The sequence below is a fragment of the Trachemys scripta genome, chromosome 1 (genome assembly GCF_013100865.1).
Source record: "Trachemys scripta elegans isolate TJP31775 chromosome 1, CAS_Tse_1.0, whole genome shotgun sequence".
Lineage (NCBI taxonomy): Eukaryota > Metazoa > Chordata > Testudines > Emydidae > Trachemys > Trachemys scripta.
This window is the reverse complement of record NC_048298.1, coordinates 85557585-85620460: the sequence shown is the minus strand read 5'-3', so window position 1 is coordinate 85620460 and position 62876 is coordinate 85557585. Positions and strand designations below refer to the sequence as shown.

The 62876-nt window shown below is 46.5% G+C and overlaps 4 protein-coding genes and 1 long non-coding RNA gene across 8 annotated transcripts; 2 read left to right on the top strand and 3 right to left on the bottom strand.

The window, feature by feature from the left end:
- Window positions 1-22573: 22573 nt before the first annotated feature.
- LOC117879297 lies at window positions 22574-28482 on the top strand. 4 transcript variants are annotated; one of them, XR_004646225.1, is made up of 5 exons: window positions 22574-22747; window positions 24166-25188; window positions 25782-27036; window positions 27505-27632; window positions 28353-28482. It is a non-coding gene; the product is annotated as an uncharacterized LOC117879297 (long non-coding RNA). The 4 variants fall into 4 exon arrangements; XR_004646231.1 differs by having other exon boundaries at window positions 24192-27036; XR_004646232.1 differs by lacking the exon at window positions 25782-27036.
- Window positions 28483-29701: 1219 nt separating this feature from the next.
- On the bottom strand, window positions 29702-31218 carry LOC117879185 (histone H3). Its single transcript, XM_034774199.1, has 2 exons — window positions 31093-31218; window positions 29702-30163 (listed from the first exon to the last, which is right to left on the bottom strand). The coding sequence occupies exon 2, from the start codon at window positions 30142-30144 to the stop codon at window positions 29734-29736; it is 411 nt and encodes a 136-aa protein (XP_034630090.1). The 5' UTR covers window positions 30145-30163; window positions 31093-31218; the 3' UTR covers window positions 29702-29733.
- On the bottom strand, window positions 31160-31593 carry LOC117879242 (histone H2B 8). The gene has a single exon (XM_034774289.1). The coding sequence runs from the start codon at window positions 31568-31570 to the stop codon at window positions 31190-31192; it is 381 nt and encodes a 126-aa protein (XP_034630180.1). The 5' UTR covers window positions 31571-31593; the 3' UTR covers window positions 31160-31189.
- A 283-nt stretch (window positions 31594-31876) lies between these two features.
- On the top strand, window positions 31877-32572 carry LOC117879213 (histone H2A.J). The gene has a single exon (XM_034774244.1). It carries the CDS (start codon window positions 31913-31915, stop codon window positions 32300-32302), a length of 390 nt encoding a protein of 129 aa, XP_034630135.1. The 5' UTR covers window positions 31877-31912; the 3' UTR covers window positions 32303-32572.
- Window positions 32573-33215: 643 nt separating this feature from the next.
- Window positions 33216-33929, bottom strand: LOC117879156 (histone H1-like). The gene has a single exon (XM_034774148.1). The coding sequence runs from the start codon at window positions 33908-33910 to the stop codon at window positions 33254-33256; it is 657 nt and encodes a 218-aa protein (XP_034630039.1). The 5' UTR covers window positions 33911-33929; the 3' UTR covers window positions 33216-33253.
- Between the last annotated feature and the right edge of the window lie 28947 nt (window positions 33930-62876).

Here is a 62876-nt window from a genome sequence, read left to right as displayed (position 1 = left end):
GCGGGGGGCTACTCTGCGAGCCAGACAATGCGGCAAAGAGGCCACGGGCGGTAGAGGTAGCGGGGCACGGGGCTGTGCTCTTCTTTCCTTCATTTCACTATGATTGCCGTTTCTGCTTTGGTTGTTTATTTGTGACATTGTCAGCATGGCTGTGAATCGCTGCAAATGCGATCGCTCGGGAAACCACAAATTTGTTTCTCAGCCGTGAACATCCCTCCCCATAAAGCAGGAGACGCGAGAGAGATGTTACTTGGTACCCATTACTCAGGGCAGCTGTGAAGCTCCTCCACTCCTGTCTCTTTCTGGCAAGTCTTTCAATGGTTCCCAGCTGTGCCCCAGGTTTTTTGTTTGTTTGTTTTGTTTTGTTTTTTTAATTGATAAGCTGAAACAACTCCTGTTGTTTTTTTTTGCGGCTACAGACTAACATGGCTGCTACTCTGAAACCTGAAACAAATATGTTACGGTAGTAAAGGTTGAGTGTCTATGATACTTATTGACAAGACTACAGGACATCATTATTTCTACCATCATTCAGAATATTATCATTTTCTATCAGGGACAAAGTATCAGAGGGGTACCTGTGTTAGTCTGTACCCACAAAAACAAGAAGTCTGGTGGCACCTTAACGACGAACAGATTTATTTGGGCATAAGCTTTCCTGGGGAAAAAAAAACACTTCTTCAGATGCCTGGACAAACAAGTTTTTGATTTCACAGGAGGCAGACCCAGAGAACGTGCTAGGTGCTTTGAAGAAATAGCGAGTGTCAGTGCTGGGGGAGGTGGTGGGGGGAGATGAGAGGAGGCGTGAAAAAGGAAGTCTCTGCATGCTGGCTCAAGACTCACGTTACTAGAATTAATAATAATAATAACAATAATCAAAAGGATAGTTCCAGAGTTAGCTCTTGACTGCACACTTACCAAGTGAAACAGGAGTGTGTATTTTGTAATCCCTTGGTATCGGCAACAATGAAATTTAGACCATTATTCACAATTCCTTCCCTGGCTCAACACAGAAACTTTCAATCTAAACATCTGTTCATAGGTCTGCTGGACAGAGATAATATTTCACTGTTAGGTACATATTAGGTGGGTCACCTTAGATTCATATAATGCACAGAAGTATGATAGTGCATAACCATATTAACAACATTTCACACATATACAGTACTTTTTAGATGGTTGCAAACTTTTACTAATTTATTTACACAAAATGGCTATGAGATCAGTAGACAAACAGGACTGTCCCACTTAACAGAGGGGAAACTGAAATAAGAGAAGGGAGTTTTTAATTCAAGGCCAAAGGAGAAGGAATCACTTTTAGATCAGGAATAGAACTAGTGAGACTATTTTTTTCTGTCTCTTCCAAAACAGAATTTAATTTGGTGCCATAAGAATGTTCATTTTTCATACTTTGTGCAATGTTATCAAGACATTTGGTCAACATATTCTTTAGTAGAAAAAATGTCATCTTTCCCATAAAGTATTCTCATGTTCACTAACCTTTTAACAACTAAAAAGTTTCTTAATTTTCTTATGATTAATACATGATCATAGTTGCTTACTACTAGGGACTACAAGGCTGTTTAAAATATTAAGGCCATAGACAATAAAACTGATGAAGAAAATATATTCTTAAATATTTTATAACATTTTATAGAAGATTAATACTTTCAACTTTAACTTAATCTCAAAAATAAATGAAAATATTTTCTTTAAATTTCTGATCACAGAAGAGCAACAAAAAGTTTGATTCATAGGTCAATATAGGAGCAAACTAGCTTTGACTTGTAAAACATATACATATTGTCTTTATGTATACAGTCTAATTGGGGCAACAATAGAGAATGAACTTTATTTCAATTTATTTGTTTTATTGTACTGTATAATGTCATAGACTCAAAATTATGTCTCTTCACTTGTTATTATGTGATAATACTGTAACATAAATGAATTCCCAATTAGAACAAAATAAGCACAGTATATATCACTCAGCAAATTCCACAGAAACAATAGGGGTTCCTCAGGGGCTCATTGAAAAAAGGCCTCTTTACATTGATTGAAAGGGGGAAAAAATCCAAAAAGATATGGGTGAGAAAATTAATTTGGCTTAGTTCTGTGAAGTATTTAAGTCTGTTAGTCTTTAAGGTGCCACTGCACTCCTTGTTGTTTTTGTGAAAACACCCTGACACTCTAAATAGTTCATAGTAGATAATTAATATAATTTGTTGAACTATTTCATTTTTTTCTGGTTGGGATTCATTGTTGTATCTTCATTTTCAGCCTCTTTGGGAGGATGGACAAAGCTTAGGAGGGATGAGTTGTTGTAGGTTGGGTTTAACCTTGTTATGGATGTGAGTTACCACCCTTCTTTTAAGATAGTGGTGAGAGATAGTTAAGCAGCTCACCACCACCACCCAATCACCCAGTCCACCCAGGATTTTTAATCATGATGAGGAGGACTTTAGCTGAGCATTGTTTGGATAACTCTGTATGTGTGTTTGGGGGGGAGAGGAGGAGTGAGATGCATTCAGGACACAGAGTCAGAAGCAGGCAGAAAGGCAGTTAGTGTTGCTGTTAGACAGAAATGTTGGTAATGTAGCCCTGAGACAAAGCTAAGAGAGAAAGCTGTTTAAGCAGAGTGCTGGCTGAAAAGTCAGGTTTGGAAAAGTCAGGAAACTCTCTCTTGCGATTTGATTTCCTCCTGTGATTGGGGAAACAGGACTTTATGTATAATTTTGTAAATAAAGAAGATTGCATCAAAGAAAATGGCTATATCATCTATCTCTCCTCACAACTGGAACAACCCACCATACCCCAAATTTGGCTAACTACTTAGTTCAAAAGGGGTAACAATACAGTAAAAGCCTATTGAAATATATGCACACTAGGATCAGAACAAAAGCTATTTCAGGAATTCTAAACTGAGAAAAAAATTGCTATATATATATATATATATATATATACACACACACACATGCTTTGCGCATAAATGATTAAGGTATTAAATTACTTTTAGAATACAATGTACAGGTTTTTTACAAAGGAGGAAATTAAGGTAGAATTAAGGTAGATAATGATTTATTTGTGATTTTTAGATTATGTTTCCAGATCAAACATTGTTCTATGGAACTACAGCTTCAACATTCAGTGTGCCTCTTTGATCATGCTATTCAATAACAGTGTTATTGTTATATATCTAGACTTCTGTATCACATGATATCTTAATTTATAAACTTAGAACAGTATAAAATCAAGATGGTGACATTCACTGAATTAAAAATTTGTTAACAAATAGGCCTCAAAATATAATTATAAATGGAGAATCGTTGTTGAGTGGCTTCCAGTGGCATCTTGCAGGGATTAGTTCTTGGCCATACACCATTTAACATTTTTATCAGTAACCTGGAATAAAAACATTAATGATAAAGGTTTCAGATGGCGAAAAGATTGGGGGAATGGTAAATAATTAAAAGAACAGGCCACTCAGACAGAACAATCTTGATCTCTTGGTAAACTCGACACAGGCAAACAATATGTATTTCAATATGTTCAAATATAAAGTCATACATCTATTCTGGGAATCAATGACTGTGAAAAAGATTTGGGGGTCATGGTGGATAGTCAGCTGAAAATGAGCTCCTAGCAGGGCTTAAATGTAGCTGGAGCTATCTGGAGTGGCGCTCCAGTAAATATTTCAAACCTGCAGGGCAGACGCCCCGAACCACTGTGCCTCCTACAGGGCTGAAGCCCTGAGCCCTGACATGCCCCTGTGAGCCTAAAGCCCTGAGACTGCCTGCTCTGCAGGGGCTAAAACCCGGAGCTCCAAATGGGGCAGCTGAGGACGGTGGGGGGACTTCCAGGAAATATTGTAAGGGAATTTAAGCCCTTGCTACTAGTGTGATGCCATGGCCAAAGGGGCTAATACAATCCTTGGATATAAAAACAGGAATGTCAAGTAGGAGCTGAGGTTATATTACCTCTGTATTTGGCACTGGTGTGACCACTATTGGAATATTGTGTTCAGTTACTGGTGTAACAACAATGGTGCAAGTCATCCAGTAGCACCAAGGCCCATAAGATTATGGGAGCTCAACCAGCAGAAGACATCCTGCCAAAGGCACTATGGTCATTACCCCACAGTCCACCTATAGGCAGACAAGGAAACCTGGACAACACTTTCAAAAGATGGGCCTGGGAGCTTAAATTCATAATTCTGCTAGACACTAAAAATCTCAAGGACTGAACAGAGACACTGAATTTATGGCTTATTACAACAATCTGTAACCCACTACCCCCCTATTTTTGTCCTATGAATGCAGAGGTGTTTAACGGGCCATTCTACCTTGAATGATCCCTTCAAAATGGATGTTGATAAATTGGAGAGGGTTCAGAGAAGAACCACAAGAATGATTAAAGGATTGGAAAACATGTCTTATAGTTGAAAGACTATTTAGCCTATCAAAGATAAGGTTAAGAGGTCACTTGATCACAGTCTATTGATACCTAAATGGGGATCAGAAATGTGATAATAGAGAGTGCTTCAATTGGGAAGTTGATGAAACTAGACAAATTCAAACTAGAAATAAGGTGTACATCTGTAACAGCAAAGGCAATTAATCATTGGAACAACTTGCCAAGGGTTTCAGTGGATTCTCCATTACTGGAAAATTTTAAATCAAGATTGACTGATTGATAGATTTTCCTAAACTATATGCTGTAGTTCAAGAACAGCTATTGAAACATAAATTATTACAGGGGAGTTCTATGACATGTAGCATACAGGAGGTCAGACTAGACAGTCACAATGGTCACTTTTGGCTTTAAAGGCTATGAATCTGTGAGACACTTGACAATGGTTACCATTACCATTACAATTACCAGCATTGCAAAACCTAACTTTTAGGTATCCTGTCCGATGACTAATGGGATTCACAGAAGCCAGCTTGTTGAGTTGGGAACTCCCTAAACTAGCCAATAGGAAATGCATAGGAGAAGGGTGTGGCCTAAACCCTGCTTCTTTCAGAGAGTTAGTCTACCACTCCAGGCTGTAGGGAGGTTCCTCTCCACTTGAAATTCACAGTCATGACCCCTTTCCTGGAATTAGGCATCTAAACCACATCAGCCTTTTCTTGTAAAAAACTGAGGAGGAGAGGATGGTGCTCTTCACCACCAGCAGGCCAGTGGTTGGAGCATTCACCTGGGATGTGGGAAATGCAGATTGGAATTCCCACTCTGCCAGATTTGGATCAGGGATTAGCACCTCAGTCTCCCATATCCCAGGTGAATGCTATAACCACTGGCCTATCGGTGGAGAGCAGCACCACATCCTGGCTGTCCTTTGTGCAGATTGGTTAAATTCAGAGCAGGTCTACTGGATTGGCCACACAAGCAAACCAGGTGGAGGAATGCCTAATTTGTGAATCCTGCTGGGATTTAGGTATAAACAGCTCAGTGGCATCAGGATTTAGGTGGCTTTGTGCATGCTCACTGAGAAAAAACAATCAGCATGGAGCCTTTACCAGTGGAAATTTTAGCACCTCCTGGGTTAGACAGCAGCTGAAGAGAAATCTTGAAGAACTCAGTGGCACCTAAATGTTGGATTTAGGAGTCTAAACTTCCAGTCAGACATCAAAGTCCCTTTGTGGATCAAGCCCAAAATGAATTGCCCAGAAAGCCACAAGTCGAGCCAGAAATAAAACTCTGCTATCCTGAGGCCTGGTCCTGTCACCACCACAGAGGTTAAGGATAAGAAAACCCATCTCAGTCCTCATTGGCCTAATGAATCGTAAGACTATTCAGCCTAAAAATAACCTTAATCTTATCGATCATTTATCGTCTTTTGCCCATGATGGATTGATTTAAATCAAGGTGATTTAAATCATCAAGGGCAAAGGCTTGATTTAAGTCATCAATTTTAATCAACTTTTCCATTTATACTTCAGTTATTAGCTAAAAGAAAAGGAGCATTTTCATTGGCTGATATAACCATTAAAACATGTTGATTGACAACTAAATAGAGCCCGCACACTAGACTTGGTACATCTTTTTGCTATATAGGAGGGTACACTATATAACTATATGCATTTATTTAAGCAATTATACAGCTTAATATTTTCAGATTCTTATTAATTGTGTGCTTTTAGTATGATAGAAAACTGTGAATGATACATTGCTTATTTACTAGATAATTACTTTTCTGCTCATGATTTGTGTCAAGCTGCAATAGGACGCTAACTGGAATTTAATTAAACCATCCAAAACATCAGATAAGATTTATTTTTATTAAACAAAATAACTTTAAATGTTTTGGATATATAAATATCTCTTAACAAAACATGTTTCACATTTACAACTAAATGATTTATTAAACAGGAGGATTAACTGTAGTCAGTGAATATAGCTGATTATCTCAGATCAGCCTGGGAAAGTGACTGGAGCTTAAATTCTTACTTGCCTAAGTCTCTTGAAAATGAGACCAGGGGAGCCAGAACATGGGGAGCAGTGGGGGGTGGGGAGCAGAGGGAAGGGGTAGTGCCCTCCCATTTTTTACCAGCTGTAAGGATGAGCGATGGGGAGAGGGTCCAGAGAGGAGCAAGCGGGGACAGGATCTTGGGGGGAAAGGGTGGTGCCGGAGTTGGGTCTCAGGGAGGGGGATGGTGTGAGGGAGGGGGCTCAGGGAGAAGGGGCGGGGCAGGGACAGGGCCTAAGGGGGAATGGGTGATGTGAGGGCAGAGCCTTGGAGTGGAAGGGGTGGTGCAAGGGCAGAGGCTCAGAGAGAAGGGGCTTTGTGGGGGCAGGACCTGGAGTGGGGGCAGAACAGCAGGGGCAGGGCCATGGTTCGGGCACCTGTAGGCTCCCCCACTTTCAGGGTGCTTCCACCACTCCTGAATGAGATAGGCTGCCTCTCAAACTTGTGCAACTAGTAGATTTCATCTCTTTTCTCCTTGTTTTTACTCATTTTAAACAGGTTTACTTTTTAAAAGAAAACCTTACTATAATTTAAATAACAAAATAAAAAAAATCTGATTTAAATTAAAACAAATATTGTATTTTTTTTAAATCATCAATTTTTATCCACCCTGCTTTTGTCCAATGCAGCTATTGTAATACTCTTAATTTAGACCACAAAACTTTGTTAGCACGGTTTAAATTGCCCAGCATTTCCTGGTACCCTTGCACGTTAGTCCCAGTACAACGCATAGAGTTTATAGGGGCGGTCCTGGATGCCACGTCGGCCAGAGCCTCCCTCCCTCAGGACAGTTTCAAGACTCTGAAAGGGCTTATCGACACGGTCACAAGGTTTCCAGTGACAACAGCCAGAGCGTGCCTCCAGCTCTTGGGTCACATGTCAGCGTGCACGTATGTGATCTGCCACGCCAGACTCAGGATGAGGCCCGCCAGCTCTGGTTGGCCTTGGCATTCTCCCAGGCCAGAGACAGGATGGACAAAATCCTCACTGTGCCCAAACCGGTGATTGCCTCCCTATGATGGTGGTCCTCCCCGGGGAACATGCTCCATGGGGTCCCATTCAGAGGCAGGCCCCGGTCGATGGAACTGGTGTCTGATGCATCGGACCTGGGTTGGGGAGCCCATGTGGGGGACGTTCAGACCCAAGGTCTGTGGTCTGCGCAGGACCTGGCCCTCCACATAAATGTCAAGGAGCTCAGGGCGGTGCGGCTGGCGTGCATGGCCTTCCGCTCACACCTGGAGGGCTGGGTGGCCAGGGTTCTCACTGACAACACGGCCTCAATGTTTTACATCAACAGGCAAGGCGGGGCCCAATCCTCAGCCCTCTGCCAGGAAGCCCTCAGGCTGTGGGACTTCTGTATAGCCCACGACATTTGCCTACAGGCCTACCACCTACCGGGCACCCGGAACTCATGGGCGGATCACTTTAGTAGGGACTTCTCCTCTCAACACGAGTGGTTTCTTCACCCAGAGGTGGTGTACAGACTTTTCCAAGAGTGGGGAACACCCCAGGTGGACCTGTTTGCGACTCAGCAGAACCGTCGCTGTCCCTGGTTCTGCTCTGGGTGGGAGGCTGGGGCAGGGGCGCTATCTTCAATGCCTTTCTCCTGTCCTGGTCGGGCCAGTTTCTCTATACTTTCCCCCCATTCCCACTGATAGGCAAGGTTCTGGAAAAGATAAAGACAGACAGGGCCCAGATCCTACTGATCACCCTGGCATGGTCCAGGCAGCATTGGTATGGGACCCTCCTGGGCCTGGCAGTAGCCCCGCTGTGGCCATTGCCGTCCCACCCGGACCTGCTCTCCCAGGACCAGGGCCACCTCCTCCACCCCAACCTAGCAGCACTTCACCTCACGGCGTGGCTGCTCAGTGGTTAGGCTGGGAGGAGAGGACGTGCCCGGAAAGGGTTCAGCATGTCCTCTTGGAAAGCATGTCCTCTTAGGGGGGAGGGATAGCTCAGTGGTTTGAGCATTGGCCTGCTAAACCCAGGGTTGTGAGTTCAGTCCTTGAGGGGGCCACTTAGGGATCTGGGGCAAAATCAGTATTTGATCCTGCTAGTGAAGGCAAGGGGCTGGATTCAATGACCTTTCAAGGTCCCTTCCAGTTCAAGGAGATAGGATATCTCCATTTATTTTAACCCTCCACGCACCGAGCCTACTTGGCAAAGTGGTCTCGGTTCTCCCAATGGGCGGCTGAACAGGGCATTTCCCCCATGGATGCCCTGATCCAGCTCATTTTGGACTATCTCCTTCACCGTAGGGCCCAGGGCCTGGCGCCCTCATCCATCAAGGTGCACTTGGTGGCCATATCGGACCTGAACCTGGTGCTGGCCCGCCTCATGGTCCCCCCATTTAAGCAGCTAGCTACATGCTCCTGGTCACACCTCTCATGTAAGGTGGCCTTCCTGGTGGCGATCACGTCAGCTAGACAGGTCTCGGAACTCAGGGCCCTGACCTCCGAGCCCCCGTACACGGTGTTCCATAAGGATAAGATCCAGCTCCACCCACATCCTTCATTCCTCCCGAAGGTGGTATCCGCCTACCACATGGGTCAGGACATTTTCCTGCCGGTCCTCTGCCCCAAACCCCATGTGTCCAGTGAAGAGCGCTGCCTCCACACACTGGATGTGCGACAGGCTCTGGCTTTCTACCTGGAGTAGACAAAACGGTTCAGAAAGTCCTCGCAGCTGTTCATCGCCTCGTCCAAACACATGACGGGTCGGCCGATCTCCACTTAGCAGCTCTCCAACTGGATCACATTGTGTATCTGTACCTGTTATGACCTGGTGGGAATCCCCTGCCTTCAATTGTGAGGGCACACTCGACTAGGGTGCAGGCCTTGTCAGCTGCCTTTTTGGCCCATGTCCCAATAGAGAACATTTGTAGGGCTGCTATGTGGTCTTCAGTTCACACTTTCACCTTGCATTATGCGATTGTCTCCCAAACCAGGGATGATGCCGGGTTCAGCAGGGCTGTTCTCCATCCCGAGAATTTGTGAACTCCTACCCACCTCCAACAGATATAGCTTGGAATCACGTACTGTGGAATATACATGAGCAATCACTCAAAGAAGAAAAGACATTTACCTTTTCCGTAACTGGTGTTCTTCGAGATGTGTTGCTCATGTCTATTCCACATCCCGCCCTCCTTCCCCTCTGTCGGAGTTGTCTGGCAAGAAGGAACTGAGGGTGGAGGAGCGTGCAGTGCCCCTTATACTATGCCATGGATGTGCCACTCCAGGGGTCACTAAGGGCGCTCCCCCTGTGGGTACTGCTAGGGGAAAAACTTCCACCACCGGTGCACGTGGCGAGCATGCACACCTACTGTGGAATAGATATGAGCAACACATCTCGAAGAACACCAGTTACGGAAAAGGTAACTGTCTTTTTTATAGTAAGCCCACAGTCACAGAATAGTGGTACTATATTGTCATGCAGACCTGGAATAATCAGCATTGAGCCCAGAACTTTCATGTTAGTAGGTCATGTTCCTGGAGCTGTGTGAGGAGCTAACTCCAGTCCTTGGACATGAGGATGAGAAAGCCCATACCAGTCCAGAAGCAAGTTGCTATTGCCTTTTAGAACCTGGTTACCCTGACTGGTGATGAATCTGTGGGCAATCAGTGTGATGTTGGCAAGTCAACTGTTGGTTCTGTAGTGGTGGATATTTACTAGGCAATTATTGCTGTGCTGTGAAGGTGGGCAATGTACCTGAAATAATGTCAGATTTTCAGTGAATTATTACTTTTTTATTAATTTATTTAATATTAATTAACAGAGGGTGGTAGAGTGGGGAATAATAATTACTGTGTTGAGCTGGTGCTATGCCATTTGTATTAATTTTAAATCTAAGACTTCAGTTAAAAAAAAATGTGTATTTCGATGTGAATGTTTTGCATGTTATTCTTTGGCGCACACAAAACAAAGGACTGTTGTCCAAACTCATTTATTAAAGGTTGTTAACACAGATGGTCCATCTGCCAAAAACTAAAGTGCAAATGCAAGAAAGCAGAACAAGTTGTGGAACTAGCCAGAGATCCTCCCACTTCCTGTGTCTCCCCTCCCCGCCCATGCATTTCCACTACTCTGCACAAACCTAATTGGCTGGGGAGAAGTGCCATTCAAATACACAGAATTAACTCTGAGTCGGGGAGGAATTGAGGCAATAAGCGATGGGGTAGAGGGAGTGGAAGGGGTGGGACAGGGCATGGCCAGGAAAATTGGAAGAGGAGATAATTTAGCAGAGCAGGAGGCTGGAGCCCTAAACAAGGGCAAAGCAAGAGCTATTTGGAGGCAAGCCAGCTGCTGGCAAAAGGGGACTCATGATAAACCCATAGCCTGGAGTTGACAGGAGCTAAGACCACGTAACAGATACAGCATCCTGAACTCATACCACACGCCAATACCAGACCAAAGCACACAGACAGCTTGGACTGACCCAAGGAGGGGAGAGGATTGCACTAGTGTGGCACAGAGAGTGTATCTGTGTCTAGCCAGACATGGGGGGCGGGGACTGTTTTGCTGTATGCTGTGTCAGGGGCAAGGGAGTGTATATAACCGCTCCTAGATATCCTGATCTGCGTCTGCTCCTGGCTTTCCCTGGGTTAGATAAAAGTGGGGTGCTATGTTAAGTGTGGTGCTTGTTAACTCCGACCCTCTTAGGAGGAAGGGTTGGTATTTCTGCAGAGGTGTATGGCTGGGATCCCTCTTTCCAACCCTGGGAACCTTCCACCTGACAGGTGCAATTCCAAAGCCTGCTAACCCAAAACAAAATAACCAACACTCAACAAACCTCAAAAACACAAATGGAAACAAAAGTGCAAAAACTAGGAAATTAAAGTGTAATGTCAAATGTAATGGAATTACATGTTGTCACATGTCTGTTCTCTTTCCCTGGTGAAGGCACGGCACAATAGATCACATGCATCTCCATTATACATGAAATGGCTCAACCCCCTCCACCCGCCCCAAGTTCTTCATCAGTTGCAGCACATGGCAGTGTGGTGCCAACATGACTGGAGTTGCTGTGACTGGCCCTGGGTTCAGAGGAATCCAGGATTTGAGACAAGCATACCAAAGAGTCTCCCAGACATGCCCTTCTGTTGTTTACTGATTCTTTCTTTCATTTCCCAGTCTTTTCACCACATCTCCCAATAATGCTGTAGAGAATCTGCCACCATTTTTCCCCTTCCACTCCAGCATCTTCTCTTTTGCATCCTGTTTTTTCAGATCCAGTTCAAAACGCTTGTTTAACCCAGTGCTCAAGTTGTGCTGGAATGCTCTGGAATGCCGTTCTGGCACTTTTTTGCAGACTCAGAGTATTCCAGTACTTCTGGTCCTGGGCCATGTGTGTCCTTTCCGTCCCTGGCTGCAGAGCAGCCTCTGAGCCAGCAGTTTCTGATGCCAGGCCCAGGGCCTCGGTAGCAGGAGAGCACAAGGGTGCCAGGGATACTGCAGCTAGGACTGGGCAGAGGAGCACGGGGACTAGAGTCACTGAGAACATAGGCGGAGCTGGAGCCGGAGCCTAGTGATGTCAGGAACCAGGTAATGGAGCCACCCAAACAATGGATCTTCATGGGAGCAGGAACAAGGAACAGATAGGGGGAAGTGAGGATGGGAGGGACTCTGCAGGGAGTCACTGCCTGCTCTCTTTTGCTCCCTCCCAGGGCTTCCCACTGCCCTGCTTTCCAGTACTTCTTTTTCAGGGCCTCCCACTGCCCCATGTTCTGGAACTTAGGACTCGGACACTGCTTTAACCAGCTGACAAATTCCTTTTGCACATCCTGCAGCAGCAGGTCATTCTGGCTCTTTTTCTGCTGTTGCAAAGCTTCAGCAGCCTTTGTCTCACCATGAGGGGCTTCCTCAGAGAAAGACTGTCCTTCCCTGTTTGACCGACATGGAAAGAAAGACAATGATATTTTATTTTATTTTATTTTTATTTATTTGTGGATTTTGTTCCAAGAAACAAGCGTCTACCCCTTCACTCTGAGTTACAGTGAAGCAGAAACTGGAACTACTATCTGCCATTCCATTTCATCCTTATGCTTTTCTGTTTGCTGGCTGCTGTGTGCCAGGTTTCCTGTTTCTGAGCAAGACAATGGCAAGTGACTCCTGTACCTTATATAACACAATTAATCTGGCAAGGGCTTTTAGGGCATGGGGGAGGGATGGAGGGAAAGGTAGCAAAACAAAACACTGGTAGAATGTGGCTTACATTATTTCAGGTTGTGGTGGCTGCGATGCTCCCCACGGGTACCCAGAGTTCTGAGGCACCTCACTACCCCCTGCCCTTAGCATGAGAAAGCCTTGTCTGTGCCTGCCATAGATCATCTTCCCAACTCCACCAGCAACGGGCAAACAAGCACTCCCCCCTAGGTCTATGCAGGCCGTGCTCTCTCACAACAGGGTGGCAATAGGCACTCGCCAACCCCCAAGCCCTCTGAATAACTTTCCGGGAGTGTCTAGTCCATGTTCCACTGGACACTCGCAGTATTCATAGATTTGCTGCTTCCAAAGAGACAGTAAATCCCAGCTTGCCCAGTTCCCTTCAGATCACTGCACTTAGATATGCTTATAGCAAAAACAACTAAAAGTTTATTTAACAATGTACAGAGATTCAAGTGGAAACAAATTATTACATATAAAGTAAAATAATAAGACACATTCTAGAACCATGATTAACTTAACTTGATGTTTTCATGTCTTATAGACTAAGTCCTTCCAGCATTTTACGGCCAGGCTTGGCTGTGGCCCTCTGTTCATAAGATAGGCACATTGTTAGCTTGCATCCTTGGGTAAGGATCCAAGCTGTAGCTCTACACCACTACATATATCCCAACAATGCATTGTCTTTATTCATAAACAGTATCTCCTTCTGTTGTTTATTTCTTTCTGTAAATGTCTTCTCTTGAAGATTTTGCAATCTCTTGATTAGCATGTGGCACAGTATGCAAACCATCATCCATTGTGAGACATGTAATGCCAATACACCCATGACCAGACATAGATAAAAGCATCTGTTACCTCCTGCTTGAAAGGAACCTGTTTGAGATATGTCACATATTGGTTACCTGCCTTAAGAACATAATTTTAAGTAGTATGCATATGTATATTTTGCAGTGATTATGATGACCAGTGGGCTACTGGCTCTCAACAGAGAACTCACATGTCACCCTTCAGTGAATTATTATGCTTATATCTAACTTAAAGGATCCCTGTAAAACACTTTTCATTGTTTTACTTGTATGAGAAGAGATAGAGGTACAACAAACAGAGGTAGTGTTGTTATCTGCTTTTCATTCCCCTGTAGGGTTAGGTTGAGGGCGGGGGCATGCATGGCAGTTTACATACCTATCCCTTGTATCCTCCTGCAAGATCTCAATGGAACTTCCATGGACGTACTTTGCAATCCTCTCCTGAAGCTTTTCTAGAGATGGCTGCCTTATTTCTTCCTCCATGATCAGACACTTTCCCACATCATTCTACAATGACTTTGGCAGGCACCATTGAAGTAAATAGGCTAGTGGCATAGAGACCTGGGCTACTTCAGAACTCCAGCAGCAGCTGTGGTCTCTGTGCCCTTGTTACCCTCAAGAGTGAGATATCAGCTCAAAATCACTACCACCTGTGGAAAATAGTGCCAATACTTGGTGCCATTGCCCTGTACTCATACCCATGGAAATAGGGGTTGACATTTTATTGTTCCATGTGACAGAAAAATTCTGTCCTCATCTTTTTCCCCTTTGCTCCTTCCCCTTTATGGGCCGTTCTGACCATGGATGGGGAGAATGGTGCTGTGCAGAAGCACACCAAAGTTGAAGTGTCAATCAATCAGCATGTCTTATTTAAAACTTTTATTGGAATAAGTCTGAAACTTGACTTTCTGTTTTCATTGTGACAATAGAGCTGTCTGTTTTATCTGTTGCTGCTGCCTTTGCGTCCTTGATGGGAGCCCCCTCTTGTGGAATGCCTGGCCCTGATGAGAAGGAGAAAGAAGTGCATCAGAGGGTGAACAGAGGGCCTGGAGGGTGAATATGGAAGACAGAATGCAGAAGGAAAGAGTGGACAGGAGAAAGGCCCAGGAATCCCAGCAGGAAGAGGAGAGGGAGATTCACCAAGACATAATGGAACTTCTCAGACAGCGAACACAAATGCTGCAGATTCTTGTTGACCTACAGGCCCAACAACCACAGCCTCACCACCCTCTGCAGTCACTGGAGTATGCCAGTTTAACAGGTCCTGATACCCCTCAACATTCCACGTGGCATCATGGGCTGCATCCCTACTCCTACCACCCTATGCTAAGAGACAGACAGAACAACCACAGCGTCTCATACACTGACTTGTGAGACCTACAGCTGATGTATGTGTAGCCAAAATTGACTGAAATAGACAGGAGTGTTTCCACCTTTCTAATTTTAAAGTTCTATTCCATTAATTTGTTGTAGAAGTTGGTATTGTATTGTTTTGTTTTTAATTGCACTTTTTCTTTGCATTGTTTTTGGTATGCAATACATTTACTTTATTTATGTATTTATTTATTTAATAAATTCAACTTTATTACGTCACAACATATGCTGCAGAATGCTTAGCACTACTCCATGCACCTATTACTTGTAATCTTACAGGACCACAGAATTCATAGGTTCAGTGCAACATGCAGTATAATAATTATAAATGTACAGCAAGCACTATACAATTCCTAACAGTCCCCCAAACCTCAGGGCCAGCTGCCATAGCACATTAATGTGGCTGACCATTAAAGCGCTCTTTCAAGGCCTCCCTCAGCCACATAGCTCCATGTTGAGCTCTTGTAATGGCCCTTGTATCTGGCTATTCCAAGTCAGCAGACAGCCTCTTCACCTCCACCCTGAAGGCAACCCTTCCCCCTCTGCCTCATAGATATTATGAAGGACACAACAGGCAGTTATAATCACTGTGATATTTTTTCTCACTGCATTCCATTCTTCTGTGTAAACACTGCCAGCATCCTTTCAGACTTCCAAAAGCACGTTCGCCTGTCATTCTGCATCTGCTGAGCTGGTAGTTGAAGCTTTCCTTGGTGCTGGTGAGATGGCCGGTGTATGGCTTCATGAGGCAGGGGAGCAAGGGGTATGCTGAAGCCTCCAGGATCACTACTGGCAGGGCAAAGTTACCAGTGATAATAATCTGCCTGTCAGGAAAGAATGTTTCAGTATTTAGCTTTCTGAACTGTCCTGCTTGCCTGAAGATGTAAGCATCATGCATCTTCCCTGACCAACCCACACTGATGTCAATGAAATGTCCCCAGTGATCCACCTACATTTGCATAACCATAAAAAGTAGCCCTTTCTATTGATGTACTCTGTGGCGAGATGGGTTGCTGCCAAAATAGGGATGTATGTGCCGTACATCCGGACCACAACTAGGAGACATCTGTACACACTCATGCTCTAGCCCCTTCATGTCTTCACCCTCGCCTCCCGCCCTGACACGAAGTGGTGGGACCTCCTACCACCTCTGGAGGGTGAGGAACCCCAGTGGGCCAGCCTATATTCCACCCTGGTCCCAAAACCCTCTGGGGATATTAGTTGACGGCTCCTTCACAGAGCTGTGAGCACGGGCATGTTCTTGGCATGGTTCACCCCTGTCCCGGACACCTGCCCCTTCTGCAGTGTGAGGGAGACCCTGGCGCACGTGTATCTGGAGTGTGCCAGGTTTCAGCTCCTATTCCGGCTCCTCTTAGATATCCTGTTACGTTTTTGGCTGCACTTTTCCCCTCACTGCCTTACCTATGCACTCCCTATCCATGGCCCCACCAAGTCACGGGACCTCCTTGTCAACCTCCTCCTAGCATTGGCCAAAATGGCCATCTACAAAACCAGGGAGAGGAGGTTGGCCGATGGGGTTTCCTGTGACTGGGGAGCCTATTTCCGATCCTCCGTCTGCTCATGCATTCGGGCAGAGTTCCTCTGGGCGGCGTCCGCTGGCTCCCTTGACACCTTCAAGGAGCAGTGGGTGCTGTCCAGGGTTCTCTGCTCGGTGTCCCCATCAGGTTCCCTTCATTTAGCCCTGTGACCTCACTCCCATTCCTATTATATCTTTAGTTGTCCCCTGTACTTAATTGAGATCCCGGACCTTGTGGATCCTCCCCTTAGGCTGGGGGAGGTCCTTCCCACCCACTCACGTCCTGGATCCCAACAGTATCACCCCACCACAAAGCTGAACACCCTTGCCCCACCCCTTTCCCACCCTTTAATGAGCCCCACCCACTGCCTCGCCCCTTCTCCAAGGCTCCACCCCCACTCACTCCATCCCCCCTCTGTCTGTCGCTTGTTCTCTCCCACCCTCACTCACTTATTTTCACCAGGCTGGAGTAGGGGTTTGGGGTGCAGGAGGGGGCTTCAGTCTGGGAGGTGGGGCAGAGAAGTTCAGAGTATGGGAGAGGGCTCCGGGATGAGGCAGGAGGTTGGGTATGGCCTCTGGCCGGGGTGGGGGGGTGAGGGATCTAGGGTGGGGCCATAAATGAGGGGTTCAGTATGAGGGAGGGGAATCTGGGCTGGGGCACGGAATTGGGGCACAGGAGGGGGTTCAGGGTGCAGGCTTTGGGAGGAAGTTTGGTTGCAGGAGGGGGCTCAGGACTGGGGGTTGGAGCGTGGGAGGGGGTTCAGGGTGCGGGCTCTGGGAGGGAGTTTGGGTGCAGGAGGGGGCTCAGGGCTGGGGCAGGGGGCTGGGGCATGGGTGGGGGTGTGGAGTGCAGGCTCCGGGCAGTGCTTACCTCAGGTGGCCCCCCAGAAGCAGTGACATGTCCCTTGGCTCTTAGGCAGAGGCGTGGCCAGGCAGCTCTGCGCACTGCCTCTGCCCACAGATGCCGCTCCTGCAGCTCCCATTGGCCGCAGTTCCTGGCCAAAGCAGGGCGGGGGCAGTGCTTGGAGCCCCCGTGGCAGTTCCTTTTCCTAGGAGCCAAGGGACAAGTTGCCATTTCTGGGGAGTCATGCGGAGCCTGCCAACCGGACTTTTAATGGCCCGGTCAGCAGTGCCAACCGGAGCTACTGGGGTCCCTTTTCAACTGGGTGCTCTGGTCAAAAAGCAGACACCTGGCAAGCTTACCTTACATGCTTGTATGACAACCACTCCCCCTGTGAATTTTGCAACTCCAAAATGATTTCCCACTGATCAGTAGCAATCCTGCATTTCAAGCTTCCAGAGTGTGCTCACCATTTGCATGGGCGGCAGTTATAATAGGCCAGGTGTCCCTCCTCGCCCCTCCCTGTGGGGAGTGGAGGAGGGGAGGGATGTGGCGAGCGGCAGCGGGGAGGGGTTCAAGCAAGGAGGGGACCTAACAGGGAGGGGCCTGGGGCAGAGTGGGGCAGGGCCTGTGGTGGAGCAGGGGTAGAGTGTGGTTGGGGCTCTGGGCAGAAGAGGAGGGAGACAGGAAGCTAGCCTCCCCCAGGGAAACTTCACCCTCCATCCATGACCATTAACATCTCCACTGAAAGTGCAGCTCTCATTCTGGTTTTCCTGCACTGGAGGGTTGTGGTGAGCTCGGCAGACTGATCCAGGAATATGGCCTTTCGCATCTGCAAGTTCTATAGCCACTACTTGTCATTCTAAATCTGCATTATGATGTGATCCTAGCCATCAGTGCTCATTTCTCAGGCCCAGAAGCGGTACTCAGCAATCTGCAGCTGCTACATGAATGCCACCAACAACCTTGAAATGGTTTTCATTATGTCTCATAGCAATCTGTCCTCAAAGAAATCATCATGTCCCCCGTTATTGCAGTTCTTGCTCTGGCCCTGCAAATACCGAAGGATTGTGCTTCCTGTATTTACAATGTTCATGACAACAGTGCAGAGCTCTTCAGGCTCCATAGGTGCCAACTCTGTGGGTGCTCTGGGGCTGGAGTACCCACAGAACAGAAATAGTGTGTGCTCAGCACCCACCAGCCAACTGCCGATCAGCTGTTCAGTGGACCCCATCAATCAGTTCCTCCCGCCCCCCCAGCGCCTCCCGCCCAGTGGTGCTGGAACAGAGGGTACCAGGGGGCCAAGGCCCTCCCACTTTTTGAAAGCGGATAGGCCTGGCCCATCCACTTTTTGTCAGGGTGGCCCTGCCCCCTTCCTCTCCTCTTCCCCCCAAGGTCTCATCCCCTGGCCAGGTCAGCAGCTGGTGGAGCCCGGAAGGGGAGCCTGGACAGTTGTGGAACCACACGGAACATTGCCCCCTCCCCACCGCACCTGGGGTGGGGGTGGGGGGTGGCCAAAAGCAGCCCCCTACCCATGTTCCCGCCCCCTGGGCCCTCCACCCGGCCCAGGGCAGGTGAAGATGGAGGGTCCATGACTCCATGCCGGTTCCCTACAGCTGCCCACGTGGCGGCTCTTACCCTGACCCAGCTCCAGCCAAGGGGCAAGGGCTCGGAGCCGCAGCCTGGCCATGATAAGAAGCGCCCGGGCAGCTGTGGGGAGCCGTGGCGGACCTCCAACTGCCCTGGGTGGGGGTCCTGAGAGTAGCCTCCGGCCAGTGTCCCCGCCCCCTCTGGCCTTTTGCCCAGGCCAAGTGAAGGGTCCGCGCCACGGCTCCCCACAGCTGCCCGCATGGCTCTTACCATGACCGGGCTGTGGTTGGGGTAAGAGTTGCTGACCAGCCCACTCCACTCATATATATATGCAGTTTGCTCACCATAAGTCTGAGTACTTCCATGGTGTACATGGCTTGCTTCCCACTGGCAGCTTGGAATAAAACCTCTCTTTGCTCCTTGGGAATCTCAAGAACTGTTATGTCCTCCAAAATGTGGAATGCTGGAGTTGATAGAGGAGGCTTATGCAGAACACCATGGCAACTACCATCCCCCAAAGTCCAAACTGGCTTGCAATTTTTAGAAAAAGTGGTTTTGATTTTTGACTTACCATTTTCTGTCTGCCTCTTTCACTGCAATTAACCTGGCTATGTCCAGGGAGATTCTGTGGTCTGAAAAGTCCCTCTAACCATATATTGAAGAATTGTTCTGTGCTCAGGAATTGTTCTGTGCTCAGGCACTGAGACATTTGAGGTATTAACCTTCAGTGTCTTGTGTTGTAGGAGCACCAGTGATCTGTATGCTATCAGAAAAGCTCCCAGGTAGACACAGGTGTCTGGGACTCTAATTAGGCAGTGCTCACACACCCAATGCATGGACACTGCATGGGCAGTGCTCGAGGTGGAGTGTGACCAACCAGACGTGGCCAAGTCATCTCTAGTCGCAGGCCATGAGGAGCAGGTCCTTAAAAGGGGAAGGAGACATGTGCTCAGGAGTGCACTCACATGCTTGTACCTCCCGTGAAGGCCCTTCGCCCAGACCGCATGGCCAGTGGTTCACCGCATTGCATTCCATTGTGTCTTGGGAAGACTTACCTTCATCGCACCATCCATCACTGTGCTGTGGGACACTTACCTTGAAGGATCCTGACATCTCCAGTGCTGTGCCTGTCTTGGGAGCATGAGTATGCAACTGTGAGTGTGACTCCTTCCCTTCTTTTGAGCTAAGCTATCAGTATAATAAACATGCTGGTTTCTGCCAAACTCTGGTGGGTCATTAGTCCTCCCTAAGCTCACTAGCTGGCCCAATTTCGGGTAACATTACTGGTGGAGAATGCAGGCAGCTTAGTGGAGGGTTTGACCCAAGAGTAGGGGTCCCCTGGTGCCCCCCGGTAGTCTCTTGAGCGGATTCGGCTCGAGCCTAAGTGTAAAAGGTGGTAGGCTAGCAACCCACCACAGGGAGAAAAGGACGCTACTGCTAAGTATGCCACTGTGGGGCAAGGGGAAGGAAAAGGCAAAGCAGCCTGAGCGAGAAGACACCCCCCCCCCTTGGGGAGCAGCGCCACCGCCCGGGCTGTTGTTAGAATGGCTCCAAAAGAAAGGGACAGACCCCTGGATGCCAAGGGCAGTTCCACCTGGGAGTACAATTAATGAGTTGGAGAAGGAACGGGATATGTGGAAGGCACAGGTTCTGACTGCGGAAGTAGAGAAAGTCGCTCTGAGCCAGGCAGTTACCTGCCTGAAGGATCTAGCCCCAGAGGGGTCCGCCCGGGAGAACAGGGTCTGGGGGACTTATTCAGCCCAAGTCGCCACCATTGGGGTGAAAGCCCAGGGGAGTGCGGGACCATATGATGACTGGGACGGGGATATCTGGTATGGTCCAGATCCCCCGGATCCGGACTGCGGATGGCCAGACCCCAGACACTGTGTTGTGGTGGTCCAGAGGGTGGTCTGAAACTATGGGCCTGCACCCACAGGGGATGGGGCAGCTCCAAATACCGGACACATTGTGGCAGAGACCGAGTTGACTCCTGCGCAAGCAATAGTTAGCAAAACCCTGGGTGGCATAGATAATACCCTGGAGGGAAAATGGGTACACCGCGGACAACTCAAATGAGCAGGGTCTGTCACGGTGAGAGCACTGTGCTAATTTGTTTGAAAGCTTCTATCTTTCAGCCTCCGAACCAGAACATCAGGAGAGCTGGTACCAGCTGAAGAGTGTTGATGACGGACAGTGTTGATGACGCTGGAATTCAAACTGATCTGTAGAAAGCATCAGCAGGACTTTAATCTATCAAATGCACATTCGAACACCATTCTACAGCCGCTGAAAGTGTAATTCAACCTTATTTTTCCAGGGCCTCTCAGATCAGGATACAGTTTCTCAAGCCAAGACAAAAGGGGGTACAAAAGACCCCCAAGTGGAACAGTAATTCCATTTATGACAATGCCATTTGATGGGAATGGTGTCTCAGCCTGTCCTGGTGGAAAACCCAGGCATCAAGAACTTTTCAATGCAGCTGATGTCACTCATAAATTGACCTCTGTGGTCCACAAGTGCCTGCATAACAAAAGAATAGCACCCTTTGCTGTTTATGCACTCATGTGCTCCTTAAGGAGGGCAAACTATTCGCACACGAGTCCCATAAGTGGCCTCAACGCAGTCTGGAAACCCCATACTCTCAAAGCGGGCAGCTACTTAAAGAATATATTTTATGTCCATCACTTTGTGGTAAATCACCCGCCTGATTACCTCAGAAACCTCCACCACCACTTTACTCAGAGGTAACTTTCCAACACCGAGCTGGTTGGCAATGGACCTGTAGCAGTTTGGATAGCCAGCTTCCAGATGGTTATAGCATGTGTTACTGGGCCAGTATGGCCACCCTCAGTCATATCCCTTGATGCTGGAGGGTCTGGACAAGCTGCTCACAAAGTTGCTTTCTTCATGCAAAAGTTCTGGACCTGCTGTCGGTCGGATCAGTCTGTGCTTGTGCCCCTGCTCCAGAAGTGCTGATCTACATAGGGGGCATCAGTAGCTCTACTGAATGTCATGAGCAGCATCGTCCAGTGAGAGTCTGCCGTATCTGTGTCCTCCTCCTCCATCATTAGCCTTGACTGGTGTCTATGGTGGGTCAGAAAACACTGCTGGAGTGTCCACCAGTGTTTCATGAAAGCTTTGCCTGTTTCCTTAAACAAGAGTGAAAGCACAAGCAAGATAAGATCTGTGTATAGTGACTCTTCCATCTTGCAGGGGGAGCAACTGGTCAGGGGTGACTCCGAGGCAGGGGGCAGGAGCAGTCATGGCTGCAGACTGCGGCAGAGCGGTGGGGGGAGGGGCACTCCTGCTCCAGAGGTGCCCTGCTTATAACGGCACCCCGAGCCTTTGCCCTGTTCGCCCATATCAAACGCCAGTCCTGTCTCAGCAGGGCTGTCCCTAGCCATTTGGATGCCCTATGCAGCCCTCCCATGGGGGGGGGGGGGGGGGCCGGGTGGGGCCCCCGGCCCCCCCCCCCCCCCCCCAGGGTCTGGGAGGCAGGAACTGTGGGGAGCCACTTTTGGGGGCCCCACAGGCCCAGAGAGGCACAGGGTATTAGCGGAGGGCCAGGAGCATCCCGCTCCACTTCCCTCGCCCCGGCCCCAGCCGTGTCGCTCGGGGGAGGGGGCTTGGGGGAAAGGATCCCCTCCCCCACACTCACTGGCAGCGGCGGGAAGCGGAGCAGCCCGGCCCCAGCCTGCTCTACTCCGCCAGCTCCCAGCCACAGCGCTCCGCTTCCCGCCGCCAGTGAGAGCCGGGGGCGGTCCTTTCCCCAACCCAAGCAACATGGCTGGGGCAAGGGAAGTGGACCGGGCTGGGGCCATGTCTCTCCGCTTCCCGCCGCCGGTGAGTGCGGGGGGCCGATCCTTTCCCCGCACTCACTGGTCCCAGGAAGCAGAGTGTCGCGGCTGGGAGCTGGTGGAGTAGGGCGGGCTGGGGCCAGGTTGCTCCGTTTCCCGCCGCTGCTGGTGAGTGCGGGGTCACTGGGGGTAGAGGTGGAATGGGGGCAGGCCGGGGGCGGAGCAGGGGGAAGGGTAAGAGGCAGGGCGGGGGGAGTTGTCCGGCCCCCCCGAGACGGCCCTGCCCCTTGCAGGGGGGGGGGGGGGGCAGCCGAGGGATAGGGCTGGTCGCCAAGGCTGATGCTGCCACGTATGCATCACACAGCTGCCTAGGGCACCATGAGATTTGGTACAATGTAGTGTCCCAAATTTCATGGTGCCCTACGCAGCTGCGGTTGCTGCGTATGCCTAAGGACGGCCTTGTGTCTCAGTCAGATGGCATGTGACCAGGATTTGTCGCTGAATTTGGTCTGCTGGTTGGATCATTCGCTTCCCAGGCCTGGGCTGGGTGCTGACAAGGAATGCAAAGTGAATGCTGATCCATTGCTGCATTGTAGCTGTGATTTTGATTTTGATTTCCAAAGTGTAGTACATTGCACTTATCTTTATTTAATGTCATCTTATTGATTTCAGGCCAATTCTCCAATTTGTCAAGGTCATTTTGAATTATAGCCCTGTCTTTCAAATCCACCCTGGCTATTCCTTATAACCCTATACTCCTCCTGGGACTTACAAATTCATTGCTTAACAATTTGTTACAGTATCTTTTCAGGAATTGAAGTCAGGCTGAGTAGTATATAATTCCTTGAGTCTTCTTTGTTCCACTTTTTAAAGACAGGAACTGTTTGCCCTTCTCCAGTCTTCTTAACCATCCTCCATAAGTTTTCTAATTGCTTACAGTTCCGAGATTGCTTCAGCTCATTCCTTAAATACCCAAAGTGAATTTCAGCAGGCCCTTCCAACTTGAATACATCTACCTTATCTAAATATTCTTTAACCTGCTCTTTCCCTATTTTGGCTTGTGTTCTTGCCCCCTTGTTGTTAATATTAATTGTGTTGAGTGTCTGGTCACCATTAACCTTTTTTAGAGATGACAGATGCAAAATAGACATTAAATATCTCAGCCTTCTTTATGTCATCAGTTATTAGCGCTCCTTCCCTGCTAAGCAGAAAACCTATACTTCCCTTCATCTTCCTCTTGTTTCTAATATAAATCATTTTTCCTGTGATTTTAAACATATGAATAAATAAAAAAACAGCTACTTACCATCTTGTTACTGTTGTTCTTCAAGATGTGTTGCTCATGTCCATTCCAATAGGTGTGTGCGCATGTGCCGCATGCACAATCGTCAGAAGATTTTACCCTAGGTTTTATCCCTGGAGTGGCACCTTCATGGCAGTGTATATAGGCCCCTGCCAATCCACCACCTGCTCAGTTCCTTCTTCTCCGACAGAGAGGAGACAGGCAGGATTTGGAATGGACATGAGCAACTTATTTTGAAGAACAACAATTATGAGATGGTAAGTAACCATTATTTCTTCTTCAGGTACTTGCTCATGTCCATTCCAATAGGTGACTCCCAAGCCGTTTCAACGGAGGAGGGATCGGAGTTCACTGAGTTGCTGACTGAAGTACTGCCCTGCCGAAGGCCGCATCGTCTCTCGCCTGTTGAGTGATGGCATAGTGTGACATGAAGATGTGGATGGAAGACCATGTTGCTGCCTTGCATATGTCCTGAATAGGGACTTGTGTGAGGAATGCTGCAGAAGAAGCCTGCGCTATTGTGGAGAGCGCCATCAATGCTGGGGTTGGAATCTTAGGCAGGTCGTAGCATGTTCTGATGCAGGACGTGATCCACGCCGAAATGCACTGAGATGAGATGGGAAGCCCTTTTATCCTTTCGGCGATTGCAATAAAGAGTTGTGGTGACTTACAAAACGGCTTTGTGCATTCAGTGTAGAAGGCTAGGGCATGCCTGACATCCAGAGAATGGAGTACTCGCTCTCTGTTGCTGGCATGAGGTTTAGGAAAGAATACTGGTAGAAATATGTCCTAGTTTACATGAAAGTGTGAGACTACCTTGGGTAGGAATGCTGGGTGAGGGCATAGTTGCACCTTGTATTTATAAAAACCCTTGGGGAGGGAGCTTGGAAGTCAGCACTCTGAGTTCAGAGACTCTTCTGTCTGAACCCTAAAGCTATGGCCACCAGAAAAGCCACCTTCCAGGACAGGTAGGATAGAGGGTAGGTTGCTAAGGCTCAAAGGGGGGCCCCATAAGTCTGGAGAGAACTAGGTTGAGATCCCACTGGGGAATGGGCTGCCACAGCTGCGGATAAAGCCTGTCCAAGCCCTTGAAAAACTGACCAACCATGGGGTTTCCAAAGACTGACCTACCTGCTACACCTGAGTGGAAGGCCAAGATGGCAGCCAGGTGCACCTTAATAGATGATATCTCCAACCTCTGTTGCTTCAGATACAGAAGGTAGTCTAGCAGAAGGAGAATAGAGGCTTTCTGCGGGGAGGTACCTTTCTGTAGGGACCAAATGGAGAAACGCTTCCACTTCACCAGGTACGTTGTACAAGTGGAGAGCTTCCTGCTCCCCAATAGGACTTTCCTAACAGGGTCTGAATACTGTAGTTCAAGCGTTAAACGTTAAAGCGAATACTGTAGTTCAAGCGGGTTCAGCCATGGAGTTTCCACGTCATGAGGTGGAGGGACTCCAGGTTGGGGTGCTGTAGTTGACCGTGGTCCTGCGTGATGAGGTCCGCGAGCATAGGAAGGGCTATTGGCCTAGCCACTGATAGGTTCAGCAACAAGGTGAACCAGAGCTGGCAGTGCCACGCTGGTGCTATGAGGATCACCAAAGCCCTGAGCAGCTGGACCTTGAGGAGGATCTTGTGTATGAGAGGGAAGGGCGGGAATGCATATAGCAAGTGACCCATCCACGGGAGGTGAAAAGCGTCTGCTATGGAGACGTGGCTGTGGTTCTGAAAGGAGCAGAACAGCTGACACTTTCTGTTGCTCTGCGTCGCAAACAGGTCCATGTGGGGATAGCCCCACCTCTGGAGGATGGAAAGGGTAATGTCCGCTCTGAGTGAGCACTCGTGAGTGTTGAACAAGCAGCTGAGGTGGTCCACTAGTTCGTTTTGTGCTCCCGGCAGATATGAGGCCTGCAGCTGGATGGAGTGTGCGATGCAGAAGTCCCACAGTCGGAGAGCTTCCTAGCACAGAGGAGAAGAGCGAGCACCACTCTGTTTGTTCATATAGAACATCGCTGTGGTGTTGTCCGTCATCACTGAGACACATTTGCCCTGAAGATGGGCCTGGAACGTCTGGAAAGCCAGGCAAACAGCTCTCAGCTTTCTGACATTGATATGCAGCGATAGTTCTGGTTGTGACCACAGGCCTTGAGTTCTGATACTGCCCAGGTGCGCTCCCCAGCCCATCTCTGATGTGTCCATGACCAGCGACAGTGAGGGCTGAGGTTTGGCAAAGGGCACTCCCACACAGACCATCTGAGGTTGTAGCCACCAGCTGAGGGACTCAAGAATCGGGGGCAGGAGGGTAACCAATCTGTCCTGAGGGCCCTAGCTGGGTCTGTATACCTTCGCCAACCAAGCCTGGAGGGGGTGAAGGCGCAATCTGGTTCCTGAACTCCGGAGAAAGACTGTGGAGGACCCCTCCTGTTGTTTCTGCCCCCCGTCGATTATAGTCCTGCCTAAGGGGCCCTGAATAGAAGCATGAGGGGGGATGGGGCTTGAAGGGCTTTTTCTGGGGTGCTGGCATGTGAATTCCCAGAGGCTTGAGGGTTGCTTGTGAGTCCTTCACACTGTGCAGTCTTGAGTCCATCTTGTCAGCGAACAGCCCTGCATCGTCAAATGGAAGCTCCCGTATTGTATTCTGGACCTCCGCTGGGAGTCCCGAGACGTGTAGCCATGAGCTACATCTCATTGTAATGGCCGTAGCCATAGTCTGGGACTATATAGGAGAAGGAGAAAGGGTGCAAGATGTTATCCATTATGCATGTGGCATTCTGCCATCAGGAGTGTCTACTGAAAAGTGGATCCCAACTATCTAGACTGGACAAGCACTGAAAGGATTGACCATTACGAGAGAAATACCTTATTACATTGGACATGAATTTAATAAGCAGGCTCTAGATTGTATTTTATATTTTTTATTTTATTTGTAGCTTGGTGTTTCCAATCATTTTACTTACATCTATTTTGGATAATTTTCTTAAACTGAATTAAATAAACTTATATTTAGCTTTACTATAGACACGTCCAAGTGCCTTGCACTAAAGAGAGTGTTGAACTGAAGAGAGAGTGGTGAGCTGGGACACACAGAGACAGCAGATCGGTGTACATTGTGGGTGCCAGGAGGAAAAGGGATTGGGCACTGAAGTGTAACAAGGTGGGATGTGCTAATTGCTATCCTGCAGAGGAAAAGAGCAGGGTTCATACACAGAGCCCAGGGAGTGGAGTGCTTATGCTGCCATCTCCCCATTGAGATAGCAGAGTTGGGAGGATTTTCCCCTGTTGAGCTCAGACAAGGCTCTCTCACAGTGTAACTGGGTGGTAGTGATTCATCCTGTACATTTCAGTTAACCCCTGAAGTGTCACAGTGCCCAAAAGCCTGCTAATGTTTTTTTCTAAATATATTTTCCCACTGTGAATGTGTCATTTACAAGAATATCTCTCACTCAGATGAAAACAATCAAATCTCCTAGACCAGCAGATATTCAACAGCGACGTGGGGGGAGGGGGAAGAGCGAGTGGGAACACGTTATTCATATATTCAGAAGTGACAGGACAAACTGTCAAGACAATGGAACACCAGGCAAGCACTTTTGATTTGGATTATTTTATTTTTATTTTTCAGATTAGTCCGCTCTGATTAAACTTTAGAAATGGCGACGGTAAAACACAGAATGCAGTGAAAGGAAGATGGTGTGTCAGGAAATCTGATTGGTCCGATTTTGCTGCAGAGTTCTAATTCCTGAAACAAAGGTGCATTAAAACAAAAACAAAAAAAGTAGCAACAGCTAGTGTGAAGAAAGGTCACCAAAGATTGTTACGCTGGTAGAAATTGATCCTCCTTTTGTGCGTGTATATATATTTACTCCTAGAAATCTTCCACGGCACTTTATCAATCGATTTGAGCACAGGGTATGTGCAGTTAAGACAAGTCCTTCGCTAAAGCTAGAGCGGGTCATAATCTCAAATAGCAACACGAATAAGATAGGCCTCATTTTTAAAAAGTGTATTTTACAGAATATAGCTAATTGTTCTACTAGAGGAAGCACGAAAATATGCTGGGAATTTCAAGTCACCACCTTGTAAAATTGTGTTCTTAGATGATCAACCGGAAATGGGGGAGGGGTATGGTGGGGGTAACAGAAAATGCATCTTGAAATCCGTTCTTGTTATGAGTCATATATTTAACGCAATCTCCAAGACTAAGGGGATATGTGAGTTTCCATTGAAATTATAACGCTGGACTTGATATTGATTTTCGAATCCTAAATGGGGCATTGTTTTCTCTGAAATCTATTTTTGAGTTTATTGCATGCCTTGGGAAATCTCAACCCAGTTGCGTACAGAATGGAAGCGCGGGAGGGAATTGCGCCAAAAATTACCATCTTTACCTCGGGTCAGACTTCGGGGATACGGGTAGCGTCATGAAGCGCGACCATGATTATTTTGTATTTTCACGTCTGGTGGTCGTAGGTAAAGAGTTTGGGAAAAGACCCGGCAAAGCACCACAGCAGAGTGCAGACTGAGTGATAACATCCTGGCTCACCTTGGGGGCATGAAGCGTATCTCGTGACTGATCTAGGAAGAGATCCGTGATGGTTTTCTTGGACCTACACTGAAGCTGAACTCGCCCAGCAAAAGACTGATAGACATGGATTTGGGCTGTGCTCTGACAGGGCAGGAACGGAGGACATTTCATACGGATTCGGTGGTTAAATCCACATTACGAATAACATATTTGCAACACAAATGCTCTTTCCGGAATCACTCAAACATCCACCAGAAGAGCCGATTCTCTATTTTTAACCTATAATATTTTGCAAAAGCCACAGAGTATACTGAAATTTAGAGGGAATCGCCCAAAATAAAAAAGCTGCCAATAACTAAAATATTAGGCAAAAGATTTAGATTTTATTTTTGTCTCATTCACACAGCATGATTTCAGATAAAAAAAATAAGCCATGTTTTTGTTTGGTTTTAATAGAATATGAAATACCCGTTACATTTTACAATTCATATACTTTTCATGAGGATAGGGCCAGTGATGTATTTCTTATAAAATATACACATATGGTCTTAAAAACAAAGTGTAGCAACTTTTTGTAAGTGCTAAATTCGAAAGAGATAAAAAGCTGGAAAAGACTGTAATCTCACATCATTAATTATATTCTGTAGATATAGAACTGGTCAGGTAGAAAACCAGTAACCAAAAAGTATTAACATTTTTAAGGTGGGTTCTAAGACATAACAGTAATTTTTGCTCTGGGTGAAAAATATTTTCTTCATTGCGGGTCAGCGTGCGTATGGGAAACGGATAAAGTGAAAAATTCACGCTTTGAAAATTAATCATGATTTCAAGAGGGGATCTGAAGAGGGATAGATACTGCAAGCAGCAAGTCATTAGTACCGTCATTTTGTGCTAACTCTTGGCTTTGTGGGGCTGAACTAGCTAACTGAAATGTGGAAAGTAAAAAAAAAATGCTGTGGGTTTGTTTTTATGATTATTACACTTACCAACAGAGTTCTTCCACTGAAAATGTGAGTGGCCAAAGTAACCTGCAAGTTTTAACTGATTGTTCCTTATATCATGTAAAAAAGTGTTAAGTCTTTCTGGTGCAACTTAAACCAAATTAAACATGAATAAAAAAAAGTCGTTTAGTACTAGGCACTTCTTTCAGTAAACGAAACATGCGTCTACTTCTTCGTAGACCGCAATCTTTTTGGTACTCTTATTTTGTATAATCCATTCAAATATTAAAGCAGAAATACAGCTCCTTTCAGTGTAAACGTGGTGGCTCTTAAAAGAGCCTTTGGGTTTTTTAGTTGGTTGCATGAACGCCCTCTATTAGGAATGTTAAGCTCTCTCTCCGCGGATACGCCGGGCTAACTGGATGTCCTTGGGCATGATGGTGACTCTCTTGGCGTGAATAGCACACAGGTTGGTGTCCTCAAAAAGCCCAACCAAGTAAGCCTCACTAGCCTCCTGTAGAGCCATAACGGCCGAGCTCTGGAAGCGCAAATCGGTCTTGAAGTCCTGGGCGATTTCACGGACCAGGCGCTGGAAGGGCAACTTGCGGATGAGCAGCTCAGTAGATTTCTGGTAACGGCGAATCTCCCGCAGAGCCACGGTGCCGGGCCGGTAGCGATGAGGTTTTTTCACTCCTCCCGTCGCAGGAGCACTTTTACGGGCAGCTTTAGTAGCCAGCTGTTTACGGGGAGCTTTACCCCCAGTAGATTTGCGAGCTGTTTGCTTTGTCCTCGCCATTCTCACTAACTACGAAAACCTGCTTTCAGACAAAGGCAAACAAGACGCGCTGTAGCAAACCCCGGAATATATAACCAAAGTCTCCCCCCTGATTGGCTGGCGGAAAAAGGCAAACTGCATTGGACAATTTTAAATATTTGAAAAGCCCGCGCTCTGCTGGGAGGGAAAGAATTGACCCTTCCCGCCTTCTTTCTGTCCTCTGGTAATGCCTATACCGCCTCCGGCGCCCGCGCCCTCCATCATCTGATTCCACAGAACACGCGCTCCCTCTAGCCCACATAGCCTCGATTACGTCCTCATAGTAATTTAATAAAATCCTATTTTAATGCCTGCTGATTTTTCTTTAAATCCCTCGCCCACCGCTTGAAAGCGACAGATGTGATATGTGATTCTGAATACCTCCATCCTCCTTACAACATTCCCACCTCACCAGACTGCGACAGCGAAGGAAAATTATACCGCATATGCCGAGTTTGGTGGGGAATTCGATACCATTTTATATTGCACTTTGGGGTTATCTAAAGGGTGACAACCTACAATCCCTTCCTCCCAACACCCACAAAATAAGCGACTTTTTTTAATTAAGGATTTAATAGAAATAATTGAAATCTTTAATATATAGTAATAGTTACTGTCCTGTTAGTGTTTTACTTTCCAGAAAACCAAGATGTATGCATCTCAACAAGGGATTGGCTAAGTAAAAACCTAGCAAGGTGCTTGAATACTAAGCATGCAAACTGGCACATTCATGTTTTATTCGAATGCCTCCAAGCACATATGTAAGAGTTGAGGCGAGAACCTTTGATCGAACGATAAAGCTTTTAGACATCGCAAAGCATTGAGATTTAAATGTTTAGTGTACATTTCCTAGGAACAGTTAAGATATAATCTAGATTTTTAAAACATGTATTTTCTGTGAGGTAACATTTTTAGAACAATCACACTTACCCCAGTCAGGGAAAACAAAGCAGTGTTTTGAGCTCTGTTATTGAAAATGTGGGTGGCTCTTAAAAGAGCCTTTGGGTTTTATGTTCTTTGATAGAATCTACTTAGAGCTGGTGTACTTGGTAACAGCCTTAGTGCCCTCAGACACCGCGTGTTTGGCTAACTCGCCCGGCAGCAGCAGTCTTACAGCGGTCTGAATCTCCCGGGAAGTGATAGTCGAGCGCTTGTTGTAATGCGCCAGACGAGACGCCTCCCCTGCGATACGCTCGAAGATGTCGTTCACAAACGAGTTCATGATGCCCATGGCCTTAGAAGAAATACCAGTGTCTGGGTGAACTTGCTTCAGCACTTTATACACGTAAATAGAGTAACTTTCCTTCCTAGTCTTTCTACGCTTCTTGTCACCCTTCTTCTGAGTCTTAGTGACAGCTTTCTTAGACCCTTTCTTAGGCGCTGGAGCGGATTTCGCTGGCTCAGGCATATTGAGATTTGTTGCTTTCTCTAAAAGACAGAAACAACGTAAATATAATGGCGGCCACCCCTCTTATTTATAGGGACCTTATGCAAATGAGACGCTTGTAATCTTTCATTTTTTATTGGGCCTTAGCTAAAAGTTACGTCACACACGATAAACCCTACATCCAATTGGTCAAAATAAAATCCTCATCACCATTGGTTGGAAATACAATGAAAAATTTCAACCAATCATGAATCAGTGTCTGTACCACAAGGAAGGGATAAAAAGGCAGGATTCGGGCGGGGCGCTATTAATTCCAGGTTTTGTCTTTTAAAAAGTGTTTTGATTTTGTGAAGTAGCGAGTCAATGTCGGGCCGAGGAAAGCAGGGCGGTAAAGTGAGGGCGAAGGCCAAGTCTCGCTCCTCGCGGGCTGGGCTACAGTTCCCTGTAGGTCGTGTGCACCGTCTTCTCCGCAAAGGTAACTATGCTGAGCGGGTGGGTGCTGGCGCCCCGGTCTATATGGCCGCGGTATTGGAGTATCTGACCGCTGAAATTCTGGAGTTGGCTGGCAACGCTGCGCGAGACAACAAGAAAACCAGAATCATACCCCGTCACCTGCAGCTCGCCATCCGTAACGACGAGGAGCTCAACAAACTGTTGGGGAAAGTCACCATTGCTCAAGGGGGTGTTTTGCCCAATATCCAGGCTGTGCTGCTGCCCAAGAAAACTGAGAGCCATAAGGCGAAGAGCAAGTAAAAGTGACCATATACTAAATCAACCCAAAGGCTCTTTTCAGAGCCACCCACAGTAACAGAAAAAGAGTTGAGTTCCTAATACACTAATCTATCACATGCTTTTAAAAAAAACCTGAGTGTTGTAAACTCTGGTTTACTTTTCATTAAGTGAAAATTTTTGTAGACCGATTAGGGCTAAAGCTTAAATTACCGCCTCTTTAGTTTATTAAAAACTTAATACTTCTGTTCATTCTACCGTGTTCCTATTCTGAATAAACTGGGGTCAACGTGATTCGGATTTATGTATTTTCATGAGTACTACATTTCCGCCTATAATCTAACTAAAAAGCGAGAATTAAATTTAGAAAAATTGCTGTAATTTTTAAACACACCAGAATATTTAATTTGTACGGGTAAATGGAGTGGATTCACTTAATTCAAACAAACCCAAGGGTGGAAGGGAAAGAGGCGCGTCATGGACCAATCGTTGTAAAACGCGGTTTTTTCAAATTATCCAATTGCTCAAAAGCGCGGACTTTTCAAATTTTCCCCGATCCCCGCAAAACAACTATTCACACTGCTTAACCGGTGATATACTCCCAACAGCTAGGCAAAATAGACCGAGAGACGGGCGTTCTAAATTGCTAGCGGGACGAGCTCTAACAGCAAAGTTTAAATAATGGCTAGAATCCCTGTTAGCATGGATTAAAAAAAAAAAAAAAAAAAAAAGAACCTCACCCACCCATTAGATTTTTCTAAATTGTTTTCGGCTCGGAGGTATTACAGTGGTTTCTTACACTATATAGAGTTTTTGGAATGTTGTAAAGGTAAAAAAAAACCAGGCCCTCTACCAAAGCAACCTTTGATGCATAGGTACACTAGGTGTTTCAGCTCCTTGGGGAAGGGGTGGGTGGCTCTTAAAAGAGCCGTTGGGTTTGTTTGCACGAGATTCGAATTTTCTCTTCAAACAGCTTCACTTCTTCTTGGGCGCTGCCTTCTTAGCCTTTCCTGCTTTAGGTTTGGTTGGCTTAGGCTTGGCAGCCTTGGGCTTCACCGCCTTGGCCTTAGCCGGGCTCTTAGCTGCCTTTTTGGGCTTGGCGGGCTTGGCCTTTTTCGGGCTCTTGGCCGCTTTCTTAGCCGCGGAAGCCGCTGGTTTCTTGGCTTTCTTCGGGCTCTTTTTCACCGCCGCAGCTTTCTTAGGCTTCTTAGCGGCGCTGGCGGGTTTCTTGGCAGCTGGTTTCTTAGGCTTTGCCGCTGCCTTTTTCTTGGGTGCCTTTTCCTTGATTTCGCCAGGCTTCTTGTTGAGTTTGAAGGAACCAGAGGCACCAGTACCTTTAGTCTGCACCAAAATGCCTTTGCTCACCAGACTCTTCAGCCCCAGCTTAATACGGCTATTGTTCTTTTCTACATCGTACCCGCCAGCTGCCAAAGCTTTCTTAAGAGCAGCCAAAGAGAGCCCTTTGCGCTCCTTAGAGGCTGATACTGCCTTAGTGATCAGCTCGGTTACGCTGGGGCCCGAAGGCTTCCGGAGTTTCGAACCCCCGGCTGCCTTCTTTGCCTTTTTAGCTGGAGCCTTAGAGGCTGGAGCAGGGGCAGCTGCTGCTGCAACTACAGGCGCAGTTTCAGACATGATCACAGACACGTAACAAAATCGGGAAAAAAAAAACATAAACTGAAGTGAACTAGGCTGATGCCTGTTATTTATAGGGAGGGGTCACTGTCTGATTGGTGCGTTAAAGAGCCCGCCCAGCTGCAAACCAGAAAGGGCTCGTCTCTCCTCTCTCATTTTGTGTTTCTTCGGAGTCAATAAAGTGTATTTTTTGCACAATATTTGCCACCAAATTATCCCTTTTCTCAGCCAAATGAATTTGAAACAGGGTATTTTCATCCATTAGTGTTTCCTTCAGAAAATAATGAAATTGCATTAAAGAAAAGATTATAAATTCTGAGTACTGAAGCTGGATGGACCTCGAGAGAGAGAACATTTTGTTTTTCTTTGTAAATTAAAAATGTCCCTTTGTCAAAAAGATCAGAGAAATAATGTAATGCTATTCCTTTGACGGTCTTCTTCTAATTAGGAAAGAAAGCGAGTGATTTGTATCAATGAGTTCATTATAAACCTATTTCAAACAGAAAGAGGTAGCACACCCTCCCACAGAATAAACTGGAGGTCGGTTGAACAATGCGTATACTTCGAAACTTAAAGAATTATTATTATTGTCGTTTTTATCATTTAAATTATGATTTCGTGACAACACCGGAGCTGCACTTTTAAATAATAAAAGGTAACCGTAACCTGATTAGCACGAGCACGAGCTGACATGAAATGCCAGGGTTGAAACGACGTTACAACCTAATTAGCCTCAGTGACTTAATTCAGAATTCATGAGAAACAACACTTGTATGAATTCTATTTAAAACCTTGATTGGAAATTTAATTTCTCTCTCTTTCGACATAATTTAAGGAGCACTTCGTTTTTTCGGTTTGATTGTGGGGGGGGGGGGATTGGTTCGTTATTTTTTGTGTTGGTTTGTTTGTTTTTCCTCGACCTTGTTAATAGTGGATGGTTCTTAAGATTTCTTGGTGATTTCAAAGGTATTGGGCTGATCTGAGACAGCGCTGAGTTTGAACTCTTAATTCTGATTGGGCAGTTTGAAAAGCCCGCGCTTTGAAATGGAGGGTCTAGAATTCCGGATTTGGGTCATATGGTCAGACTTTTCCCCCACCGACAGAAGTACTGCCAGTACCCCCTTTGAGATCTGTAAATCTACATACATCTCTGATTTTCACACTCAGTTCTTCACTGAGTTCACCATCACTTGGTGAATCTTCTCTTACTAACGGATTAAATGTACTTAACATATTTTCAGAGCCACTCATCTGTTTTTAATTAAATGTATTCAACATATTTTCTTTTTTCCCCCAAATAATAAATGGAATACTTATAGACAAAAACCTGATTTTATCCAGCACAATTTACATTACAGTTTTCAGATTAGATCATTCAGTAACAATAATACTTGTTTCCAGTGAGCTAAACACTATATACAAAAAAAGGTTCCTTTTCTTTCAGAATGACTTTTAACAGTCGACAGGTTCCCTTTGTCTTTAACCGGGAGGATCATTTTTATAGTTGATTTTCCATTAATTTCTTTATATTGATTCCAATGGTCAGATTAACCAGCACTGAATAATGAATCCTTTCAGTACTAAGCAGAAATAAGTGACTGGAATGTTTTACAGCCACTATTCAAATTGATCATTTATTTTCATAATGATTAGTTGCTTGCTCATTCTTTTGATTAAAATGACGTTTTCATCTGGTTTGTCAGTAAGAGAAAATGTACTGACTACTGAACAGGCCTTTTTATATTTATACCTTTTATTTACAATAATAAATCTGTGTTATTTCATAGACTCATAGGTTCTAAGACCTGAAGGGAACATTGTGGTCATCTAATTCACTTCCTGTAGAACACAGGCCATTGAACTTCCCCAAAATAATCCCTAGAACATATGTTGGGGGGGGGGGGGGGGGGAATACAATCTTGATTTTAAATTGGTCACTGATGGAGAATCCACCATTACTCTTGCTAAATTGTTCTAATGATTAATTACGCTCATGGTTTAAAATGTAACCCTTATTTCCAGACTGAATTTATCTAGCTTCAACTTCCAGTCACTGGATTGTGTTACACCCTTCTCTGATAGACTAAAAAGCCCATTATTAAATATTTTTCCCATGTAGGTACTTATAGACCATAATCAAGCCACCCCTTAACTTCCTCTTTGTTAAACTAAATAGATTGAGCTTCTTGAATCTCTCACTCACTCCCTGGCATATTTTCTAAACTTTAAATGTTAAAACATGCCTAACTTAACTATAATGCAAAATAAAAATGTAACTACAGACAGTTTACATTTGTGGTATTGGTAAGATTAGAATTTTTACCCATTTTCTTTAAAACATTTTGACTTTTAAATTCAGATATACAACTTTTGGTTAAAATGAATCTCTCTGGATAGCCTTTCCATAATTATTAAATAGAACTAGATTTTATATCTGAGCATTTATGTATAACTATAACTAAACTATATATATATATATATATATATATATATATATAGGCCCTACAACACAAAAGAGCCTTTGTGTTTGTAAATGTGGTTACCAAAATGATTTTAACCTTCAAATCCATACAGTGTGTGTCCCTGGCGCTTTAAGGCAGCCATAGACCACGTGCACGGCCGTCACCGTTTTTTTGCTTGGCACACTGAATATAGGCGACTGACTGCATCCTGAATGTCAAGTATCAGGGGGTAGCCGTGTTAGTCTGTATCTACAAAAACAACAAGGAGTCTGGTGGCACCTTAAAGACTAACAGATATATTTGGGCATAAGCTTTCGTGAGTAAAAACCTCACTTCTTCGGATGCATAGAGTGAAAGTTACAGATGCAGGCATTATATACTGACACATGGAGAGCAGGGAGTTACCACACTCTATGCATCCGAAGAAGTGAGGTTTTTACTCACGAAAGCTTATGCCCAAATATATCTGTTAGTCTTTAAGGTGCCACCAGACTCCTTGTTTTTGCATCCTGAATGAAAACCTTGAGCACCGCAGGGGTCTCTTCATAGATCATTCGCGTAGCTGCTCTCAGCACCTTTCTGAGGCATTTAGCAGCTCCTTTCCCTACTCCCGAACTACCCCACCACGACCAAACTGTGAATCAAAATACAAAGTCAGTTTTGTACAAATTATAACTATCAAAATACACAGGAAAACTCTTAATGCGTATAGGCCTGCAATGCCTCTCTTTATATTCCTGGAATTCAGACCTCATAAAAACTAAAGGAAACAGGCAGGTTATTGGCACTGTTCCCTTTGCTTCTCCCCCACCCTCCAACATTCCGTTGTCTCTGGGTCAGTTTAGACTCCGCCAACGTGCAATAAACTCGCAGTTCACATTTCTAGAATAGTTTCAGAGAAAATAATGTCCAATTTAGGATATTGAAACCTATGATTATTATAATTATAACTGCAATGGAAACCCATTACCGACAATACTGGATGTCTCGGTAGCTACATTAACACAAGAACTGATTTCAAACAGTTTGTGTTATTGTTGTTTCTCTCTCGTTTTCTGGTGGACTGATGAAGCTGTTTACAAGCCGACCAACTGAAAGCGAACACTTTCTCGCCCCTTCTCTCTAAAACAGTTTGTTGACCCTGCTGACGTTTCCACATAGTTTAAATGGACCAATACAGGGTACAGCGCGAAGGCAGCATTTCTCCTGAAGCGAATATTGCTTGTGATCTGATTTACATAATTGTAGCAGCCATATGAATTGGAGTCTGCAGCAAATTCCGACCAATCAGCTTCTGCCACATAATATTCTACCCCTGTTTTCTCGCCAGCGTTCGCCGCCATTTTCTAAAGCTGCAACATGGAGAATTAATGTAATACACATGTATTTAAAAGACCAGGAGCATTCACGTGTTCCAGGAGGCTATATTGTTTTCATCCGCTCAAAAATAGTCAGATTCTGAATGCCTGGTATTTTTTCTGTATTAACAATACATTTTCAGTGCTGATTTTAAGTGGTTGCAGAGTGACTGCCTGCTAAAAAAACAAGGGCTTTGTTTCTCCTCTCCTTTCCTCCCGCCCCCTGCCTGGCCTCCATATACAAGCGAAACAACTATCCCTGCTGTAGCTGATGTGGGAAAGGGTGAGACGATCCGTTGATTACATTAAAATCCGGAAAAAAACAGCATGAAATTATCAGTCAGAATGCTGACCGTGACTTTGAAGAGCAACATGTATGTCCTATCATATCAAAATCAGATGATTCTACGTTTTTTGTTTGTTTTTGTCTCAATTCTGTTTCAATTCCACCCTGCCAGTTACCAGGACAAAAAGAATGGAAAGCCACAGGACACGCATTTCCAGTTAATTGTCCCTAAATAATGTTTTATATATGGATTTTTGTTTTATTGCAGCTGATCAGTTGTTTTGAGTCAAATAAAGGTGTTTGCTTGCAGTACTGTATTTCTCTCTTTGCATTATCATTGTTCCATAATTTCTCTCACCCAAAAGCATATCAATTCATAATATTACATTCAAGATGATAAAAAGAAAGTCTTTGCATGAATCAAACCAACATCAGAAACACCTACAGTATTTCAAAGCTCAGTTTCATTCATCTCTTATATCACTGGACCTAGCAAGATTGGTGTGAAATTATCTCTGATTAGGTTTGCTTGCCTGGTGCTGACAGACTTCACAATATCCAGTGACATTTCTTGTCTATCCAGCTGTGTATATTTTGCAATGAGAATCCAAACACCACATCAATCCATAGTCTGTTAAACACCTCACCCCCTTGCTTTCACAATTGCTGGGTAAAACATTAAAGGGAAACCTCCCTGATGCCCTAATTTCTGAATTTCCATCATTGTAGTGTTCCAGAAACCCCACTTTACTTTAAGCTTCAGTGCATGCTCTGCCTTCCTGTGTCTTCTGAGTGTATAATTCAACTGCTGCTAGTCAGAGTCTGTGTAGTTAAGATATGGTTTCATGCCTTAGGGAAACAAGGGGTATGCAGTGTCTCAGAGAATCATGATTATGGGTACCTATTAATAATTCTGTGCCATTGAAAGTTCCTTCCTTCCTACACCTGAAAAGTCCTAAAGTTTATATACACTTTGCATGCCCCCAATACCCAGGAAACAGTCACTATGATCCACTCATGCTTGGTTCATTACTGAGTGTTAGTATTTTCTATTAATTAATTCAGCAGTTGGGAGGGTACAGAATGGACATACCTGTTCAACATATAGCTCCTACACAGTTCAAGAGACCCAACAATTCAAATCACTCACATGATCTTGAGCACATTTCACACCTTGATTATGAGCCCCTGCAACCACTGACATATTGCCTTCCAATACAAGTACATGTGCCCTGGACTAACTGACAAATTGCCCCCCAACTAATTGGGAACTATTCAGTGGTAGCCGTATTAGTCTGTATCAGCAAAAACAACGAGGAGTCCTTGTGGCACCTTAGAGACTAACAAATTTATGAAAGCTTATGCCCAAATAAATTTGTTAGTCTCTAAGGTGCCACAGGGACTCCTCATTATTTTTATTCAGGGTATGCAGCTTCCACAGGATAATCAGCAATGTCTTTTGCATAATTAGCAGAATTGTCATCTTGGTGATCTGAAGCCCTAGTGTCAAAGCCACCTCTCCAGAAAGGTAGAGAAAGGTTGTCTTCCCCATTCATCAGTTCTGCAAACCTTTTATTTTATTTAAGAACCAAAATTCCAAGTGTTCTAAATTCCACTTGCATGCTTAGGTTGTTTTGAAAATCACTGTGCCTCATGACAACCAGGGATAGAAATAATGGGGTAAATTAGGGGTTACTTCGAGGGGTGCTCTTCCTCATTTAAAAAAAAAAAAAAAAAAAGAGCTGCTAACATTTTCTAGTGGTTTTAACTTCCAGTGCAGAGAGGAACCACTGAGATGGATAGAACAGCTCACATATCTCAAAGCTACTGCTTCAGGCTTCATTCATAACCATGAGGTGCTCCCATTCCTCAGAGAAAAATCCCATTGAGATAAATGGATTTCTTCACATACCTCTGAATGTTCTATGATGCAGAATGGTTATAGAGCCCCTTCCCCAAGCATTACACCCAGATTTTAAGGTAGGGATTTTGGACCTCCAGCCTCCTCCCACATCCTGCTTCCAGTTAGTACATGCATTTCTCACCCCACCACCACCACCACCTTCCCTCCTACTCATGGCCCCTTGAAGCTTACTAGGGACATTGAGGGAACAGAAGAAGGTGCAACCTGGTAGCTGAGGAATGGAAAGTCATGCCCAGGTGTGCAACGGAGATCCCGGTAGTGTTTGTGTCACAAATTCAAAATCACTTGGCCCAGGGCTTTCTGAGATACAGCCCATTCCCCCCCCCCCTCCCCAAAATAGCTCATTATAAAAGTGCCCCAAAGTGCAGAACGAAGTCTGGGTCTCCTCTCCTTATTATTGGTTACCACCATCCCTCCTCTCCTTTACCTCTCCAACTCTGTAAGGGGAATGAGGGACCAGATGGAGGCCAAAACTGATAGGTGAATGGCAGTGAAGTATTCCCAAGCACAACCTCATTCTCCTCCTCCATCACAGGTGCCCCTCAGTCATGCACCCTCACTATCACCAATTCCCCAAAAGACACAAGGAAATTTACTACCCCAAAACATTGTTAATACAAAGTAAGATTGACCAGCAGTGTTTTATACCCTTCTAGAATGTCAAATGCACTGACACTTAAACCTCTGAAAACCAGTAAATAAAGATTTAACACAATGTAACATAAATGTAACACAAATTAAACATCTGAAAACCAGTCTATTCAGAATTAAGGGCCAAACAAGCCCCACCTTGTAACCTTGACTTTACCTTCTTGAAACTGGCAATAATCACTAGGAATCTTCTTCTTTCATATGGTAATTTGAAAAGCAACATGAAAGTTCAACATCCAAGTTTGTCATCCACTCTAAGGCGTCTGCCACTCTAAGGCGTCATTCCAGAGATGGAATGAATCAAGGTTGTTCCTCTGAAGAAGGATCTTAGAGGGCAGTGGTTCATTAGCAGTTCCATGGTTTGGATGTCTTCTTCACATTCACATATTGGTCTGTCTTTCAATTTCCATTTGTGTAGTAGGTAATAGCAACACCTCATAATAATGAACCCAGACCTACCTATCTAGGAAGATCTTCAACCCTTCCTCCCCTTGTCCTCTCCCTCTTTCGCCCCCGCCGCCCCCCAAGCCATCACCTTAAGTTCAGGAACCTCTTCTGTTTAATGGCCACTAGGACTGAATAGTAAGTATGGCCAGTCAGGGCTGCACCATAATGAAAAGATTTGAGGAATAACTAAGAAAATATGCATCCGAAGAAGTGGGCTGTAGTCCACGAAAGCTTATGCTCTAATAAATTTGTTAGTCTCTAAGGTGCCACAAGTACTCCTGTTCTTTTTGCGGATACAGACTAACACGGCTGCTACTCTGAAACCTAAGAAAATATTCTTTCCTTTGACCTGGTAGTAGCCAGTGGAATTAAAATGTCAGAGTGGCTCAGCAAGGGCTGGTCCACACTAAGAAGACTTGATTGACAAATGACTAACAGGTGCCATTTTTAGTGTTGTGTGGTGGTTGTTTGTCCCACAGATTTGTATTACATCCATTATCTCCATACACCAGGGATGGCTCCAGGCACCAGCGCACCAAGCGTGTGCCTGGGGCGGCAAGCCGCGGGGGCAGCCTGCCGGTCGCTGTGGGGGCGGCAGTCAGGGAGCCTTCGGCGGCATGCCTACGGGAGGTCCGCCGGTCCTGCGGTTTCGGCAGCAGGTATGCCGAAGCCGCGGGACCAGCGGACCTCCTGCAGGCATGCCGCCGAATCCACATTATCAGCGGACCTCCCGCAGGCGTGCCACCAAAAGCCTCCTGACTGCCGTGCTTGGGGTGGCAAAATACATAGTCGCCCCTGCCATACACTATAACTGTCTTTCATTGTGGTAAAGCTAGCTGTATTCAGTTCGGTGGGGATTAGTTACAGGATGTTACTACAGCTGCCACTGAGCTACAAAAAGAGGTGGATGTTTGTCTAGCGGGGATCCTTCCTCTTTGTACTGAGGCCGTTCTGTAGAGGAATCTAATGGTGTATTTTTGCTGTGGGGTTGTTGGCAGTCTGGTAATATTCATGACAGTCTGATACTGGGCTCAGTCAGATATATCTGGCAACTCTGGTTATGAAGAGAAGCTAAAGTGGTCATATAGGCCTTATCCTCAATGGTATTTAGGTTCCTAACTATTTAGGCTCCTGACTTCCATCAGAATCAATGGAAATGAAAGGTATTAGACCCCTGAGGATCTAGATCCTATAGAGAAGGGATAGGTAACTTGTGTTTGGCAAGTCCAATTTAAATATGGTGTTTGGCTTAGTGAAGAGAAGCTATAACATTTTTCCCCCCACAATACTCGTAGTCTGTCCTCAGTGGTAACAGGAAGGTTCAGTGCATGGCACAGGCACAGGCACATGATACTGAGACCACGGTGGGGAGTTGGGAATAGGCAGGCTTGATCCATGGCAGAGGCACACAGAGTTGGACAGGGTGAGGAGCTGAAAAATGTTCAGGGTCGGTGCATGCAGCAGGCACAAAATTCAGTCTGGTATCAGGCACTGGAATAGACTTGTTGGATGAGTGGAACAGAACAGTCACACAGCCCTGGACAGGTTGGGGAGTTGAGAACAGGCATGCTCATTACATGGCAGTCGCTACAAGCACTGACACTGGGGTAAAGAGAATGAGAATAGCCATTGAGATAAATGGAGCAGTTCATACCTCTCAAAGATATTGTTTCAGGCTCTGTTCTTCTCCCTGAGGAGTTTGTATTCATCTAAAAACATCCCCTTGAAATGAATGGGCCACTTCAAACGACAGCCAGCCTCCTAAACTGCAGATGGTTGTGTAAAGCCACAAGTACTCCTGTTCCCCTTCCCCAGACACTTAATCCACATGTAAGGATTCTGGGGCCATGTCTACACTATGAGAACTATAGTGGCAGAGCTAAAGTGCCATAGTTATGCTGACATAACCCCATAGTGTAAACACAGACTACAGTTATGGAAGAGGTTTTTCCATCAGTTTAGGAACTCTCCCAGGGGCAACCCCCCACAAAAAAAGTAATGGTAGGTAAAGCTGATGGAAGCATTCTTCTACAACCTAGCTACATCTAGACCAGGGGTTAAGTCAGTATAGCTAGAACACTGAGCAGTTTGGATTTTTCACAGCCCTGGGAGTTGTACCTACATTGACCTATATTTCAAGTGTAGACCATGCCTGAGTCTACACTCTCCTGCCTTCAGCTGTTACATGCACTTCTCAGAGGTCCACCACCCTCCCTCTTCCCATAGCCCCTCCAGGTTTATCAGGGGCATGGAGTGTCAAGGAGGGTGGAATTGGTGGCTGAGTTTGGGGGCGGGAGTGTAGGGGCTCAGAGCAACAAGCATGTGGAGGAGATGAGAGAAATGTGGAACAAAGGGAATAAAAGAGGGAATAAATTGGAGCAGTGGGGGGGAAGTACATGGATCGGAGACCAGGTAGATAAAAGTGGGAGAGGAGTGTTGCAGAAGGTGAGGGGGTTGCAAGAGTTCAGGGTAGGAGCACTGCCCCTTTCCCAATCTTTGCCCTTTAGATCTGTGGTCTGGCTGGCACAGCTTCTGAGCTCTGAGGGGCCAGCACCGCCCTACATGACAACTCTAAGGGTATGTCTACACTACGAAATTAGTTCGAATTTATAGAAGCCGGTTTTATTGAAATCGGTTGTATACAGCCGATTGTGTATGTCCACACAATAAAATGCTCTAGGTGCTCTAGTCGGCAGACCGCGTCCACAGTACGAGGCTAGCGTCGACTTCCGGAGCATTGCACTATGGGTAGCTATCCCACAGCTATCCCACAGTTCCCGCAGTCTCTGCCGCCCCTTGGAATTCTGGGTTGAGATCCCAATGCCCGGATGATGCAAAACAGTGTCGCGGGCGGTTCTGGGTACATGTCGTCAGGCCCCTCCCTCCCCCGTCACAGCAACGGCAGACAATAGATTCGCGCCTTTTTATCTGGGTTACCTGGGTTACCTGTGCAGACAACATGGAGCCCGCTCAGCACAGCTGAGCTCACCATCACCATATGTCCTCTGGGTGCCGGCAGACGTGGGACTGCATTGCTACACAGCAGCAGCTGCTAACTGCCTTTTGGCGGTAGACGGTGCAGTAGACTGGTAGCCTTCATCGGCGATCTGGGTGTTGGCAGCCGTGGGGCTTGCCTTTTGGCAGTAAATGGTGTATTATGACTGTTAGCCGGCCTATTACAAGTCGGGTCATCGCACGTTAGCAGAGTCTTCCCTGAGCAGCAGCTCGTACAATAGGCCTGAAGACCATCGTCATACACCGCCCAGTATTTGCTGCCAAGCACCCAGAAAGATGCCGAGGGCTATCAGTCACGCTGCACCGTCGTCTTAAGATGTAAAAAATAGATTTTCTCTGTATTCATTTGCTTCCCCCTCCCTCCGTCAACAGGGTTTTCAGTTTAATCTTTGGGGGGGGACCAGTCTGTGACAGTTGTTTGTGTCTCTCCCTGATGCACAGCCACCGTTCTTTATTTTAATTCCCTGTGCCTGTACGCCATGTCGTCACTCGGCCCCCCTCCCTCCTTCCCCTAGGCCGTCAGATACTACGTTTGCGCCACAGCTCGAGCCGAGAAGCGGTTCGCGCCTTTTCTTTGAATTCTGGGTTGAGATCCCAATGCCCGGATGATGCAAAACAGTGTCACGGGCGGTTCTGGGTACATGTCGTCAGGCCCCTCCCCCCTCGTCACAGCAACGGCAGACAATAGATTCGCGCCTTTTTACCTGGGTTACCTGTGCAGACAACATACCACGGCAAGCATGGAGCCCGCTCAGCTCAGCTGAGCTCACCGTCACCATATGTCCTCTGGGTGCCGGCAGACGTGGGACTGCATTGCTACACAGCAGCAGCTGCTAACTGCCTTTTGGCGGTAGACGGTGTAGCATGAGTGATAGCCGTGGGGCTGGCAGCCGTAGTGCTGCATTGCACCAGCCCCTTGCAGGCGATGGTATATTATGACTGGTACCCGTCGTCGTCGTACTGGTATGGCTGTCAATCATGGCCACCTGGGCAGACATGCTACTGTTTCGATGATGACGGTTACCAGTCATAATATACTATTTTCTGCCAATTGCCCAATATTGTCTGCTAAGCACCCAGAAGAGGCCGAGGGCGATGCTGGGTGCTGGCGGACGTGGGGCTGGCAGACGTGGGGCTGCATTGCTACACAGCAGCAGCCCCTTGCCTTTTGGCAGATGATGGCATATTATGATTGGTACCCGTCATCGTCATACTGGTATGGCTGTCACTCATGCTGCAGCGTCGGCTGCCACCTTAAGATGTAAAAAATAGATTTGTTCTGTGTTCATTTGCTTCCCCTTCCTCCGTGAAATCAACGGCCTGCTAAGCCCAGGGTTTCCAGTTTAATCTTTGGGGGGACCATTCTGTGTGACAGTTGTTTGTGTTTCTCCCTGTTCCTGTACCTGTACGCCATGTCGTCACTCGGCCCTCCCTCCCTCCCGCCCTCCTTCTCCTGGTCCATCAGATACTACTTTCGCGCCTTTTTTCTGACCAGGCGCCATAGCTAGCACTGGGATCATGGAGCCCGCTCAGATCACCGCGGCAATTATGAGCACTATGAACACCACGCGCATTGTCCTGGAGTACATGCAGAGCCAGAACATGCCAAGGCGAAACCCGGACCAGGCGAGGAGGCGATTGCAGCGCGGCGACGAGAGTGATGAGGAAATTGACATGGCCATAGACCTCTCACAAGGCACAGGCCCCAGCAATGTGGAAATCATGGTGTTACTGGGGCAGGTTGATACCGTGGAACGCCGATTCTGGGCCCGGGAAACAAGCACAGACTGGTGGGACCGCATCGTGCTGCAGGTATGGGACGATTCCCAGTGGCTGCGAAACTTTCGCATGCGTAAGGGCACTTTCATGGAACTTTGTGACTTGCTTTCCCCTGCCCTGAAACGCCAGGATACCAAGATGAGAGCAGCCCTCACAGTTGAGAAGCGAGTGGCAATAGCCCTGTGGAAGCTTGCAACGCCAGACAGCTACCGGTCAGTCGGGAATCAATTTGGAGTGGGCAAATCTACTGTGGGGGCTGCTGTGATCCAATTTGCCAGGGCAATGAAAGACCTGGTGATAGCAAGGGTAGTGACTCTGGGCAACGTGCAGTCAATAGTGGATGGTTTTGCTGAAATGGGATTCCCAAACTGTGGCGGGGCCATAGACGGAACCCATATCCCTATCTTGTCACCGGAGCACCAAGCCACCGACTACGTAAACCGCAAGGGGTACTTTTCAATGCTGCTGCAAGCCCTGGTGGATCACAAGGGACGTTTCACCAACATCAACGTGGGATGGCCGGGAAAGGTACATGATGCTCGCGTCTTCAGGAACTCTGCTCTGTTTCGAAAGCTGGAGGAAGGGACTTTCTTCCCGGACCAGAAAGTGACCATTGGGGATGTTGAAATGCCTATCGTGATCCTTGGGGACCCAGCCTACCCCTTAATGCCATGGCTCATGAAGCCATACACAGGCAGCCTGGACAGGAGTCAGGACCTGTTCAACTACAGGCTGAGCAAGTGCCGAATGGTGGTGGAATGTGCATTTGGACGTTTAAAAGCGCGCTGGCGCAGCTTACTGACTCGCTCAGACCTCAGCGAAAAGAATATCCCCATTGTTATTGCTGCTTGCTGTGCGCTCCACAATATCTGTGAGAGTAAGGGGGAGACATTTATGGCGGGGTGGGAGGTTGAGGCAACTCGCCTGGCCGCTGATTACGCGCAGCCAGACACCAGGGCGGTTAGAGGAGCACAGCAGGGCGCAGTGCGCATCAGAGAAGCTTTGAAAACGAGTTTTGTGACTGGCCAGGCTACTGTGTGAAACTTCTGTTTGTTTCTCCTTGATGAACCCTCCAACCCCCCCCCCGACCCGGTTCACTCTACTTCCCTGTAAACCAACCACCCCACCCCACCCTCCCCTCCCCTCCCGCTTGCAGAGGCAATAAAGTCATTGTTTTTTTACATTCATGCATTCTTTATTAGTTCCTTACAGAGGTAGGGGGATAATTGCCAAGGTAGCAGGGATGGGTGGGGGAGGAGGGATGGAAAAGGACACACTGCATTTTAAAACTTTAACTCTTATTGAAGCCCAGCCTTCTGATGCTTGGGCGATCATCTGGGGTGGAGTGACTGGGTGGACGGAGGCCCCCCCACCGTGTTCTTGGGCGTCTGGGTGACGAGGCTATGGAACTTGGGGAGGAGGGCTGTTGGTTACACAGGGGCTGTAGCGGCGGTCTCTGCTCCTGCTGCCTTTCCTGCAACTCAACCATACGCTCGAGCATATCACTTTGATGCTCCAGCAGACGGAGCATTGCCTCTTGCCGTCTGTCTGCAAGCTGACGCCACCTATCGTCTTCAGCCCGCCACCTCTCCTCTCGTTCATGTTGGACTTTTCTCATCTCCGACATTGACTGCCTCCACGCATTCTGCTGTGCTCTATCAGCGTGGGAGGACATCTGCAGCTCCGTGAACATCTCGTCCCTCGTCTTACGTTTTCTCTTTCTAATGTTCACGAGCCTCTGCGAAGGAGAAACATTTGCAGCTGGTGGAGGAGAAGGGAGAGGTGGTTAAAAAAGACACATTTTAGGGAACAATGGGTACACTCTTTCATTACAAGGTCGCATATTTCGGCTTGCAGGCAGCCATCGTAGGCCACAGTGTTTTGGCTTATTTAACCTTCTTAACATGCGGGAAAGGTTGCAAACAGCAGCGCATTTCCCATCTCAAGGATGAATTGGGTTGTCCATTTAAAATGGGGTTTCAATGTAAAAGGAGGGGGCTGCGGTTTCCCGGTTAACATGCGGCACAAACACAAGTAAACCACCCCCCCCACACACACACACACACGATTCTCTGGGATGATCACTTCACCCCTCCCCCCCACCGCGTGGTTAACAGCGGGGAACATTTCTGGTCCGAATAGCAGGAACGGGCGCCTCTGAATGTCCCCCTTAATAAAATCACCCCATTTCAACCAGGAGAGCTTTCTGGAGATGTCCCTGGAGGATTTCCGCTCCATCCCCATACACGTTAACAGACTTGCTTGCTTTTTTTTTGTAATGTTTACAAATATTTACAAAGTTACACTCACCAGAGGTCTCCTGTGTGCCCTGAGGGTCTTGGGTGAGTTCGGGGGTTACTGGTTCCAGGTCCAGTGTCACAAACATATCCTGGCTGTTGGGGAAACCGGTTTCTCCGCTTCCTTGCTGCTGTGAGCTACCTACAGTACCTCCATCGTCATCTTCCTCGTTCCCCGAACCGTCTTCCCTGTGTGTTTCTCCAGTGAGAGAGTCATAGCACACGGTTGGGGTAGTGGTGGCTGCACCCCCTAGGATCGCATGCAGCTCCGCGTAGTAGCGGCAAGTTTGCGGCTCTGCCCCGGACCTTCCGTTTGCTTCTCTGGCTTTGTGGTAGGCTTGCCTTAGCTCCTTAATTTTCACGCGGCACTGCTGTGTGTCCCTGTTATGGCCTCGGTCCTTCATGGCCTTGGAGATCTTTTCTAATACTTTTCCATTTCTTTTACTGCTACGGAGTTCAGCTATCACTGCTTCATCTCCCCATATGGCGAGCAGATCTCGTACCTCCCGTTCGGTCCATGCTGGAGCTCTTTTGCGATCCTGGGAGGACTCCATGACGGTTACCTGTGCTGATGAGCTCTGCGTGGTCACCTGTGCTCTCCACGCTGGGCAAACAGGAAATGAAATTCAAACCTTCGCGGGTCTTTTCCTGTCTACCTGGTCAGTGCATCTGAGTTGAGAGCGCTGTCCAGAGCGGTCACAATGAAGCACTGTGGGATAGCTCCCGGAGGCCAATAACATCGAATTCCGTCCACACTACCCCAATTCCGACCCGCAAAGGCCGGTTTTATCGCTAATCCCCTCGTCGGAGGTGGTGTAAAGAAACCGGTTTAAAGGGCCCTTTAAGTCGAAAGAAAGGGCCTCGTTGTGTGGACGTGTCCAGGCTTAATTCGGTTTAACGCTGCTAAAGTCGACCTAAACCCGTAGTGTAGACCAGGCCTTATTAATAATATATTTTATTGGATCAACTACTTCTGGTAAGAGAGACAAGCTTTCGAGCCACACTGATCTTCTTCAGGTCTGGGAAATGTCACAGCTAAATACAAGATAGAACAGATTGTTTAGCATAAGCAGTTAACAGATATTTCAAGGGACCATTCAAGGTGAAGTGGCCAGTTAACGCCTTTCCAGTCATGGGGGGAAATAAGGGGGGGGGGGTGATGAGCAGAGAGGAGTAGTGGGTTATAGATTATTATAATAAACCATAAATCCAGTGTCTCTATTCAATCCATGATTGAAAAATTGAAAAGTGTCTAGAAAAATTATGAATGTAGGCTCCCAGGCTCATCTTTTGAAAGTGTTGTGCAGATTTCTTTTGAGGATGGGGACTGAGGTGTCAGATATAGAGTGACCTCTTTGTGAAAAGTGTTCACCCACAGGTAATATTGTATTTTTGTCTTTTACCATTTTTCTGTGTGAGCTCATTCAAGAGCATAGTGATAGTTTGATTTCACCCACACAGTTCTTATTCGGGCATTTAGTGCATAGGATAAGGTACTCCACATGTTGTGGATAGGCATGCATATGACCCAAGGATCTGGAAAGGTGTGTGTGTGTGGGGGGGTGGTGTTGATCATTGTAACAGTGGAGATATGTCTGCAGGTTTTACATCTGTTGTTCTGGCAGAGTCTGGTGCTACTTTGCGTTGCTATGTCCTGGTCTATGGAGAGCTTGTTTCTGATGATGACCATGGAGATGTTAGGGGTTGTTTGAAGGCCAGAAGAGGGGGTTCAGGAAAAATTTCTTTCAGGATGTGGTCCCCATTGAGTATGGTTTGTAACTGTTTAATGATGCCCCATATGGGTTCCAGTATGGGGTGGTAAATGACAACCAGGGGTGTGCAGTCAAAGGGGATTTTATTTCCATATTGAGGCAATTTCTCTTGGAGGTATTCAGATGGCCCATTCCATGATGCAATCTACTTCTCTGGTAGAAGGTCCTTGTTTGGTGAAGGCAGTTTTATGGGTGTTAAGATATATATCCTGGACTTTCTCCTCAGAGCATATTCTGTGGTATCTGAGTGCCTGGCTGTAGATAACATATGTCTTGGTGTGTTTGGTGTGGTTAATCAATCTGTGATGGTAAGTGTGGTGATCCATGAGTTTCTTGTATATAGTTTATTTGTAGGATTCCATTGCTGAAGCTAATTGTGGTGTCCATGAAGTTGATGCTAGTGTGGGAGTGTTCTACAGAGAGTTAAAATGGAGAGAGAACTGTTGTGGAAGTTGTGGTGGAAATTTATGAGAAAGTTAAGGCATCTGTCTGGAGGATGAAAATAACATTGATATATCTCAAATATATCATTGGTTTTGTGGTGCATTAGAGAAGGTTTGCATATTGGGGAACCATCCTAAAACCCATGGTTGTTCCCATGGTTTGGATAAAGTGTTGAATGTAAAACTGTTATAGGTAAGGATGAAATGGGTGAGTTTGGAGATGTGTTTGGGGTGGATACCTGAGCGTTATCCATTATCTTGTAGATATTTATGACAGTCAATCATGGGGTCCTTGTGAGGGATGTTGTTGTAAAGGGAGGTGACATCCATGGTGGCAAGAATAGTGTTCTGAGGTAGGTTGTTAATGTTGCAGAGTTTCTGGAAGAAGTTGGTTGTGTCCTGGATGAAGGTAGCCTTTTGTGGGGTGAGTGCTTTGAGGATGGTTTCTATGAGTCCCAATATTCCTTCAAGTATCAGAGGGTAGCCGTGTTAGTCTGTATCTACAAAAACAAAAAGGAGTCTGGTGGCACCTTAAAGACTAACAGATTTATTTGGGCATAAGCTTTCGTGGGTAAAAACCTCACTTCTTCAGATGCATAGAGTGAAAGTTACAGTTGCAGGCATTATATACTGACACATGGAGAGAAGGGAGTTACTTCGCAAGTGGAGAACCAGTGTTGACAGGGCCAATTCAATCAGGGTGGATGTAGTCCACTCCCAATAATAGATGAGGAGGTGTCAATTCCAGGAGAGGAAAAGCTGCTTCTGTAATGAGCCAGCCACTCCCAGTCCCTATTCAAGCCCAGATTAATGGTGTTAAATTTGCAAATGAATTTTAGTTCTGCTGTTTCTCTTTGAAGTCTGTTTCTGAAGTTTTTTTGTTCAATGATAGTGACTTTTAAATCTGTAATAGAATGACCAGGGAGATTGAAATGTTCACTTACTGGCTTTTGTATGTTACCATTCCTGATGTCTGATTTGTGTCCATTTATTCTTTTGCGGAGGGACTGTCTGGTCTGGCCAATGTACATGGCAGAGGGGCATTGCTGGCACATGATGGCATATATAACATTAGTAGATGTGTAGGTGAATGAGCCTTCAGTATGAGTGCCATGGCCAGATATGATGGGTCTGCCTGGGTTCCTTTGTTTGTGTATCTTGGGAAACATGTAGAAGAATGGTTCTCAACCAGGGATACATGTACCCCTGGGGGTATGCAGAGGTCTTCCAGTAGGTACATCAACTCATCTAGATATCTGCCTAGTTTCATACAATTTTCATACAAACAATGACTTGTTTATACTGCTCTATACATTATACACTGAAATTTAAGTACAGTATTTATATTCCAAGTGATTTATTTTATAATTATATGGTAAAAATGAGAAAATCAGCAATTTTTCAGTAATAGTGTGCGGTGAAACTTTCATATTTTTATGTCTGATTTTGGAATCATAGAATCACAGGACTGGAAGGGACCTCGAGAGGTCATCTGGTACAGTCCCATGCACTCATGGCAGGACGAAGTATTATCTAGACCAGGGGTCTCAAACACATGCCCCGTGCACCCCCCCGGCCTACCTACAGGCCAGGGATGGGCAAACTACACCCGTGGGATTGCCCCCCAGCTCCGCACTGCTCCCTGAAGCGGCTGGCATGACGTCCCTGCGGCTGGGGGGAGGGGCGGGAGAGCAGAGGACTCCGTGTGTTGCCCTGGTTTCCAGGCACCCCCCCTCCCCCCCCCCGCAGCTCCCATTGGCCGGGAACGGGGAACCGCGGCCAATGGGAGCTTCGGGGGAGGTACCTGGAGGAGCGGCAAGCAGTGTGCAGAGCCCTGCGTCCCCCTCCCCCAGGGGCCACAGGGACATAGTTCCAGCTGCTTCGTGGAGTGGTGCGGGGCAAGGGCAGGCAGGCAGGCTGCCATGGCCCTGGTGTGCACTGCTGCCACCCCGGAGCCCGAAGCCCTCCTGCACCCCGCCCCCCAACCGCCTGCCTTGAGCCCCCTGCCTGAACCCCAACCCTCTGCCACACCCCGCACTCCCTCCTGCACCCTGCACCCCAACTCCCTGCCTTAAGCCCCCTGCTGCACCCCTCACCCTGGGAGCAAGGAGGGGGCAGAGTTGGGATGGGGACTTCAGGGAAGGGGTTGGAATGGGGGCAGGGAAGGGGTGGGAAGAGGCAGAGCAGGGGCGGGGCCTCATGGAAGGGGTGGAGTGGTGGCAGGGCCGGGGGCAACAAAGGGAGGGGTGTTAGTGATGTAGCCCTTGGGCCAATGAACTAGTCCTCATGTGGTCCCCCTGGGGTCTCAAACTCAAATGACCCTGGAGGTAGGCCGGGGGGGTGCATGGCCTGCTTGGCAGGCCGAAGGAAATAGCCCCGCGGGCCGTGTGTTTGAAACTCCTGATCTAGACCATTCCTGACAGGTGTTTGTCTAACCTGCTCTTAAAAATCTCCAACAATAGAGATTCCACAACCTCCATAGGCAATTTATCCCAGTGCTTAACCACCTTGACAGTTAGGAAGTTTTTCCTAATGTCTAACCTAAACCTTCCTTTCTGCAATTTAAGCTCATTGCTTCTTGTCCTAGCCTCAGAGGTTAAGAAGAACAATTCTTCTCCCTCCTCCTTGTAACAACCTTTTATGTACTTGAAAACTGTTATCATGTCCCCTCTCAGTCTTCTTTTTTCCAGATTAAACAAACTCAGTTTTTTCAATCTTCCATCATAGGTCATGTTTTCTAAACCTTTAATCATTTTTGTTGCTCTTTTCTGGACCGCTCAGAACTGGACACAATACTCCAGTTGAGGCCTAATCAGCGCGGAGTAGAGTGGAAGAATTATTTCTCATGTCTTGCTTACAACACTCCTGCTAATACATCTGAGAATGATGTTCGCTTTTTTTGCAACAGTGTTACACCCATGACTCATATTAGCTTAAGCTCCACTATGACCCCCAAATCCCTTTCCACAGTACTCCTTCCTAGGAAGTCATTTCCCATTTTGTATGCATGCAACTGATTGAATTTTGTAAGCAAGTAGTTTTTAAGTGAAGTGAAACTTGGGGGTACACAAGTTAAGTCAGACTCCTGAACGGGGTACAGTGGTCTGAAAAGGTTGAGAGCCACTGATGTAAAAGATTGCTGAGTTGGGTTTGTGGTGGATGAGGTTGTAGAGTGTCTCTTGGAGTTGTTTGGGGAAGTATTTGATGATATCTTTTATTTCCTGGGTAAACTGTGTGGTGTAGTCTTCTTTGAGTTCTTTATAATAGGTGGTAGTTCAGAGAGTTGTCAGTTGACCTGGTTAACATAGTCATCATGGTTGAAGACTATGATAGCACCCCCTTTGTCTGCTGGTTTAATCACTATCTGCTGATTGGATTTCAGGGACTGTATAGCTGTCCTGTCAATGGTGTAGAGATTGTGGTGTACGTGATTTCACAGTCTTTTTTTTTTTTTTTTCTGAGCAATTAATGATCAATAGTGTGGATTTATCAACCGTGGGCTGTCCACTGTCCAGTCAGATTATTCTTTTTTCTTATGACTGTTGGTGGAAATGTGATTATTGTGGGTGGTGTCATCATTGGAGTGAAAGTATTCTTTGAGGTGGAGTTGGCAGAAGAATTCTTTTAGTTCTCCACGTTAGTATGGTGACAGTTTCTGTTGTGGGGCAGAAGTCCAGTTCCTTGGAGAGTACAGATAATTCAGCTCCAGTTAGGGATGATCTTGATAAATTGATGATGTTGGAGTGTCACATAGTGTCCATGTGGTGGGTCCTGGTGCCATGGTTTCTCCAGGAGATGGTGTTCTGTGGGTTGTGGAGTTGTTGTAGTTGGTTCCACTTTTCATTTTGGTGTTGGTTTTCAGGTATTTTTGTTTTTCTTTTTATAGTTGCTTTGGGATTTTTGCATGATTTCCAGGTTGGTTCCCAGATTGTTTTTTTCTCCAGTGCATGGGAGCCTGTGATGATTTCTTGTTTAATTATGTGAGGTGCAGTAAGTGGGATGTGTTTTTTCACACCCCTGAGCAAGAAAGTTGCAGCGCTGTAAAGTGGCAGCGTAGACTAGGCCTCCGTTTTTCTGAAGTCCTTCTGCCGAGCTGTTCAGCATATTTGGAGTTTTTACGTAATGGTCAGAGGGTTACAGATGATGAAACCTCTGGGGATGATGTTTTGTTTCTTGAATTTTCTCGGGAAATAGATGTTGCTGTTAAGTTTTTCTTCCTTTTGCTTCATGTTATGGCATTTCCATTTCAAATGGCAAAATTCAATATCTTCCATTGTTGCACACAATGTTGTTGTAGCCATGTTAGTCGTAGGATATTAGAGAGACGAGAGAGACCCAACAAGAGGGGAGAATCCCAGAGCCCAGGTTCAAGCCTGACCCAAATGTCTACACTGCAATTAAACAGCCCCATATAGACCAACCCCCGCGAGCCTGAATAAGCTGAATGGGCCAGCAGTGGGTGTTTAATTTCTGTGTAGACATACCCTCCGTGCTCCTTTTACACCTCTGTCATCTAGTGGCCCCAGTGCCTGTTTGGCAGGTTTCCTGCTTCTGATGTACTTAAAAAAGTTCTCACTGTTAATTTTTTGCATCTTTAGCAAGTTGCTTCTCAAATTCTTTCCTGGTCTATCTTATTATACTTTCACACTTAACCTACCAGAGTTTGTGCAACTTTTTTTCTATTATCCACACTAGGATTTGACTTCCAAATTTTAAAGGATGCCTTTTTGCCTCTAATGGCCTCCATTGCTCTGTTGTTTAGCTACCGTGGCATTCTTTTGATCCTCTTGTCTTTTCTGACTTGGGGTACACATTTAGTCTGAGCCTCTGTTATGGTATATTTAAATAGTTCCGATGCTGCTTTCAGGCATTTAACACTTGTGACTGCTCCATTTAATTTATGTCTAACAAGTGTCCTCATTTTTGTGTAGTTTCCTTTTTTAAAGTTAAATGTTTCTGTGGCTGAGGTTTTTTGGTATTATCCCCACTACAAGGATGTTAAATGTAACTATATTATGGTCACTGTTACTGAGCAGTTCAGCTATAGTTACCTCTTGAACCACATCCTCTGCTCTTGGGACTACATCAAAAATTGCCTTTCCCCAAGTGGGTTCCAGAACTAGCTGCTGCAAGATGCAGTCACTTATAGTGTCTAGAAATGTTATCTCTGCATCATGGTCTGAGGTTACATTTACCCCGTCAATATGAGTATAGTTGAACTCACTCATTATTATTGTGTGTTCTGCTTTTGTAACCTCTCGCTAGCCTCCCTTTGCATTTTACAATCGCTGTGACCATCCAGGACAGTTGGCCAGTGGTATATTCCTACTGCTTTACTCTTTTTATTCAAGCATGGAATTTCTATCCATAGAGATACTATAGTACAGTTTGTATCACTTAAGATTTTTACCTTATTTGACTCATCTCTTTCTTTAACATATAATTCCACGCCCCCACTGCTGCTCTTAGAGGGAAGGGGAAGTCAGAGCAATGCAGTCAATTGTGTGCACAAAGAGAGTCTAGAGAGTCGGAGGTGTGAAGTGGGTGACACAGGGAGGTTCAACTCTGCTCTTTCCAAAATACTACAGACATGCCCCCCCAATTTCTGTCCCACTTCAAAAATTGCTGCTACTGACTTCATGTCAGCCCCTTCATTGTTCCTCTATCTCCTTCTGAACAGCTCAGCCTATTCCTATGTAGGGAGGCATGCTGGGGAGGAAAGGCTGAGCTGTGCTGGACATGTGAAAAGTCCTTGAGATGATGCATAGACAATGAAGGGATTAATGTGCAACCAGTGCCATCTCTGGCTGGGGTAACTATTGCCAAGAAACGGGAAGAAGTGGAGGGAGAGTCTGTAAAGTATGAGGATGCTGAGAAATTATGTTTTAATAAAACAAGGAAATTTACTATCCAAAAACTTTGTTAATGCAGGTTGCCCAGCACTGCCTAGTGCCCTTCCACATTGTGGAAGTTTGGTAAACTTAAACCTCTGAAAGCCGAAGTTAAAAAGTCAAGGTACACAACACAATCTTTATTGTGTACTCTTTGATTGATGTCCCAAAATGCTAATAACAAACATACTAGCACTCTACACTCATATATGCTTCAGAACACAGTGGGAACAGAGCAAAATGAGCACTATATGACAAAGTCTAACAACTTCTGTTCACTGAGGCCTTGGCTACACTTGCAGATGTACAGTGCTGTGAGTTAAACCTGACTTCGTGCAGCTGAGTAGGGAAAGTGCTGCAGTCTGTCCACACTGACAGCTGCCCAGCGCACTGTCGTGACCACATTTGCGGCAATTGCAGTGCTATTGGGAGCGGTGCATTATGGGCAGCTATCCCACAGAGCACCTTTTCCCATTCTGGCGCCATGGGTTGTGGGAAGGGGGCATGGGTGCGGGGGATTCTGGGTCCTGTCCCAATGCCCCGTGATGCATCGCTTTGCATCCCAGAAATCCCTTTCTTTCCGTCCACCTTCGGTGCCATCTTTCAACGGTTTCTGTGTAGCGTGATCTGTCTGCGGAAAATGGATACCAAACTGCTGAGGCATATGCTGACGAGTCTCGCCAGCACGTCACATTTGGCTGTTGAACTATTCCTTAAGATACAAAGTGACAGTGAGAGTGAGGGTGAGGAGTCCGACGATGCTATCGAGCCACGTAACGCGTATGACACGAAATTGCTTGTGGCATTCACGGACATGCTCAGCACCATGGAACACCACTTTTGGGCTCGGGAAACAAGCACCGAGTGGTGGGATCACATCATCATGGAAGTCTGGGATGACGAGCAGTGGCTGCAGAACTTTCAGATGAGAAAAGCCACTTTCATGGGACTGTGTGAGGAGCTCACCCCCACCCTGCGGCGCAAGGACACGAGATTGAGAGCTGCCCTGCCAGTGGAGAAGCAGGTGGCTATTGCAATCTGGAAACTGGCAATTCCAGACAGCTACCGGTCAGTCGCAAACCAATTTGGAGTGGGAAAGTCGACCGCTGGAATCGTGTCGATGCAAGTTTGCAAGGCCATTAATCGCATCCTACTCAGAAGAACCGTGACTCTGTGTAACATGTAGGAAATAGTGGATGGCTTTGCAAAAATGGGGTTCCCTAACTGTGGAGGGGCGATAGATGGGACGCACATTCCTATTCTGGCACCACCCCACCTAGGATCCGAGTACGTTAATCGGAAGGGGTATTTCTCTATGGTTCTCCAGGCGCTTGTGGATCACCGTGGGCGTTTCATTGACATTAACACAGGCTGCATGCATCTTTCGGAACACTTGGCTGTTCAGGAAGACGGAGGCCAGGACTTTTTTCCCAGAGCGGAAGATCACAGTAGGGGAAGTTGAAATGCCCATTTTGATCCTTGGAGATCCTGTTTACCCGTTAATGCCATGGCTCATGAAACCCTACACAGGGAGCCTTGACAGCAGCAAGGAACGGTTCAACTACAGGCTGAGCCGTTGCCGAATGACTGTGGAGTGTGCCTTTGGCCGTTTAAAGGCCCGCTGGCGATCTCTGTATGGGAAGCTGGACTTGGCCGAAAACAGCATTCCCGCGGTTATATCCGCATGCTGTGCCCTCCATAATATTTGTGAAGGGAAGGGTGAAAGCTTCACTCAGGCATGGACCTCCGAGGTTCAACACCTGGAGGCTGAATTTGCACAGCCAGAGAGCAGGGATATTACAGGGCCCAGTGCGGGGCTGCAAGGATTAGGGATGCCTTGAGGGAGCAATTTGAGGCTGAAAACCAGCAGTGATATCTGGTGCCCTGCACAGGAGTGAAGTGCAGTAGTTCCAATCTTTAGGAATCAGTGTCTGCTTAGCAGACAAGCAGACTTTCAGTGCCTGTTTATTTCCTGGGCTAAGAAGTCTTTTACTTTATGCAATAATAAAGAATGTTTTCAAAGCCAAAAAATCCATTTATTGAAAAGAAAAAAAATATTTATTGAAAAGAAACAAGGGGGTGGAGTGGGGAACAGTACAATCACAGATTCACATATGTCCTGTCTGGTGTGCTGTGCAGTGAGTGCTGCACTTCAGGACAGCTATACTGCATGGTAATGGTGGTTGAGTGCAGAGGGTAAGGGTCGTGGTTTTCAGGGCTGGGTGGTGAAGATACTGGTGTTGGAGGCAGCGGGTGGCATGAAGAACATGGAAGTTGGGGAAAGTGGTTTGGAGGTGACAGTGGGGCACAACGGAAAGAGTTTTGGGACAAGGGCTGGGGGGGGTGGCGTTTGCGGTACTGCTCCTCTTTCTGCATGGCTACCAGCTCCTGGTTAGCATCTGCTGGGCGCTCCAGGATGCTTATGTGCCCATCAGTGCTTTGCTGCTGGTGCGCGGTGCTTTGCCGCCCGTGCGCTGCGTTTTCCTGGCGGATCCTGCTTTCTCTCTCCCTCCAGTTCTGTGCTTTCTCATTCTCGTTAATAGATTGCCGCATCACTTCTTGCAGCATGTCTTCTTTGCTTTTTCGCAGTCTCTTCCTAAGTCTTTGCAGTCTCTGAGCAGACGATAAGAGGGATGGCTGAGGTCTCAAGGTTGATGCAGCTGTATAGGCAAAATGCAACATTTAACAGAGGCAGCATTGTTTATACCAGACAGAGTAATGATTCCCCCCGCACTTAAGGAGTAGAAAACACACAGGGTCTACACAATAGCATAATTTTCCCGTCCGAAACAGAGCACACATATCCCACAGGAGCCTCAAAATGGTGAGTAAGGGGAACTGATTGTTTCAGGGCTGCACTGTCCTCTGGGTTTCTGTGCCTTAGGGAGAGCCAACAGCTTCAGGGGGCATCTACACTGAACACTGTCTCAACATTTTCCACAGGAGTTCATCCTGGACGATATTCTGCTGCTGAGGGTGACCTGGGAAGTAAGGGAGGGTCTTCTACTGCAATGCGGCTTCCGCCCTGGCCCATATGCAGCTTGCCTGTGTGCAGCAACGGTCCCCCGCCCCTTGCGGCACAGTGACGCGGACACGTTAGCCTGGCTGGGACAAGGACCACGGTGGCTCTCCCGATAAACCTGCGCAAGCGCATTGCACACGTTTTGCATGAGACATTCGAGGAGATTACCGAGGCCGATTACTGTGATGTGATAAACCACATCAATGCACTATTCCGCATCTAGGCATGCATGCCTAACCCTCCTCTCCCAAAGAGCCCGCACCGAAAAAATTCCTTCCCGAAAATAAAAAAACGCTTACCGGGAACCTGCTCTTCTGTTTGTCCTCCACCAAGTACTGGCCACTGTGACTGGCTACCTTCCTCCTGGCTCGAGAAGAGCTCCTGGCTGCATGGCTCCAGGGATTCCAGGTCTCCATCCGGCCCACCACCCTCCCGTTTTCCTCCTCCTCCACTTCCTCCTCCCCCCACACACCGGATATGAAGTGTCCATGGTGGTGCTCGGAGTGGAGGTGGGGTTAACCCCAAGTATCGCATCCAGCTCTTTGTAGAATCGGTAGGTCGTGGGGGGAGCACCCGAGCAGCCGTTTGTGTCACGGGCTTTGCGGTAGGCAAGCCGCAGCTCCTTCACTTTAATCCTACACTGCAGGGCATCCCGGTCATGGCCCCTTTCCATCAATTCCTACGGCTGGAGCGCAGCTGGGATGGTACAGCTTCCTCCCCCCAAACAGTGATGAGGTCCAGCAACTCGCCATTGCTCCATGCTGGGGCTCGCTTGGCGCGTGGAGGCATGGTCACTTGGAGGCATGGTCACCTGGAAAGATTCGCTGATAGCACTCCACGCCACACCGGGCTGAGCAAACAGGAAGGGGATTTTTAAAATTCCTGGGGAATGTAAAGGGTGGGTCACATGGTTAGTTACCTGAGGCCAGGGCAGTAGAGTTTGAACTGATGACCAGAGTGGCTAGAACAGGCATTATGGGATACTGCCGAATAATTCTGGAGGCCATTCACAGCGCATTGGGCGGCCACACTGGTGCCGCAGCACTGCAGCGGCAGCGCAATACTCGCTATTCCTCTCGAAGAGGTGGAGTACATGCAACGCTGCAACCACGGAAATACAGTGCTGCAAATGCCTTGCCAGTGTGGACAGGGAATGAGTTACAGCACTGGGGGAGCCTTTACAGCGCTGTAACTCACAAGTGTAGCCAAGGCCTGAGGCAAAACTTTGATTTAGTTCAGGCATAGCCAACAGGAGTTACCTACATGTGACCAATACTCAAAGCCTACTCCAAATGGGCCATCCCAACCCTGTAAAATGTTACCTCCCCTTCTTTCTTGCCCTAAAAATTCCTATGACCATTATCTTCACCTAACCCCCACTAAGTCCTGGAGATCACAGTTATGTATGCCACCAGACTGCTAACAATCCCCAGGATAAGAAGACCAAACATAAACACGAGCATATTCTCGTATTCATTTTTCGTGTTTACTTTTTAAGGCATCATCATTATTGAACCATTTCCAGTGGCTAATTCAAGCTTTAGGGATGCATTAGGGGAGCAATATAAACTTTAATTTATCATTTTCTGATTTTCAGAGGTTTCAGGTTGTCCACACTCCAAATTCTGGAAAAGCAGAAGGTAATGCTTGGCAACCTTAACTCTACATTACTTAAGTTTTTAGGCATTACATTAATGAATTAATAATTATTAATGTACAGTTTTGAGAGAAAAAAATATATGTATACATTCAATTTGCCTGGCCAAGAGAATGACTTGAGAAAATGGAAAGGAAAGGCATTTATAGTTAGTCGTTTAAATTTCTATTTTATTTTCATTTTATGGCTGGTTGAATTGTATTTGTTTATTTTAGCAAATCCTGATAGTTGTGAGAAAAGACCTTGTTCTTAAAAATAATTATTCTGTCATCAGAATAAGATTGTAATATTAATATTGATATTTTATAAATAAGTAATTTAATATATAAAATAAAATAAAAGTTAATCTTCTATATTATATTTTAAAAGGCAAACAGGAAACAATACACAAACAACACAACCATCAGGTGTAGCTACATGCATCTCAATTTCTCCTGTGCAGTTTAATTTCATATTGTAATCTCTGCAGCTCTGAAAGAACAAATTGAAACATCCATGCAAATAGAAACAAAAGATGAGGATGGGAAAACTGCTACTGTATTTCATGTATAATTACAAGACCAAACAATCGGTAAGTAGGGTCACAGTTTTTGGTGTTTTTCACAGCACCAAAAAAACCTCCAACAAAACACCTGCCAAATATGAACCAACCAGAAACAAAACTTACTCCAAGCAGAGTCAATAAGGGAGAAAAGCCAGAGGCCTTCAAGTTCATTCCTATATTTATTGATTTTACCTGGAAGCTGGAAGTGTTGGATAGCATATACAAAATATTAGAGACTACACAGCAGTGTGTGCGTAACTGGGAGAAAAAGGTGCTATATTATATGACTGATTAAACATTTAATCATTACCAACTATGATTTGCAGAGATCAACAAAGCTAAGGTAACCCATTATTGTGTAGAACTTGCACTGTTTTGTCTTGGGGCCTGGGCAATATATATATATATATGGGCTAGCTTTCCAATTAGTTGGACAAATATAAGATATATACACACAGTATATTTTTGGTTTCCCCCCATACATTCGACCGAGTAATTCAAAATCTAGTCCTTTCACAATCACAAACATGAAACCTTTGTTTCGACTTTATACATTAAAGCAAGGATAAGGGTCTCTTCCAGCCACCCGACTCCCAGCTTTCCCTTTGTGAAATAGGAGAGAAGACTGATTTTTTGCGTGCCCTTTCTGTAACCATTCATATAAGTAGTCACACCGTGGTAGCGACATCATTCACATTAGGTGAGGAGACAGAATAAAGAACGAACATACGTGCCCAGCCTCGTCACTTTTGATTAGATCTGAATGTAGCAGATTTTAAACCCTCCTCTGTTCAAGCTTTGGAAAATGGCGACGGATGTCGGGGAGGCGGAGAGGGAGGCATCTGTCAGGGAACCCGATTGGTCATATTTTGCCGCAGATTCCTACTTGAAATGGGGGAGCGGGGGAGAGAGAGAGGGGAGAGCGTTACAAAGCCACACGATAGCAGCAACCCCCACGGGAAGCCGCGTTATCGAATGATTTATCAGAAGGGAAAATATTCAAAAGACAAGTAGAAAAGATATTGTAAAGAGAGTCCTAATTTAACCTGCAGCACGCTGAGAGGCCCAGCAGTATCAGGAAACGTGGGCTTCTAGAGCAGTTATAATGATTAGTGCTAACCCTTAGCTCTGAGTCTCCTAATCCTAAAGCTGTTTTTCATGCACTGGTCTCCTTTAGTAAACAGGCTAAAAAGAATGATGCTAGAATGCTTTGCCTGCCTAGTGCTGTCCCATCCCAACCGCCGCATGCATAGACAGCGAAGAGCGTGGGAGGAAGGAAGGTGCAAATAACCCGCCCTTTTTCCTCTGCAGTTCTCAATCAGGTCGTACACCAGGCAATATACGGAGGCGTTCACCCACTCTCGCTACACAGCTCTGTTTATTAATCTAGCCACTATGTCTGGTCGTGGTAAGGGCGG

What these genes read in the sequence shown, in the direction of transcription:
- LOC117879156 (XM_034774148.1), bottom strand. Translation starts at nt 33,910, where the DNA reads ATGTCTGAAACTGCGCCTGTAGTTGCAGCAGCAGCTGCCCCTGCTCCA.
- LOC117879213 (XM_034774244.1), top strand. Translation starts at nt 31,913, where the DNA reads ATGTCGGGCCGAGGAAAGCAGGGCGGTAAAGTGAGGGCGAAGGCCAAG.
- LOC117879242 (XM_034774289.1), bottom strand. Translation starts at nt 31,570, where the DNA reads ATGCCTGAGCCAGCGAAATCCGCTCCAGCGCCTAAGAAAGGGTCTAAG.
- LOC117879185 (XM_034774199.1), bottom strand. Translation starts at nt 30,144, where the DNA reads ATGGCGAGGACAAAGCAAACAGCTCGCAAATCTACTGGGGGTAAAGCT.